The following is a 72,089-nucleotide window of genomic DNA, read 5'->3' on the forward strand; positions in this document are numbered from 1 at the left end:
TTGAGCATATTGGTTGTGCAACACCTCCTGAAAGTATTAAAGCGCAAAGAGGTCACTTTAAGGATCAATGTGCACCTGACCCATACAGGTGAAAACTTAACAATGAACAAGGAAGACAGGAGAGGAACTGAGACCTTTACATCATGATTTTGGGAAAGCACACTGAATGTCCTATAAACTGCTAGAAAGAAGCATAACTTTAGAAGCAAGGATGGGGAGAGGGGCTCGCATACTTTGCATCATGCTTGGTAAAGTCGAAGGGAAGCGAAAAAGAGACAGACCCTTGATGAGATGGATGAACACAGTGCCGGAAACAATGGGACCAAGAATGAGAGTGACTGTGGAGATGGTGAAGGATTAGTTATAGTTTCAAACTGCTGTGCACAGGCTAGCTATAAGTCAGAATCAACTTAAGGGGACCTAACATTAACAGCAAGGGGATAAAATACCTTGGATTGTAAAGTACTTAGGTTTTATATTTTAAAAGAAAATCTAAATAGTTACAAGTACCTATTTTCTTCCAAGCAAAAAATTAAATAACAAAAAATAGGGATAATTATAATTGTATAATTTCTTTGGTTTTAGTAATATCCATATCAAGTTTTGTATATTTTGTTTATTGACTATGCCTGCATTTTGGATTCCTATTGTATCCGTATTTGGGATGATAATACTGAGATTGTGAGAGGGCAATGTTTCCCAAGGTTAGTTTACTTTTGTGTCGAAGAGTTGAAACCTTCAGTACTAGATTGCCTTAATTATATGAGAATAAACACCAAGTTCATTGAACAGTGTTCCCTACCTATTGTGCACACTGCCTTTCAATTCTTTTCTCACTTAATACTTAGAAATTCTTTACTAGTCTTTTAATGTTATACTTTGCAATGGAAGAAACAGACTCACATAATCAAATTTCCCCTCTGTCATCCTGCTGATATTGTAGAGCTGCATTTACTTTTTCCCTGACTTGGGTAGGATTGATTGATTGATCATGTTGTATCTAATTGGTAACTGGTATTTTATTGTTTGTTTTGAGGATCCAGACAGAGAGCTTATTAACCATTTGTACATCCTCCTCCTTTTGGTCGGGGTCACACTGGCTGTATTTCTGATGTTTGGGGCTAGAAGGGGATGCAAGGGGGGGAAGTTTGACCACTTTGCTGCCATCGGCTGAGGATGTTCTGGGAAACAGTTAACTCGGTGTCCAGGGCCAAGGGAGACGAGAGCTCGGCTCCGGTCCTCCAGCCTGCTCCATCTCGGCCTGCTCTGGATCCCTGGCCTGCGCCGGCTCTCTCATGTGCTCAGTCCACCATCTTTGCTCAGTAAGACTTAAAGGCTTGAAGGTGAGCAAGCGGCCATCTAGCTCAGAAGAAAAAAAGCCCACATGGAAGAAGCACACCAGCCTGTGCGATCACAAGGTGCCAAAGGGACCAGGTAGAAGGCATCATGCAAAAAAAAAAAAAGATATATATATGTATATATATGTGTGTGTGTATGTGTATATATATATTCAATATGGTATATATATATATATATATATTGAATGAAGGGGGAAGAGCAGAGTGGAGACCCAAGACTCAAGTGTCGGCCACTGGAGATCCCCTCATAGAGGGGTTTAGGAGAGGAGATGGGTCAGTCAGGGTGCGATGTAGTACCGATGAAGAACACAGCTTTCCCCCAGATCCTGGATGCTTCCTCCCCCCAACTACCATGATCCGAATTCTACCTTGCAGGACTGGATAGGGAAGAGGTTGTACACTGGTGCATATGGGAGCTGGAGGCACAGGGAATCCAGGGTGGACGATACCTTCAGGACCAGGGGTGTGAGGGGCGAGGCTGGGAGAGTGGAGGGTGAGTGGGTTGGAAATGGGGAACTGATTATAAGGATCCACATGTGACCTCCTCCCTGGGAGATGGATGGCAGAGAAGGGGAGGAAGGGAGACTCCGAATAGGGCAAGATATGAAAAAATAACAATCTATAAATTATCAAGGGCTCATGAGGTAGGGGGGAGCAGGGAGGGAGGGGAAAAAAAAGAGGACCTGATGCAAAGGGCTTAAGTGGAGAGCAAATGCTTTGAGAATGATTGGGGCAGGGAATGTGCGGATGTGCTTTATACAATTGATATATGTATATGTATGGATTGTGATAAGAGTTGTATGAGCCCCTAATAAAATGTTTAATTTAAAAAAAGACTTATTTTGAGTCAAACAACTTCATTGTAAATGGGAATATGAAACATAGTTGAGCTAGTAAACTCCTATCCTCATTCTACTTCCTGATGATGTCCCTTTTACCTTCTCATTAATTGTACTCTAGTGGGATTGTTAACCCCAGTGGCATTGTGGATGCGAGTTGGGCTGCTAACAGCAAGGTCAGCGGTTTGAAACCACCAGCTCTTCCTCCGGGCAGAGATGAGGCGTTCTGCTCCTGTATAGAGTTACAATCTTGGGAACCCACAAAGACAGCTCTACCATGTCCTGTAAAGTTGCTCAGTCAGTGTGAATTGGAATCAAGTCTGCAACAGTGAGGTGTTTTTATTGTGTTTTTGAGGGTCACCATGAGTCAGTTTTAACTCATTGGCAGGGTGGTTTGTTTTTGTTTGCTTGTTTGTTTGGGGTTAAGGACAAGGGCTTTCTTGACATTAATTTTAGGAAAACAGAATGTTCTAAAACTTCCACAAGTCTAAGGATGCCTATATTTCACAATCCTTAACCAAAATGTGCCGTTGTTTTGTACATATTTCTGCACGATACTATCCCCGAGGAGCATCTAAAAGCAATTCAACCCACCATCTCAAATATTAATCTTCTTTTTTAAAAGACCGAAAAACTGAACAGAAGTATTACTAAAACTTCAGCACAATCAAGCAGACACAAACTTCAAAAATGAACAATGAACTCTAATGGGCTAGAAAATAACTCATATCCGCATATTTTAACCATAAAAATCTTTGCCACTTCAGACAAGATCATAACGCAGGATCAGTCCCATTTTAAGGCACACATGCAAACACATTCTGAATTGATAAATAACTAGGACATTATATAAATAACAATGTCCCATCAGTGCTTCTGTTTGCTGCCAACTAGAAACCAGAGCAATCTGTGGATTGAAAAATGTCTTCTTTTCATTCACCAGGCCTAATTGAATTTACATAATTTGTTGTGCTCGGCTCTGAAAAGGCTGGATGAATTAGGCATGACCCCTTTCCTCATGATATGCGCTTCCAACAGGGACTGAAATATAGAGACACACACAATTAGGTATGATGGCCACCACTACACTCGCATACGTAAGGTCTGTGGAAGCACAGTCTAAGAATATGAATGGTGGTTCAAAGATCGCTTTCACTGAGTTCTGCCATCCTCATCCCTGCTCAGTGACAAATATGAAAGGCCTCACGGACTCATACCCCACCCATGCCCTGGGGAAGTGCTTGCCAATGGATTCCATTGCTACACAATTGTGCTGTTTGTACTTAATCTGTGAACGTCATCTCCTACAAGGTGTAGGCCCATTAAAATCCACCTAGCCATGACGCTACCCTCAGTTCCAGTCACTGAAACATCTCTCTGGTTTTTGTTTCTCTGGACTTAGAGGCTAGATCCAGACCTCATTTCAGTGGGCTTGGGCAGACCTGTGGTTCTGCCCTCTAAAAAAGTGCCTCTTCTCAAAAAAAAAATCATATGATTGTGAACGAGGGGGAGTGTGGAGTGGGGACCTAAAGCCCATCTGGAGGCAATCGGACATCCCTTTATGGAGAGGTCACAGGGAGGAGATGAGTCAGTCAGGATGCAGTGTAGCATTGATGAAACATACAACTTTCCTCTAGTTCCTAAATGCTTCTTTCCCACACCCCACTATCATGATCCCAATTCTACCTTACAAGTCTGGCTAGACCACATGATGTACACTGGTACAGATAGGAACTGGAAACACAGAGAATCCAGGACAAATGAACCCCTCAGAAACAGTGGTGAGAGTGGCGATACCGAGAGGGTGTGGAGGGAAGGTGGGGTAAGGGTAGAAAGGGGGAATCAGTTATAAAGATCTACCTACAACCTCCTCCCTGGTGAACAGACAACAGAAAAGTAGGTGAAGGGAGACATCAGACAGTGTAAGATAGGACAAAATAATAATTTATAAATTATCAAGTGTTCATGAGGGAGGGGGTAGCAGCGAAGGAGGGGGGGAAATGAGGAGCTGATGCTAAGGGCTTAAGTGGAGAGCAAATGTTTTGAGAATGATGAGGACAACAAATGTACAAATGTGTGTGACACAATTGATGTATGTATGTATTGTGATAAGAGTTGTATGAGCCCCCAATAAAATGATTTTTTAAATTAGTGTCTCTTCTCTTCCACACAAAACCTAAAGCACTGGTTATTGTCTTCCACCAAGCCTTTATCTACAGGACACCCTGTTGTATTTTAAAGGTGATAAACATGTCAAAATAAATGTGGAAGAAAATAAAAATGTAAATCACAGAATGATAATGGGTTCTTTATGGTTCCTCTTTGGTTTCTATTTTGAATTTTCATCAGTATTTAAAGTTTAGACAACTGATAATACCCTGTAGACTGCAACTGATCATAGGAAATTGATTGTAGAAACAATTACAACTATATGGTGACTAGATGATTCTAGGCTAGCACAAGTGTCTATAGACAAGTGGGATAAATTTTTTAAAAAACTAAAACTGGCTTAATGCCATGTAAAAGTTTCATTTTGAAACAATAATAATAAACACACTAACTCAGTTTAGTCTTAAGTGCTGCCAAAAACATTTGGCAAGATCTTATGCTACTGTTACAATGGTTTTGCTTGTTTTTGAAAAGTCATGTTTGAATGTTGGTCCACTTTGGAATCTATAAAGCACTAGCCAGGAACTAGGACATCTCATATATTTCCCTGATTTTCCATGAAACAACATGCAGACCAAATGGATATACTTCTACTGTCCTACATATATATTCAATATATATGTATATGTATGTATCTATACACACAAACACACACATATATAATGTCTGCATTGACTGCAAACATATCCATGAATGTGATGAAGTAAACAGGCAAAAATATTATGAAAACTTATTAGACAAAACCACCTATCATGAGGGAGTGACTTACTGGGCCTAGAAGTTCAAGGCCATAATTTCAGGGGAGACAAGGATCAATTGTCATAGCTACTTATATAGTAAAAGTTCACGAGCAGCCATATGAAGTACAACTAATGGTCTCTTCATGATCAGAGGAAAGAAAATCACTGCCACTGAGTGAATTTACAATTCAGAGTGACTCTGTAGAGCAGAGTAGAACTGTGCATTTGGTTTATAAGACTTTAAATCTGTGCATGAGTAGATGACCTCATCTATCTCCCCTAGAGAAACTGATAGGCTTAAAATCCTGACTTTGTGGCAATCAGCTTCATGTGGAACCCACGATGCCACCAGAATGCTTAAGGAAAGAAGAGTAATAAAATAAAACACATCTGGGACATTTCATCTGATGAACAGTTGGCTCATGCAAGCATCAGTCTCTACAAACCTACGGTCCAAAGTATCAGATGGTATGCAGCTACCACGATCGACTGCTCTGAAAACGATCACACTAGAAGGCCCTGGATAGAGTGGGAGACAAGTGTAAATGAGAATTCAAAATCATGGGTACCAGGCTTCCTGGTCAGATGAAGACGAGTGGGGCACTCAAGCCTATGGCCTTTGGTTACCATTCAAGCCTGGAACTGAACGTACCCCTATATTAGAACAGTCAATCATTTAAGACCAAAAGAAACACATTTAACAAAGGACATGATACAGAGGCTTAGAAAAGGAGAAGGAATGGAGATAGAAACACAGGGAGGAAGTGGAATACGTGATGGTAAGATTGAAAAGATTGCATGGTGGAGTTAAAACAAAATTATGAATTATTGAATGAAAAACTGATGATTCACTCTCCAAACTTTCACAGAATTCACAATTAAAATTTAAAAGAGATAAAATTTACATGGTGAGCACATAACCTTTAGGGGGAAAGTGAAAGAAAAAACCCCCACCTAATCTAGAATAATATAATCAACAGTTTTCCTTATATTTGAATAAGACATTTTTAGACCTACCACTTGTCTGTCAGTTTATCATACGATCCTGCTTGTGTGTTTCTGTGATACGGGAAGCTATGTTACTGGTATCTTGAATCCCAGCAGGGTCAACCAATAGTGAACAGATTTCAGTAGGACTACCAGACTATTAACAGACTACAAAGAAGGCTGTCTACTTTGGAGGAAGTAGTCAATAAACATCCTATGTATAGAATCAAAACATTGTCAGACACTGAAGGTCTAATGAAAAGAAGAACATTTTTGGAAATGGTGCCAGAGGAGGGGCCCCTAGGGTTAGGAGGCAATGAAAACATGACCGACGAGAAGCTGATTTCTCAATGTAGGGTCAACCTTGACGATGTGACTGGAGTAAAGCCTATGTGAGTGGAGCCTTCGGATCTTCATTGGCTACTGGGTCACAACTCAAGGTAAAAAGACACAGCTGTAAAAGTCAACTAATCATCAGAACTCAGAATGTATGAAGTATCAATCTAGGGAAACTGGAAGACTTCAAAAGGAAATGGAACACATAAAGAGTGATAGGCTAGGCATTAGTGAGGTGAACTGGATTGATACAAGCAGCCATTACATCATAGTTGATCGTATGATTTTCTGATTCAAGATGGTCAATATCAGTCCATTTCACCTCATTAATGCCTAGCACATGGACTTGAGACAAGCTAATGATGAAGAAAGTGAAGAATTCTACCAGCATTTTCAGTCTGAAATTGATTGAAACTGCAGTCAAGATGCATTGGTAATTATTGGCAATTGTAATATAAAAGTTGGAAACAAAGGGGAAGGGATAGTAGTTGGAAACTATGGTCTTGATACAGATATAAAAATGGAGATTAAGTGATAGAATTTTTCAAGACCAAAGATTTTTTATAGCAAATAACAATTCAAAAGGCTACATTTCCAGATGGAATACACAGAAATGAAATTGACTAGCTCTCTGGGAAGAGACAATAAAAAGCTCAATGTTGTTGGTAGGTGCCATGCAGTCAATTCTGACCTATAGCGACTGATGCTCCACAGAATGCAACACTACCCGGTCCTGTATCATCTCCACAATGATTCCAGTGCCTGAACCCATTGCTGTAGCTACGGCATCCATCCTTATACTTGAGGGCCTCGTCTCCTTCCCTGTCCCCCAATATGATGCCCTTTTCCAAGGAATTGTCTCTCCTGACAACATATACAAAGTTTGTAGGAGGAAATCTTGCCATCCTTGCCTCTAAAGAGCATCCTGCTCATATTTCTTCCAAGATAGATTGGTTTGTCCTTTTAGGAGTCCACAGTACTTTCAATATTCATCTCCAGCACCACAATGCAAATGCATGGATTCTTCTTCGGTCTTCCTTATTCAATGCCCAACTTTCACATTCATAAGAGGCACTTGAAAATACTATGTGGCTTGACAAATGTGGTGAAGAAATCTGATGGTGCCTGCCTATCAAAAGATATAGCATCTGGGGTCTTAAAGGCTTAAAGATAAACAAGCAGCCATCTAGCAACAAAGCCCACATGGAAGAAGCACACCAGTCTGTGTAATGATGAGGTGCCAATGAGATCAGCTATCAGGCATCAAAGACCCAGAGCAAAAAATCATAATGTGAATGAGGGGTATAGTATGGAGTGGAGAGCCAAAACCAATCTGTAAGCATTTGGACATCCCCTTACATGGGGAGAAGACAGGCCTGTCAGGGTGCAGTATAGCACCGATGAAACATATAGCTTTCCTCTGGTTCTTTAATGATTCCTCCCCCACTATCATGAACCTAATTTGACCTTACAAATCTGACTAACCAGAGCATGTACATGGGTACAGATAAGAGCTGGAAACACAGGGAATCCAGGACAGATAAATTCCTTGGGACCAATGTTAAGAGTAGCCATACCAGAAGGGGAAGGGGTAGGGGAAGGTGGGGAGAGTAGGGGAAACGGATCATAATGACCTACCTATAACCCCCTCCCAGGGGGATGGACAACAGACAAGGGTGTAAAGGGAGACATCAGATAGTGCAAGACATGAAAAAATAATAATAATTTATAAATTATTAGGGGTTCATGAGGGAAAGAGGGAGGGCAAGGGAGGGAAGAAATGAGGAGCTGATACCAAGGACTCAAGTAGAAAGAAAATGCATTGAAAATGATGATGGCAACATATGTACAAATGTGCTTGACACAATGGATGGATGTATGAATTGCGATGAGTTGTAGCCCACATAGAAGAAGCACAGCAGCCTGTGTGATGATGAGGTGCTGAAGGGATCAGTTATCAGGCATCAAAGTACAAAAAATCATATCGTTGTGTGCTCAACTTCCTGATACGATCACTGAAGACAAACGGATACATAAGCGAATGTGGTGAAGAAAGCTGATGGTGCCGGGCTACCAAAAGATATAGTGTCTGGGATCTTAAAGGCTTGAAGGTAAACAAGGGCCATCTAGCTGAGAAGCAACAAAGTCCACATGGAATAAGCACACCAGCCTGTGTGATCATGAGGTGTTCAAGGGATCAGGTATCAGGCATCAAAGAATAAAATTCAAATCATTGTGAATGAGGAGTGCAGATTGGGGATCCAAGACCCATCTGTAGACAACTGGACATCCCCTGACAGAAGGGTTGCAGAGGAGCCAGTCGGGGTGTGATGTAGCAACGATGAAACATAAAATTTTCCTCTAGTTCCTAAATGCTCCCCCTGCCCTACTATTATCCCAATTCTACCTTACAAATCTGGCTAGACCAGAGGATGTACACTGGTACAGATATGAACTGGAAATACAGGGAATCCAGACCAGATGATCCCTTCAGGACCAGTGGTGAGAGTGGCGATACCAGGAGGGTGGAGGGAGGGTGGAGTGGAAAGGGGGAAACAATTACAAGGATCTACATATAACCTCCCTCCTGGGGGATGAACAACAGAAAAGTGAGTTAAGGGAGATATCAGACAGTGTAAGCCATGACAAAATAGTAATAATTTATAAATTATCAAGGGTTCATGAGGGAGGGGGTAACAAGGAGGGAGGGGAAGAATGAGGAGTTCATACCAAGGACTCAAGTAGAAAGCAAATGTTTTGAGAATGATGATGGCAACAAATGTACAAATGCACTAGACACAATGGATGTATATATGGATTGTGATAAGAGCTGTGTGAGCTCCCAATAAAGTGATGAAAGAAAGAAAGAAAGAAAGAAAGAAAGAAAGAAAGAAAGAAAGAAAGAAAGAAAGAAAGAAAGAAAGAAGGAAGGAAGGAAGGAAGGAAGGAAGGAAGGAAGGAAGGAAGGAAGAAAGAAAGAAAGAAATGTAGGAAGGAAGGAAGAAAGAACCATGGTTTGGATCAGGTGCACTTTAGTCCTCAAAGTAATACCTTTGCTTTCAACATTTTAAAGAGGTCTTCTGCAGCAGATTTACATAATGCAATGGATTGTTTGGTCTCTTAACTGATGCTTCCATGAAGACTATTTGTGGACCCAAGTGAGTAAAAGTCCCTGGCAACTTGAATCTTTTTTCTGTTTATCCTGATGATATGTATTGGTCCAGTTATGAGGATATTGATTTTTTTACAATGAATTGTAATCCATACTGAAAACTGAGATCTTGATTCTTCATCAACAAGTGCTCCAAGTTCTCCTTGCCTTTAGAAAACAAGATTGTGTCATCTGCATATTGTAGATTAATAAACCCTTTTCCAATCCTTCTTCGTATTAAAAAAAGAAAAGAAAGAAAATACTATGGCTTGAGTCAGGCCCACCTTGGTCCTCAACAAAACACCCTTGCTTTTCAGTACTCTAAAGAGGTTTTTTGCAGCATATTTACCTAATACCACACACCCTTTGAGCTACTGAGTGCTCTTTGGAAGAGCATTGATTGTGGACCCAAGCAAGACAAAATCCTTGACAAATTAAAAATCCTCTCTCCATTTATCATGATGATACCTGTTGGTCCAGTTATGTGGATTTTGGTCTTCTTTGCTGGAGATTGCAATCCTCTATCTTCATAAGCAACTGCTTCAAGTCCTCCTCACTTTCTGCAAACAAGGTTGTGTCATGTGCATAAGAAGCCTTCCTTCCATTCTGGTGCCACATTCTTCATAATATAAGCCAGCTCCTCTAGTTATTTGCTCAGCATACAGAAGTGAATAAATATTTTGAGAAGATACAACCCTTTCACACATGTTTCCTGATTTTAAATCATGAATTATTCCCTTGCTTCATTTCCACAACTTCCTCTTGATCCATATACAAAATCCACGGAGCACAATGAAGTATTCTGAAATTTCTATTCTTCTCAAGGTAATCATAATTTGTTTGATCCACATAGTTGAATGGCTTGACACTGTCAATAAAACTCAAGTAAACATGTTTTTTGTATACTCTGCTTTCAACCAATATCCATCTGACATCAGCAATGATATCCCTTGTTTAAAGTCCACTTGAATCTGACTTGAACCTCTGGGCAGCTCCCTGTCATATTTTCTGCTGAAATTGTTGTTGGAGTATTTTAAACAAATTTTACTTGCATGTAATATCAATGATATTGTTCCATAGTTTGAGCATCCTATTGGGTCACCTTTCTTTGGGATATATGAATCTCTTCCTTACAGCCTGTCAAAAAACTGTCTTCCAAATTCCTGGCATAAAGGAGTGTGTGCTTTCCAGTGCTTCATCAGCTTACTGAGACGTTTCAATTGGTATTCCATCGGTTCCTAGAGCCTTGTTATTGGCCAATGCTTTCAGTACTGCTTGAGCTTCATCTTTCACCACCATTGGTTCTTGCTCATATACGGCCTCTAGAATGTCGAACAATTAACTTTGGTACTGTGAGAATGTGTATACCTTCTATCTTTTTAATGCTTTCAGTATCAGTCAATATTCTGCACATACAACCTTTCAATATTGCAACTTGAGGCTTGAATTTTTTTTCTTGAGTTCTTTCAGTTTCATTTAAGCTGAACTTTTGGTTTTTTATAGAAGCTGAACTTTTGGCCTTCCTTTTGGTTTTCTCATTCTAGATATTTGCATATATTTTATAACATTTTACTTTGTCTTCTAGAGCTGCCCTTTGAAATTTTGTGTCCAACTCTTTGACTTCCTCATTTCTTCACTTTATGTTAGCTATTCTAAGATTAAGGACAATGTTCAGAGTCTTTTCTGACATCCACTTTGATTTTTCTTTCTCTCCTGGCTCTTTAATGTCCTTACGTAAAGTCACTATTCAAAAAAAAAAAAGTCAACATCCCTCCATTTCAGGAAGTAGCATATAAGCACGTGCCAATTTTTGCACACATTTTTGTGCTAAAGACAAAAGTTCCATTTTCTCTATAAGCATTAGCTAAAAACTAGACTCAGGGCATTGCCGGTATACCAATTGAAGTGAGTCAGCAGGTTGATGAAGCACTGGAAGCCCTTACTCATCTATACCTCCCTCCTTTTTACCAACCCTTCCAGAATTATGTCTGTGATGGTGAGATTTTGTGAACCCTTGGCTGGGCCAGGTTTCTCAGTATTTGGCAGTAATCCACTGGGATGGTAGCTGATAAGTTTGGGAATTTAAGCTCTTTTTTGCAGTCCTTTTACTTAACTGAGCTTAATGTCTTTTTCTAGGGGCTAGTCTTACCTGGTGTTGTTTGGTGTCATTGAATCAGTTCAGACCCAAAGTGACCTCCTTCATGCACATCAGAATGAAACATTGCCCGGAAAGGCAGGGATGCACCATTCTCACATTTTTTCCTATGCCTAAACCCATAGTTGCAACTATGGTCTCAATCCATCACCTTGAGGGCCTATTTCTCATTTGCTGACCCTACTTTACCCAACATGATAGCTGTCTCCAGGGACTGGTCTCTACTGAAACATGCCCAAGGTATGTCAAATCAAGTCTTGCTATACTTGGTTCAAACAAGATTTCTATTTATTCAAAGGCAGATCAGTTTGTCCTTTTAGCAGTCCATGGTACTTTCAATATTCTTTGTCAGAATCATAACTCAAACACAATGATTATTTTTCAGTCTTTTGTATCCAGTATCCAACTTTCACAAGCATATAAGGCCATTGAAAACACCATGGCATGGGCCAGGCACATCTTTGTAGTGAAAGGAACCTGCAACTCATATTTTACCTCTTGACTGCTGCATTCATGAGCACTGAATTATCAAGAATTATAAAATCTTTGACAGCTTCTACCATTTCTTATTTATCAGGTTGGTACCTATTGGTCTAGTTTGGATGATTTTGGTCTTCTTTACATTGAGTTGTAATCCATACTGAAGACTGCAATCTCTGATTTTTATCAGCAAGGACTTCAAATCCTTCTCACTTTCAGCAAGAAATCTTTCATCTGCGTATCATGGGTTGTTAATACTCCTTCAATCCTATTGCCATGTTCTTCTTCATATAAGTCAGCTTCTCTGATGATTGGCTCAGCACACATATTGAACAAGTATGGTGACAGAAGAAAACCACGAAGCACAAGTTTCCTAAATTTTAAACCATGCAGTTTTCCCTTGTTCTGTTCCCACAACTGCCTCCTGATCTATGTATAAGTTCCTCAGTAACACAATGAAGAGTTCTGGACTTCCCATTCGTCTCAAGGTTATCCATAGTTTATCATGATCCACACAATCAAATGTCTGCACAGTCAATAAAACACAAATAAATATCTTTTGGTGTTCTGTGCTTTCAGCCAAGACCATCTGGCATCAGGAGGGATCTCCCTTATTCCAAGTCCTCTTCTGAATCCAGCCTGGACTTCTGGCAGGTCCTTATCGATGTACTGCTGCAACCATTGCTGGATGAAAATATTATTTCAGCAAAATATTACTTTCATGCCCTATCAATGACATTGTTCTGTAGTTTGAGCATTCTGCTGCGTAGCCTTCCTTTGGAATGGGCACAAATATGGATCTCTTCCAGTCAGTCATCCAAGTAATTGTCTTCCAAATTTCCTGACATGGACGAGTGAGTATTTCCAATGCTTCATCAGTTTGCTGAAACATTTCAATTGTTTCATCACCATTCCTTCAATTCCTGGAGCCTTGTTTTTGTCACCTTTGGTTAGTGACTCCCAAATTTCAGGCAATTGATAGTTTTTCCTGATACTTATAATTGCAGGAATTCTCATTTAGCTCAATTTATATAAAATTTATATTACTTGAGTTATCATAGTATCCATGGAAAGTGAAAAAGGTTGTGGATATTAAACAATAGTTCACATTTGACCCCACTCAGCGCCACCTCAGGAGAAAAATGTAGATACTTCTTACTCTGCCTTTTCACTTCCAGTCACCGAGGCTCTTTTTGACATGGACAGGGTTGCCGTTAGTTAGAATATTTGCAATGAAAACTGGAAATAGTTATAATATACAAACTGACATTCCATAATAAACATTAAATTAGCTTTTGAATGATCTAATGATCTTTAGGCAAAGTCAAACATTGTGGGTTATTGCAAGTCATTGATTAGAATTTGGCAGATAAATTTCTGAATAAAAATTAAAGATAATGATAGTGGGACAAAAGGAAAGTAAAAGGAAATAGAGGAAAGAACTAGGAGGTGAAGAGCATTTATAGAGGTGTAAGTACAGGCATGTACATATATAAATATATTTATATATAGTGATAGGGAAATAGATCTGTGCACATATATTTATATGGTAAGTATCAAGATAGAAGATGGACATTGGGCCTTGACTCAAGCACTTCCTTAATGCAAGAACATTTGGTTCCAGTAACGTGGCATTCTGTGATGCTCATCTTCCTGACATGATTGCTGAAGACAAAGTGAGTGCACAGCAAATGTGGGAGAGAAAGTTGATGGTGCCCGGCTATCAAAAGATACAGTATCTGGGGTCTTAAGGGCTTGAAGTTAAACAAGTGGCCATCTAGTAGAGAAGAAACAAAGTCCACATGGTAGAAGCACACCAGCCTGTGTGATCATGAGGTGTCAAAGGGATCAGGTATCAGACATCAAAGATCCAGAGCAAAAAAGCATACCAATGTGAATGAAGGGGAGTGCAGAGTGGAGACCCAAATCCCATCTGTAGATAATTGGACATCCCTTTACAGACGGCCACAAGGAAGAGACGAGCCAGTCAGGGTGCAGTGTAGCAGTGATGAAACCTACAACTTTCCTCTAGTTCTTTAATGCTTCCTCCCCCACTATCATGATCCTAATTCTACCTTAAAAATCGGCTAGCTCAGAGCATGTACATGGGTACAGATAAGAGCTGGAAACACAGGGAATTCAGGACAGATAAACCCCTCAGGACCAATAATGAGAGTACCAATACCAGAAGGGGAAGAGGAAGGTAGATGGAGAAAGGGGGAACTGATAACAATGATCTACATTTAGCCACGTCCCGGGGGATGGACAACAAAAAAATGGGTGAAGAGAGACATTGGTCAGTGTAAGACATGAAAAAATAATGACAATTTAGAAATTATCAAGGGTTTATGAGGGAAAAGGGGGGAAAATGAAGAGCTGATACCAAGGGCTCAAGTGGAAGGAAAATGTTCTGAAAATGATGATGGCAACAAATGTACAAATGCGCTTGACACAATGGATGGAGTGTGATAAGAGATGTATGAGCCCCAGTAAAATAATTTTTTAATTAAAGATAACCTGGCTAAAGGCTGTAATTAAGAGCTAAGTGGTAACAAAGAGCAGTAAATCTTTAAAGTGAGAGTGGCGATGCCTGGAGGGTGGAGAGAATGTGGGAGAGAAAGAGGGAACCAATTACAAGGATCTACGTATAGCCTCCTCCCTGGGGGAGGGACAGCAGAGAAGAGGATGAGGGAGACGTCAGACAGTGCAACATATGACAAAATAATAATAATTTATGAATGATGAAGGGTTCATGAGGGACGGGGTAGTGAGGGGGGGGAATGAGAAGCCGATATTAAGGGCTCAAGTAGAAGGCAAACGTTTTGAGAATGATGATGGCAACAAATGTACAAATGTGCTTGACACCAATGGATGGATGTATGGATTGTGGTAAGAATTGTACGAGCCCCCAATAAAATGATTTTTAAAAAATACAACAATCAATGGTCATCAAGATTGACAACACCCCTGTCAGGTGGAGATCCCAGATTTGCTATTTTACAAAGAGGAAAATGAACAGAGGCTAATTGCAATTGCCCAATAGGTCCAATCTACTCTTTATCATTGCCAAAATAAGAGTTAAACCCCGGACTTATTGCATTACGCTATCATTCTCTTCCTGTTATCCTTTACTCAATTATAAATTTAGTTAAATATCAGAAGCTGCAGCAGAATAGCCACCTGGTGACTATTGCCTTAAAGCTTAATTCTAAAAAGCCCCTGTATCCACCTTCTAAAAGCCTAATGTTTCAAAGATATAAAACGTTCACAGAAATGATGCAAGCGTTGTTTGTATTAGGTAAATGGGAGCGGCTAAGCAAATGAAACACAGAAGATGAAACGGTGTTTTCTGGAGCACATGGAAGAACAAAGGGCTGACCTGCCCTTGCCCTTGTCTTTCTCAAATATCAACCTCCTTCACCACGTCTCAGATAAGAACTTTTCCAAACAGCAAGCTGTTCAAAAGTGGTCTTTCTTGGCAGATTGTAAGGATAAACACTGTAAAATAAATTTATTGAGTCATTGCAACACACTGGATCCTGCATGTGAAGCTGCAAAAGCGCTGTGTGGTCCAGCAAGTTTGGTTCACGTTTCCATCAAGAAAAGGGAGTTATTTTGCAGTTTGAGATCACAGAACATTGCTTATATGTGTAAGTTTGAGCATTTGTAGACACTCGGCATGTGTAGAATTTCATGGAGAATTTCCTTTCACTGAAGTGATTTCGGTTGATCTTCACTTACAAATTGTTTATTCATTTTGATGCAAAGAGAAGGCTCAGCAGATTCATTCCTCGTGATCTTTATGATAAGCATGCTAGAAAGAGACAAGAATGATCCTGATCATTAGTGATCATTAATCACTACATCACTAAGACACTTGAACATTGCAACCCCTTTCTATCTCTCTCCTTTCTTCGTGCTGGACTTCCTGGACATGGAAGATTTGTTTTGGCCTCAAATTTAATAGGAAATTTATACTACATTTCTTCTAATTATTTTAGTTCTTTTAATTTATTTTAATTTTAGTACATGTTTATTGTTGATAATAACAGTCCTATAAATGAAAGTTATGCAGAGTTTTAAAAATAAACAATTTCCTCTCTTAAAAACTAGATATAAAAATGTTAAGAATTATCTTAACATGACTGTAGACCTGATCTTGAAAGATATTTTCTTGTAAAAGCTTTGCAGTGATTTGGAATTTTATTTTCAACTTTTAGTAAGTAATTTACGTATCCCTTCCTTTTTGCAAGACAGTCTAACCTATTTGGTAGGAATTGGAAGAAAATTAATGGGCATTTTTCTTGAATGTATTCTTTTAAAGATAATTTTCTCAATCTAATAATTTCTCCTCCCTGGCATCTTCTAGAATTCCTAGTCAACTTTTGGTAACCCAATGTTTACCTCAAGGAGCTCTGGTAGCATAGTGTATTGCACTTTTGACTGCTAACTACAGGGTTTGCAGTTCAAAGCCACCAATCACTCCCTGGGAGAAAGAGGAGACTTTTTGCTATAATAAAAATGGAAGGTCCTGAAATGCACAGGGGCAGTTCAACTCTACCCTACAGGATTGCTATGAATCACTGAGAATTGATGTCAGGGAAGAAGTAATGTTTACCCCATTTTGGGACTCTTCCATAATTTCATCAAGTAGAATTAAAAATGGCTCTTTCAGCTGTAATAGCAGCAAGTTGTGCTTTCCGTTTGTTCAGTGAATATTCATTAAAAGTATATATTGCTTGCCTGCATTAAGCCAGACATTTTCTAAGCCAACTAGTGATAAAAACCAGAGCACTTGCTAATATGATTAAGATTACATTCAGGTGATGCTAGTAAATATTCAAGAAATATATACATTTATATAGCATGTATATCACATTATCATCATACCTTTTTAAGTGCTAGCAAGAGAAAGAAAACAGGGCAAGGTTATATGCTAAGAGAGTTCTAGAGCTCGATAAGGAGGCTTCTTCTAAGATCTGATGTTTGAGCAGAAATCTAGGTGACCTCCCAAAAAAGATTTCCAGGCCAAGAAAAAGACAGAAGAAAAGATCTAAAGTAAGTTTTGCTTGAACTCCTCAAGGAACAAGAGGTCATCAGGCTGCTGCTCCATGATTGAAGGAAGAGTGTGAGTAAATAGAAGTGCTTTATCAGTCTAATTATGTAGCCTCGTGTAACGCAGGGATTTTCTTTGAAGCATCTGTGGATGTTGAGTAGGTGAGGTGACTAACTCCTCTTTCAAAAACAATAGTCTGCCCTTCAGTGACTTCACACCTGGCATTCTATTGCAACCCACACCTATATTTAGACTCTTCGATTATTTATGTACAAATCCTCTGACCCTTTAGAATACAAAACATGGGGAATTGATGGAATGGGTACCTGAAAATCTAAGCAGATCTTTCAAATGAGCAGAAGAGTATTCTGCCATCAGGGAATAAGAACATGAAATTTCAGACCTATCAAAGTCAGTGGTGCCATGTAATTTATAAACTCCTGGTTAAAAATCTGGCCAGTGGTGATTAAGTGTCATCTGTATCAGTTTCTACTGAGTGTGATTTTCCATTAGAATAGAATTTCCATTCAACACCTTCCCGATGAAGGAAAGACAGTGTAAACTTTTTCAGCACAATCTGGAAACTCTGAAAAATGAAACGGCAAAATAAATGATGCAGATTATCCGCCACTACAGGCTTTATCCTCGACGTTGTCCTGTCCCTTCTTAAAACAGTTATTCGTTTGCAATCTGTTGACCTTTTTTGAGATATTGTCCCCATAATTTTTTTCAGAAAGTATAAGTGATTCCACAATTCTTTCATCCAAGCTCCACCATAAATGAGATGATGGCCTTTGCTTCAATGTTAGCAAAATTCCGGGGCTCTTTTTTGTCTTAATGTTCTTACTGCCTCAAACTAGATCATGTTTAGATATGTCATAAAAAGTTAGTATGAGTTTTTTCTGCTGCAGAAAAACTTTTAAAATCCATGCATTTCCTCTATGCAATGTTGAGGCTTTTGATATCTTTAATCTGTACATTCACTCAGGAATATATATGCAAAACCGTATTTACTTCTGTTGTCTTTAACCCTAGCACTCTATTAATATTTTCCTTTGCATTCACCATATCCTTCTGACCTTGATCTTATTGTATATTATCTTTCCTTTTACCCAAATAAAGCCTGGTGTCATAGTGACTTATGCATTGGGACACTAACACAAGTTCAGCGGTTCCAAACCAATACCTGTACCATAATCAGTTACAGCCTTGGAAACCCACAGGTACAGTTCCCCCCGTCCCACGGGGTCTCCATGAGTCTGAATCACCTTGATGCCAGTGAGTTTGTTTTCTGTTGTTTCATCCAAATAAATATATGTCTGCCCTCTAGTTACTAATCTGGGCTCCACCCTCATCCTGCCCCTGTAATCATTAAAACGCGTTTCCTTTTGTGTGGGAGGCTTTTCTTGACTCTTTCCCTCTGTGATCTCATATATTTATCCTTTGGTGATGGACTTACTTCACTGAGCATAATGGCCTCCAGATTCATTCATGTTGAGATGTGTTTTGAAAATTATTAATTGTTATTTTATTTCTTGAGTGGTTTGTTGAGTGTGTGTACTATAATTTACCAATTCTTCCCTTCAGGAGCATTTGCGTGCCCCCTATATTTTTGATATTGTGAGCAGTGCTGTAATGAACATGGATGTGAATGTATCTATTGGTATCACAGATATTGTTTCTCTAATATATATATATACTGGTAGTGAAATTGCTGGGTCATATGGTATTTTCAACTTTTAATGAAATTCCACGTGAAATTTCAAAGTGGTTGTGCCATTTCACATTCCCACACCAGAAGTGTATGAGGGCTCTATTCTCTCCATACTCTTGTCAGTGTATGTTGTTTTAAATTTTATTTTATGGAAATTTGATGTTAATTTTAAAGTAAGATGATCTACCATTGTTGTTTTTATTTTTATATCTCTAAGTCTAATGATCATGACATTTCTTCTTGTATTTTCTGTCCACCTAATATCTTCTTTGATGAAGTGTATGTTCAGTTACTTTCCCTCTTTCTACTGTGCACTCTGAACAATGCATCTGCTTTGTCACATAGATTTGAGTGTATTGTATTTCATTCTTATTTTACTCAAGGAGTGTTTACCAAATAGTTTTTAAAGCAGTGTTATTTGGTTTCCATTATATGATTTTTTTTATCTTGGTCTTCCTCTTATTGGTTTCTAATTGTATAGTATTATGATGTAAGAAATTTTTTTCCTAATAACTCACTGTTATTAAATTGTATGAGACAGGATTTGTTACCTAACACATAGTCCTTTCTAAAGAATGGTCCATGTACTGTGGAAAAGACCGTGATGATGTTGGGTGGAGTGTTCTACATATGTAATCAAGTTGGTTGAATTTGCTGTTTAGTTCTTTGTATTTTAGAGTTGCTTTCTAGTTATTGTGTTCTTCCTTGAAAGTGGTGTATTGGAGTTTCCTACTCTTTTTAGAATTTTCTATCTATCATTATGACTTTAGCTACTCTTATATTGGATGCATATTTACTTATGATGGCTATATCCTCATTCTGTTTACCATTAAATCATTCTATAGATTTCCTTATCTATTATGCTGATTTCTTCCCTTAAATCTAAAAATTAGATTTTTACCAGAGGAAAATTTAGATCAAGTGGATACATTTATAGAAGCACCATCCACCCATATTAACTCGGGCTGATGGAGTAAACCTCAACAGATGCACAATGCAATAACAAATAGATCAGGTCATTAAAATACTTTCAGCAAGAAAGTCCAGGTCCAGATTGCTTTACTGAGCAATTCTAGCAAATATTAAGAGAAACTATGACTCCAATTCTAGCCAATTTTCTCAAGCACATAGCAGAGAACAACACATGACTGAACTGATTTCATGAAACAAATATAACCTGGACACTAAAACCAGCCAAAGACATTTCCAGAATATACAATTACAGACCAATATCCCATAAAGATATTGACTCTCTTTCCCCTCTATATAAAATTGAAAATTAGCTTTACCATTTCTCTGAAGATGGAATTTGGAATCTAGATTGGAGTTACATTGTATTTACAGATTGCTCTGAGTTGCGTTGGAATTGTAAGCCTTTCTAACCATAAGTATGGGATATTCTTTCATTTATGTAAGTCTCTATTGTTTCCTTAAATTGCATCCTATAGTTTTCTTTGTTTAAGTCTTTCATTTCTCTGGTTACATTAATTCATAAGTACTTCAAAATTCTCAACAGAATACCGGCCAATAGAATTTAATATATCAAACAAACAATGCATCATGATTAAGTGGGATTCATTCCAGATGACGCAACATTGGAAAATCAATTAATGTAATCCACCATGTAAACAAAAGATATGAACTACATCATCATGTCAATTGATGCTGAAAAGGCATGTGATAAAATCCAATATTCTCTCCTGATAAGAACACTCAGAAAAATAGAAATAGAACGGAAAATTCACAACACAATGAAAACTTTATATGCAAAACCAGCAACCAACATCTCCTTCCACAGAAGAAAGCTGAAAGCATTTTGCTTATGAAGAGGATCCAGAAAAGAATGTTCCTCATCACCACTATTATAAACACTGGGATGAAAATCTTACTAAATTCTATCAAGAAGAACAAACTAAAAGGCCTCTTTATTTCCAACCTCAAAACTTGTTCCACAGCCACAGTAATCAAAACATATCGGCACAATAATAGGTCTATCGAACAGTAGAACAGAATAGAGAACCCAGAAAAAAATCATCAATCTATATACAACTGATCTACCACAAAGAGCTAAAAGATATTAAATAAGGAAGCCTATGGCAGAGAAGTTGGGGGAAATAGGGAGCCAACAGTGATACTGAGAAAGAAGAAAATGCGATATTCTGAAATTGATTGTGAGGATAATGGCACGACTCTTCTTAATATGATTGAAATTTATTTGTATGGTATGTGAACTGCATTCCAAGAAAACTATTTTGAAAATTAAAGAGGAAACAATAAACTGGAAAACAATGGAAATATCAACAAGATAAGTTAGTTCTTTGGCAAGATTTTAAAAATTGAGAAAACCATTGGCAAACTTCACAAAGGAAAAAGAGCGGATGCGAATATCTAGAGTTAGAGATGGAAAGGGGGACGTCACAACAGATATAAATGAAATAAAAAGAATAAGAATGCACTACTATGAGCGACTGTTTGAAAGCCTATATGAAATGGATAAATTGCTAGAAGCATGTCATCTACCCACATTAATGCAGACTGATGTAGAAAACTTCATAGACAAAAGAAAAAATAGATCAGGTCATTTAAAACATCAACCAGGAAAAATCTTCACTTGGGGAATCTTTGTTTTTTTAACAGTTTTATTAACACTCCATCCACATATGATACCATTCAATAGTTCAGTCAGATCAAGAAGAGTTGTATAATTTTAACCATAATCAATTTTAGAATGCTTTCTTCTTCCTTGTAATCACACACAACAAAATATTCCCATATGGAGAATTCTGCCAACTATTAAGTGAAGAGCTTTCACTTATTCTACACAGACAATTCCAGAATATAGGAAAGGACAGAAACTTCCAAGATGATTTAATGAGGCAAACACCTGCCCCCCCCCAGGAAAGCCATGCAAATATAACACAAATATGGAAAATCACACCCCAATATTTCTTATGAACATAAACACAAAAGTTCTAAAAAATACCTGTCGTGCATGGGTTTGGATTTGTGGCAGGTCCGATCCCATGGGCCTCTCACAGCGTCCCATGTGAAAGCAAACTGTCACCCCAAACCGTTGCCTGGCTTTACCCCCGTGAACTTCAAGCAATGATGTGGGTTGCACAGTAGGAAAAAAATACCTGTCAAAAATAATGCACCAATACATCAAAAAATAATACACTGTGATCAAGTGGGATTCACATAAGTACACATGGATGGTCCAACATTAGAAAAACCATGATTCTAATCCACCACATAAACCAAACTAAAATAAGAATGCATAATCATCAATACATAAAGGCATCTGACAATATCCAACACCCATTCCTAATAAAACACTCAACAAATAAGGGACATTTCTCAACATATTAAAGGTTATATATAAAAAACCAATTGCTAAAATCTTGTTCAATGGGGAAAAAAATGTTTCTTCCCCACTAAACAAGCATTTCCCCAGTAAACGGAACCAGAAAAGGATGTCTTCTATCATTACTCTAAGTCAACATTATACTGATGTCTTAGCCAGACCCATGACCCAACAAAAAGAAATCAAAGGAATCCAAAGGAGACTAGAAGTGAAACTCACATTAGCAAATGATAGGATTCGACATGTAGAAGACCCGAAAGATTAGAGAAGAGGATTTTTGCAAACAATAAAAAGATATGTCAAATGTCAGTATATAAGATTAACAATGAGAAATCAACTGATTCCTGCATATTAACAAATAGGCTGATGAAAAAAGACAGAAAGATAGCATTATCATATCAATACAAAAGAGGAAATATTTAGGAATAAGCTTTAGCAGAAAACATTCTATAGAACACTATTATATTAAAAGAAACCCAAACAACCTATACTAATGAAATAATATCACATATTTGTGGATTGAAGGGTTAATATTGTGAAAATCTAAATAATAGACAAAGCAAACTATAAGTACAATGCAATTCACTTCCAACTTCCATATCTTAATTTTTTAAGATATACCCCCCCCACCCAGCACACACACACACACACACAGTGAGGCAAACCAACAAGAGAACATAACAGATCAGAAATGGGAGCAAAGTAAAGCCACAAATCCCCTGTGGGCCCCCCAAAATAGACTTCAGGCTAGGAGGGGCAGTTCCTGAACCCCTGGCCTGGTTGGGAGATAGTCATAAAAGTCAGTGAATAGACATGGAATTATGTATGCTTTTTCTTTTGAGGGAGTATTCTTCTAGCCTTTTGTTCTCAATGCAGTCTTTTGTTTTGTCTCTGTTATTTTTGTTTTGCCTATCTATATAAGATAGGCATGCGAAGCAAGCCCGAGGAGAAAGAGATGGGACCAATGGTTACAGAGGGACTTTGGGGGATGGGAGTGGTGAGCAAACAGCGCCACAGACAGGGGAACAACTAGGGAATTGAAATCAACAATGAGGAGGATGTAGAGATCCTAGAGATGTTGGAGCAATAGCAATCTAGCGAAGAGGAATTATTAAGAGACAGGCAAGCATGATTCTGGGACAGGAGGAAGGTAAAAAGAATCAGAGGAAAGATCTAGGAAGCAAAGCTATGGATAGAGATATAAACATAGGTATGTACATATAAATATATTAATTCATAAAATAGAGGTTTTGGCCTTTGTGCGTATATTTGCATGGCAATAATTTGAGGAAATGGACAGACTTTGGGCCCCTGCTCAAGTCCTCCCGCAATGTAAGAACACTTTAACAGCCTGGAATTCTGTGATGCTCACCCACCTGACATGATCATTGAAGATAAAATGAGTACATAAGCAAATGTGGTGAAGAAAGCTGATGGTGCCCTACTATCAAAAGATATAGCATCTGTGGTCTTAAAGGCTTGAAGTTAAACAAGCAATCATCTAGCAAAGAAGCAACAAGCCCACATGGAAGAAGCACACAGGCCTGAGTGATGATGAGGTATCGAAAAGATCAGGTAACAGGCATCAAAAGACCTGAAACTAAGTATATATACACATATATACAATATATGCATATGTGTGTGTATATATGTGTGTGTATGTTTATATATTCTGATGCCTGAAATGATATATAGTTGAGAATGAGAGAGGTCAGAGCAGAGACCCCAAACCCACCTGTGGACAATAGGACATCCCCTCACAGAAGGGTCCCAAAAAAGGGGTGAGTTAAGCAGGGTGCAGTATAGCACTGAGGAAATACACAATATTCCTCTGGTTCTTTGAGACTTCCTCGCACAGCCCCCCACCCACACATACTATCATGACCCTAGTCTTGGCTAGACTGGAGAATTTACCCTGGTGTAAAGATCTTCCACACATGGAATTCAGGTCAGATAAGTCCCTCAGGAATAGAAATTGGAGTAGCGATTCCAAGAGGGTAGAGGGAAGGTGGGGGCAGGAAGAAGGAAGGGATAACTGATCTCAATGATCAATGCATAAACCCCCAGGGGGATGAACAACAGAAACATGGGTGAATGGAAACAGCAACTGGTATAAGATATGAAAATAATTTATAATTTATCAAGGAGTCACAAGGGTAGGAAGTAAAAAGGAGGATCTGATATCAAGGACTCAAGTAGAAAGAAAATGTTTAGAAAATGATGATGGCAACATATGTACAAATACACTTGACACAATTGATGTATGGATTGTTATAAGAGTTGTAAGAGCCCCCAATAAAATGATCTTTAAAAAAATAAAATAAAAAGAGATGTATTAGTTTATAAAACTGGAGATCCCAGATAGTATAAACTTCAGTTTGAAAGTCTAATACAACTCTGATACCTTTTCCTCTGGGGCAATTTTCTAAGACTTCCTTACTTTCATTAGCATGAACCGAGTGATGGTTGTATTTTCTTTAAATTGTTTTTTAAAATAATTTATTAATCCAGAAAACATCAGGAGATGCTTACAATTATTGCATTCTCTTTCCAGATGAGGAGTCTAATGCAATTCAACATTGATTTTGTACGTGATTTGTACAAGAATCTTTCCAGTGAGGTGGAAGTTGGGATGTCCCAAATATTCAGCTTTTCCCACTTTGATGCCATTCCAGTATCCCTGTTATGAATGATCACTTCTCCCCTCAGAATTCTGCCTTATGTTCCGGGATTCTGTGATTTGCTGCAACAAGTAGAGCCCATAAACCATCAAGGATTTGGTTCATCTGGTCGTAGAGGCTGGTGAATCCCAAATCTAAAGCTCAGATGTACAACTGGAAGATTCTATTCAGTTGTAAACCTTTAAATCTTTGTTGTAAACTATAAACCTTTCTGTTGACTCACATGGCTGAAGAACCTGATGTATCAGGTCGGGTGACAGGCAGATGGCTGAAGTCCCAAGCAGCAGAGTTGAGGCAGAGAGAAGCCAGACCCAAGATCCAGTTGCTGAGCACAGCTACAGAGATAGAAAGGGCACAAAACGCAAGCAGGTCTCTCTTTCAGCAGGGCATCCTGGATAAAATTATCTCTAGTTGAATCCGTCCTGCAGCTTTTCTTTCTACAGTGCAATCAGGATTGAGCAGTTTGGAAAATGAGAGTTAAAAGTAGGTGCTTGATACCAGGAAATCTTCATTTGGGGCCTCATCTGCTTTCAGAGTTTATATGGAAAACTCCCTTACACTAAACTCAGGAAATTTGGGGCTTGAATGAAATTACATTTCTCCCATCCCAAGCAAGAAGGGCCTGGTTCTAAGGAAGCTGAGAATTAATGAAAACTTTCTAAATAATACTCCACCCCCCAGCCTATGTTGTCAATACAGTACCTTTTTCTGATTAACCAGGCAATTAAGTGAGTCCATTTAATTAATCTAAAAGAATTTTTCTCAATGCTTCACTATGAGAAATGACTGGTATTGTGCAAGGCCTCGTTTCAAATTCACTTATTTTTAATGACAGAAACTACTGAGTGGAAAACTTTAGCATATGTGCATATAGACGTTAATATCATGCCTCAACCACATACTTCCAACAGTACTTTCAAGAAATGTCTCTCCAAAAGAGACATACATATCAGGTGGCATGTGTCATGTCTACTTGTGCCACTCCATGGGACATATCATTTCTTCAATGCTTTCAAGCATCTCATATAGTAGCATTACCTAGTTAAACAAGTATGAGAAATAAAATTTTTCAACTACCAATGTAGAATTGGTAAGATTTGCTTATGATTAATAAGTCATATGACTTAGGAATTGCTATCTTAATTAAACTTGTCAACAAATAGCATAAACAGGATGGCTGGAAGATTATGTGATGGATATAGTAGAAAGTACATCTAATTTAAAATGCACAAACCCAGAAGATGTAAGGTTGAAAGATGATAAATGGAGCCATGATGAGTTGACTTTGGCAGCCATCTGAGTCAGGTTATCCCAGTAACCAGTCCAGGCATGGCTGGACTTTGTGACCCAAAATAATGCTAGACCACAAAGATCACATAAATTGTAAATCAGTTTGAAGCAAGAGAAGGCATTTTAATTTAGAAGTAATTTTCATAAAGGGTACAAGTAATTGGAGTTCCATATTAGATTGATACTTGAAAAGGCCTTCACACTGTAAATTATTTTCTGCCTTGCCCATTTCTAAATCTTGTTCATGATGAGTGACATTTAGGGTCTGTAATCTTGGTAAATTTTCTATCTCCTTAAGTTCTACCATCTGTAAAATGTGGCCAGTTACAATTATTCTAATCCAGCAGCTAAGAAGATTAACTATGTATCCATAAATATGCATCATATATATGAGATGCTTGACCATGAATTATGATAAAATATTTTAATTTTGGCTTTTCATAGTTGAAACCATGTTCCCTACTCTATTAAGGCAAGATTTATATTTTTAATTATTATTGAGATTATGAGGTTGAGTAGACTTTCACTCCCAAATGCCATATTATCTAAATATGAGCTATTTTTACTACTACTTACAAATACTGCAATAGTTTTTTTATTTATAGATTCATTTATAAATTTAGAAGAAAATTACATGCTGAGGTATCTTTGCTGCCTTAGCAAGTTTAAACTCAAATTTATATCTTCCATATTTATTTGTGATTTTTTTAGCACAGTCTGACATTGAATGACAGGCCAAGATGATGTTAGATGAATGATGATGACTTCCTATTCCATGCAAATGAAGAGAATGAGTTAGTGTCTGTCTTACGCTAGATTCTCAAAAAGTCAAACTGTAGGTCACAAACCCATCCAGGGTTAGGTAACTGAATGTGGGGGTTGCACAAATGCCCCCCAAAAGGGTGAAAATAAAAGGTCTCTGAATGTTCAATGATAAAAAAAATTAAAAATAAAACATATAATGAATCAGAGGTGCTTTTGACAGTGCTTGTCTAAGTGGCAAATTTATTGAGTGAAAAGGACTCAAGAATGGGAAAAGGTTAAGAAGTCCCACTCAAGAGAAACAAAACCAGTAATGCTTATATATGTGTGTATGCATATATGCATGTGTGTGTATAAATTTATATCAAGAAAATAGCTGGCAGGGCTGTATAAGCTGGCAGGTACAGTCTGAGTCCAGGCAAGTTCTAAGTCCATGTGTCAGATGTTAAGTTGAAAGGATCTGGGTCTCATAGCTTCAAAGGCTGATGAACCCAAGGTCAGCAGAAAGACAACAGACTGGTGACTATATTGGTTAAGGTCAGCAGGTCAGGTTTTTGACTAATGAGGTGAATGAATCCAAGGTGGCAGGTCAAATGACAGTGCACAAATGGCTCCCAGGATAAGCAGGCAATATCATAGACCTTTGGTTCAAGTAAAAAGAACCAGAGTTGGATGAGCTAGATGTAGGATCCAGACACAGCAAAAATATTTCTTATAGCATCCACTTATATAGGAAGTAGGCCACATCTCCAGAGAAATATCCTTCTAATTGCGTCAAAACCGTGACCAGAGAAAGGGTTGCATTCCACTCTAACCTTTTTACAACTGGAGTTGATTATGTTGTGTTAGGTCACATCACAGGGGATGTCTGTGTCTCACCTGCCAAACCACTGTGAATCCTGGCCCAGCCAAGTTAACACAAAACCTAACTAACAGTGTCTGTAGTCCTGTCCCATAAAAGATACTTCTCATTTTCTACTTTTTGTAATGTTGCACATGGTTTCCTCTCAACTACTGCACTAAAGATTGGCACTTTAGACCCACTCGGAGGTGCTGTGGAAGGAAAACTAAGTAATCTGCTTTGTAAAGATTACAGCCAAGAAAATCCCACGGAGCAGTTCCACTCTAACATGGATTGCCATAAAAATTAATAACCTTTTATGGACTTATTTTTTGTTTCGATCTTACCACAAGCTTTAGACCCAAGGATCCGCAGTGGCATAATGGATTAACCATCAGACTATTAACTGCACAGTTGGCAGTTCAAAGTCGCCACCAGGAGAATTATAAGGTTATCTGCTTCCATAAAGATTTAAAGTCTTGAAAACTTATGCATCAGTTCTACTCTATCCTACAGAGTCACTATGGATTGAAGTGAACGCGACAGTTTTGTTTTATTTTCAAACATTCCGTTTATTTCACTTGGTTACTATTAGGAACCATTCAGTTGGTTACACTTCATAGGAACCCTATGAACAACACCAGAAAACACTGCCCGGGCTGAAGCATCCTCACGATTGTTCTTATTCTTGAGTCCAGAACCCAGTTGCAGCCACTGATCAATCTATTTCATCGAGAACCTTGCTTTATTTTTCTGACATTTTTTTCACCAAGCATGATGGTCCTCCTCCCTTCCCCCATGGACTGATCTCCCCTGATTACATGTCCAAAGTACATGAGATGGTTTGGACTTCACGCAGAGCCATGTATGCAGCATTTATCTGTTGCTCATGCTTACTCGTTACCAACAGGACTGATTTTGTTCACCAATAGGACCACCTTCGGTAGTTACATCTCGGAATAACTTCAAGTGGTGGTCCTGTGAGACACATATATTCCTCCAACAATTATCTCTTAGCTCCTCTCTATCTGCAAGTACCCTTCAAGGTGATGCATTAGATGCTAACAGGAGTAAGCTGACTGGAGATAATGGCTTTCTTCCTACAGGCACCATCTTTTAACCCCCATTACTACTTCTTGTCCAAAGAGTACCTATCTACTTGTGTATATGCCGACTTTTTCAGCACATTTTTAATGTAGTTTTTGTGGTAAAATAGGTGCCTCGGGCAATATTTGGATCAGCTTATATTTGAGTATATAGGTAGTTATTATGCTTAAACCTGCAACAATTGTCTTCTTAACAAGAATAGAAAGCCAGATGAAATTCTGAGGCATCAGTCTTGCTGACTAAGTTGTCTGTACTGCTTATTATAACAGAGTAAACAAATCTATTTCAATTTTTCCCCTTTTCAAAAAGATTCATTTATTTTGGTGAAAGAATATAAAGGACTTTGAAACGCCCACGGCAATTCTTCACTATCTTTAAATTATGTTGTTGAAACAATGTTGTACACCACAAAGAATAGATAATTTAAACAAATTCTACATATATCATTCAAGGACATTGTTTACATTCATCAAGTTGGAACTGTTCTTGATATTCTTTTACAACTTATTCTACTGCCATTAACATAAATTGACTGTATACTCACCTCCTCCTCTAATTTCCCAGATGTTGCTGTCAATTTGATGCCACCTAGACAAATCTTTGAAAGGGTGCAATGCTCATAGCAAACATACTTTCCTAATCAACCTAAACCGCTTTGCTTCCAAGTAGCCTTCCAAGGGAAGTTTTGTTTTGAGGTTTAGGCTTAAATATAATCTTAAGACAATAGTTGCTGGTGTCCATCTAGTCTCAATAGTGTCAGAATCTTTGGATTCCATTGAGAATTTGAAAGCCTATTCTTAAATCAAAATGTTTGATAAATGTAGACAGGGGCCTTTTATTCTCATTTCTTAGAGCAGATGCGGATGCTCATGGTGACAGCCTTTCCTTTCCAGAGGCCTCACCCTCTTTCTCCCTCGACTATGCAGATAGATGATTATCAGTGGTTAGAAAATAGATGAATATTGGCATGTTTTTAAGACCCCAAGCAGTATGTAAGAAACTCGGAGGTAGAGTACAAGTACTAAGAAATACTAGGCCAAGTGATGAGATATCCCATAGGATCATAATTATAAACCTCTGATTCAAGATAACAAAACACATGAAGTGCCTTACATGGCACCATATGCAGTCCTACCAACAATTTTTAATATTCATTACACAGTCTTTGTCAGTGTTCAGATTTAAAATTTGGTGACATCAATTACATTAGTAAGCTGTGAAACCATTACCCTTAAATGCTGCCTCCCATCATCACAAACAAAAAAGTTATTTTATTCAAAATAATGACTCTCTCTCCTGTCATTTTATGTAAGCGATATCACACAAAATGCATCCTTTCATGACTAATTTCACTCAACAAAATGCTACCAAATTTGATACGGGCTTCAAGGTCACCCTTGTATCCATGTTCATCCATGTACTTGTACATCAGGACTTAATTTCTCTTCTGGCAATGCAGTACTCTATTATATGTATTTACTGCAATTTGTTTATCCATTCATCCACTGGTAGCTCCTTAGGTAGTTTACACCTTTTGCGTATCGTAAGCAATTCTACAATGAACAATGGTATACAAATATCTGATTATGTTGATATTTTGCTGTTCCACCAACAACTGATAGGATTCCAGTTCCTCAACATTTTGTCAACAGCAAAGCCCAGCAGGACATGTCTGTGGAGGCATCAGCATCTTCCTTCATATAAAAAAGTATAGGAGATGAGATGGTGAGGGATGTACCTTATCCTTTCAATGAAGGCAAGTGGACTCTAGTCAAAACAAGCTAACCTGCCTGAGCTGGAGTGATCCAAGGCTCCATTTCAAAGAGTTCATATGGTTCGGCAAAAGCACTGAAAGAATGAATTCTTAGGCATGACATCATAGGCACCGACAACAAAATACAAATTAGAGCAATAGGATCTTATCAAGACGTGCTAATAAGACTTTGACAACAAAGTGAAGGGACAACTTAGAGTAAGGGAGACAATCTTGGAGAAATATCATACTGTTGTATAATAGACAAAGATCTGGTATTCAGAATATATAAAGTAATCCATATATATACTTAAAAAGGAAATAAACAAGCCTATTAAAATGGGCAAAGGAACTGAATAAATATTTCACCAAAGGCATTCAAGTGGCCAACATATGCAGGTTACAAAGCTCAACAGCATTAACCAGGAGAGAGATGCAAATCAAAACCACAATGAGATGCCACTTCACTCTTCTTAAGATGACTAAAGGAAACCTTTTACCTTTTATTGAAAATCATGACTACTTGGGAGGTTTGTTTTAAGAAACAGAATAAATTCCGCATTTCATGTTGTAGGAGTCTTCCTTTTCATGTAATGCACTGTGCTCTCCCTCATGATATTGACTGGTGTGTAGGGTTTTTTAAAACAAAAGTTTGACAAGTAGACTAGAATATAAACTATGGAATAATAGACCATCATATTTTAAATGCTAGATATTTAAATTTAAAATATACTTGTTTTATAAATAAGTAAATCGAGACTAAGAAGGACTCATTTTTTTCACAAAAACACCACTTGTTAGCAGGAAAGCAAGAGTATGATTCAATTTTCATGACAGCTAGTTAAATATTATTTTTCAGAATATATGCAATCAACCTTAATCACAAAAAATACAAAAAATGGAGTTACATTCATAAACTATGCTCTTTAATATAAGGTTAAATAAACAGTAATTCTGAAGGACACTATAATTGTAGTTATGGTATTGTTATATTTTCCGTGTCCAAAAACAAGTGTAAAACATCATAACATTATACAGTTCAGTTTATCTAAGACTCCTTAGAGCGTTTGCTGTACTAACATGCATGAAGCATTCTTGAAAAAACAAACTGGATGTAGGGTTTTCTTCAATGTAGAGACATCATGGAAAGTGTTTTCCTTACAGTATTTCATGGGACTAGTGTTCAAATGAATAAACTTTTAAAAGCACCAAAATAATATATTAATATCTCAAACCCTCTTTGAAATAGCCAAGATATAAATAGAAAATACAATGAAAACTTATCACGTCATACTTACCTATATGAAAATTGTAACAGACCTCATTTCAGCAGTCTACAGAGAAAACAAAAGAAAAAATAAAGAAAGGATGCAGCTTAGCTAGAAGACTTTTGGTTAAAAATGGTAAAGACTATAATCCTGGTTGAATGTCTCAAAATAGGAATCATTGCTATTTCACTTTAGGCATTGTGTTTTAATATTTCTACCATATAACTGGCTCAAATGGCCAAATATAGAAGACTATATAATCCATGTTACTATGAGATATACTCATTTAAATTTGCTCATATTAATTAATAAAATAAAGAACTGGTTGCTGCTAAAAATATTCAAATTTTCACGAACTAGGGAAACAACATTAATAATTTAGAAGTTCTCGATTTATTTGGCCTACTAGCTCCTTTTTAGAAAAACAAAACAAACAAACTCAGCAATCTTTAGGCTACAATTCAAGATAAAGTGCAGGTGGTATCTTCCACCCTCCCAGCCTCACCTCCCTGGATCATTCCAACAATGGCAGAAGAATGCTGATTTAGAGGAACTAAATTATGTATTTCAAGGAAATACAACCAATACAACTATCATTCAAATTTATTCACTAATCACTGAATCTAGTGATGAAGATATTGAAGAATGATTTCAGTCGAAAAGTGATCAAACATGCAATAAAGATGCATTGATAGTTATTGGTGATTGGAACGCAAAAGTTGGAAATGAAGAGGAAGGAGGCGCAGTTGGAAAATATGGACTTGATGGAAGCAAAGAAGGAGATAATAGGATAGAATTTTGCAAGACCAACATCTTGTTCATAGCAAAGACCTTTTCTCAACAACACAAATGGACTTCTCCAGATGGAATACACAAAAATCAAATTGATTACATCTGTGAGATGAGGTTATGCAGAAGCTCAATACCAGCAGCTAAAACCAGGCCAGAAGCTGACTGTGGAACAGACCATCAATGGCTCACATGTAAGCTCAGGACAAAGCTGAAGAAAATTGAACCAAGTCCACAAAGCTAAACTGAGACATTGAGTTTACTCCACTTGAATTTCAAGAATATCTCAAGATCACATTTGATGCATTGAACAGTAATTACAGAAGCCCTGACGAGGTGTGGGAGGACATCAAGAGTATCACTCATTGTGTTAGTCTGGGTGCTTTAGTGAAACAAATCCACAGAAACTCATGCACAAAGAAAGTTTTCTTCAAAGGTTAAGTGCACATCAAGAAAACATCCCAATCCAGTGCTATCCAAGCCCACAATTCCAACATTAACCCATATGCCCGACACCAATCCACAAAGTCCTCCTCCAAGCCACCAGACACACACAACGATGCTGACTGCAGGAGGAAAGCTGAATCAGTGGTGTAAGCATCTCAGCGCTGGTAGGGGTCTCCACACGGCTGTTCCAGCACCCAGGGCTACATCAGGGTAGGTCCATATGACTTTTCCTTGGGGATGTCTTGCAGGAAGTGAGCCTTGCCAGCTGAAACAGGAAACTGGCAAAGGCAGCTGCACCCTGATCCGACTATCACAAACAAGAGACCCGAGAACTAGAAAGGCGAGGCTCACTGAGCCATTTTATCCCTCTACCTTTCAATTAACCCCACATGTGTCTACGGTTCAGGTTGGCACAATAAACTAACTACCTCACCCATGAAGAAAGCAAATGGTCAATTAAAAAGAACTGGAAAGAAAGAAAATATCAAACTGGGTGTCCCAAGAAAACTCTGAAACTTGTTTTTAATCATAGAGTAGCTAAGGCACATGGAAGAAAGGATGGAGTCAAATAGCTGAATAAAAATTTCAAAATGTGTAAATACCATGGACTCCAAAAGGAACCACCAAATCTGTCTTGGAAAAAGGAAGGCCAGAGTGCACCTTATAGGCAAGGAGGGCAAGGTTTCGTCTTACGGATTGGACATATTGTCAGGAGAAACCAGTCCCTGGAGAAGGACATCGGGCTTAGTAAAGTGAAAGAACAATGAAGAAGAGCAAGGCCCTCAATGAGATGGAACAGGGGCTGCATCAATGGGCACAGGCTGAGAAAGAATTGTGAGAATGGGGAAGAGACAGGCAGTGTTTGATTCTGTCATGCATGGGATTGTATAGGTTGGAGCCAATTTGATAGCATCTAATAATATCAACAACAAAGGAAATATCCACACACAAAATAATAATGATATTATTTTCTTAAACTTTCAACAAATTTTATTATTTGCTATTATTGCTATTCATGAGGAATTTCTGACTGGACACTAACTACACATTTCTTCATCTGATGAGTTATGTTCTATATGATTTGGCTACCATCGTGTTGATGTAACACTTCATAAATGTCAGAAAAAGCAAACAAGTATGTTGAATTTTTAGTTTTATTTCAACTAGTGAATCTCCATGGAATCCAAGAAATCCCAGAATATTTATGTCAAATTTTCAATGTTCATGGAACATTTCCAGGGAGCTTTCAAAGATTTATTGATCAAACAATGATTAAGAATATTTAGGTGACTTACATAATAAAAAATGTAACACTCGCTTTTTAAAGCACTGTACGCTCTGGCTGCCAAGGAGGAAAAGGCACATATCGGTAAGCAATTTTTCCCCTTCTGGAAACACAGTTTCCATTATATATGAGTAAATAAAATAATTAGTGCTAGTAGGGTTCTAGTTCATATAATCACAAGTCTATTCCAAACAGAACATGTTTATACATGCCTTTGTGATCAGGGCATGGCTGCCGACAAGCTATGCAATACACTTGTCCTTATCTGTTTAGATGTCTTCAAATAAATGTCCAGTTAAAACAATGTTTTCTATGTTTTTATACATAGAAAATCCCAGAGACATAAGTAGAAAACTAATGTATCCACTTTTCTTTGGTCTTACTTATTCCGTATCCTACTTTCACATGCATATGAGGCAATACAAAATACCATGGCTTGGGTCAGGCACATCTTAGGCCTCAAAGGAACATCCTTGATTTGCAACACTTTAAAAAGGTCTTGTGGAGCAGATGTATCTATTGCAATATGTTCTTTTATCTCTTGACTGCTGCTTGCATGAGAATCAATTGTGGATCCAGACAAGATGAAATCCTACAGAACTTCAATCTTTTCTCATTTATCACAATGTTTCCTATTGGTTCAGTTATAGGAATATTGGTTTTCTTTGCATTGAATTGTAATCCATGCTAAAGACTGCACTCCTTGGTCTCCATTACCTAGAGTTTCAAGTTCTTCTAACTTTCAGCAGGCAAGGTGAGTCATCTGTATATTGAAGACTGTTAATAAGAAGTCTTCCTCCGAGTCTGTAATCACAGTCTTCTTCATATAATCCAACTTCTCTACTATAATCATTTGCTTATCATACAGATTGAATGAATGTGGTGAGGGTGCTCAACCCTGATGCGTTTCTTTCCTGATTTAAGCCATGTAACAGTCCCTTGATCTGCTTGAACAACTCCCCCTTGATTCATTCGGGTTCCTCAGGAGCACACCGAAGTGTTCTAGAATTCCCACATTCCCAAGGCTATACATAGTTTATTGTGATTCTCACAGTCCCGTGTCTTGGCATAGTCGATAAAACACAAGTAAACATCTTTCTGGTGTTCTTTGCTTTGAGCCAAGACCTGTCTGACATCAGCAATGAATCCCTTCTTTCTGAATACATCAGGAACCTCTGTCGGCTCCTTGTCAAAGTACTGCTGCAACTGTTGCTGGATGATCTCCAGCAAAATCATGCTTGCATGTCATGTCAGTGATAGTGCTCTGCAATTTGAGCATTCGGTCGGGTCCCCATTCTTTGAAATGGATGCTAATATACATGTCTTCCAGTCAGTTGGTCAAGTCGCTGTCTTCCAAATTTCTTGGCGTACATGAGTGAGTGTTTCCTATGCTTCATCAGCTGGTTGAAATATTTCAATTGGTATTTGATCAATTCCTGGACATTTGTTTTTGGCTAACACTTTCAGTGCAGCTTGAACTTCTTCCTTCAGTACTATTGGTTATTACCCATAAGACGTAGCTACCTCTTAAAATGGTTGAAGATCAAAGGTTGACTAGCTCTTTGTATATTCTTTCCTTCTTCTTTTAATGCTTCCTGCATCATTAAAAAATTTTCCCATAGAATCTTTCAATATTGCAACTCAAGGTTTGACTTTTTTCTTTAGTCCTTCCAGTTCAAGATAAGCTGAATGTGTTCTTTCATTTGTTTTCCTAGCTCTACGTCTTTGCACATTTCATTATATTTCTTTATGTTCTGGAGCTGCTCTTTGAAATGTTCTGTTCAAATCTTTGACTTCATCATTTTTTCCATTTGACAGGTATTTTCTGATTAAGAGCAAATTTCAGAATCTTCTCTGCAAAGATATATGAATCCAAGGTTGGAAAGTAAGAGCGATTCCTGAGACTTAACTGCCAAAAAACCAAGTCTTGACTCAACTATCATACCAGAGTGAGTGTAGGGCATGATTCTTACACTCATCTGCTTATGGGAAGTGTTGATAGACTTTTTTGGTGAATGAGATGAGGGTATATGGATGTGTGGGTGTCTTTGCTGGTGTAGGGGCAGCCAGTGACTTCCCAACAAATAGCTTGGGCAAAGGGAAATGGAGACATTTGTGTCCCTAGTAACATGGGATAATGCGTCAACTGCCGTGGAAGAACATGGCACCAAGGAAGGGTGAATCAGATGAAGGCTTAGCTCTTGTCGTTGGTTAGTTTTACAGCCTCAGTACCAATCACCAGCCCAGTGTCAAAGGAGTAGATAGAGGTAATATAGCAGTGAGGCCGTGGTAGGCAGGAATGTGCCTCCCCAATTGGTGAGTTGCCATGGTATATAGTAGGGCACATGCTGTATAATCCATGGAGGCATACACCACTGGCCAAATGAGGATGATGTGTTTGTGGACAGGAGCAAATACAGTCGATCCCCATGGCATTGAGATGATGCATGCAATGTTCAATCTAGGAATGCTTGTTATGCAATCTATGAATTGCACTGGTCAACTCCCCTGAGTGGGGTGGTACTTGGTTCATGAGTGCAATGCCAGCCACTAAAGTGACAGGCTTGCATTGCACAACAGCCTCTGACTGCGTGGGGAGCAGGATGGTGGTGGGTCACCAATCACCAGGGTCGAGGAGAGATCGCAACACATAATCAATGGTAGTGTGTGCTCCTGGACACCAGGTACACAGAGCAGGAGTAGCATACCTCTAGTCACTAGGATTCAAGGGGACAGTGGAGTATGTGTACACCTTCAGCCACTAGTCTCTGGTGTGGGTGTAAATGCACTGTTAAGCAAATTCTGCCAATAATCTGGGCCCTATCTGTATTTCATGTGAGAAAGGAGACTGCTCAGAGTCCAGCCACCAGACCATGGGCCCACAACCCTTGGTGAGTCTTCAACCCAAATGACCAGGGACCATTTCTAGTAAATAACGTTATCTTGTTTTCTGACAGGGATCAATAAATCAAATACTTCCTCTCTACTCTGTTTCCATGTGGATCCCTGGAGTTCTCACCAATCTTCCTGTTCGTTCCTTCGTTAAAGTGGTTAGTCTTATGTTCACCTTACCCAACTGAAGATTTGCCTATTCCCTGTCTCTTTCTCTTATACTCCCTTCTTATACTCCCCACCCAGGAAAATGGTTTTGTTTGTTTGTGGAAGTTGACCATGCTTTGCCAGGCCAGCTGGCAAGGCACCTCTAGGCTATAGCTCTCTCCTCATTCATTATTTTTGTTCAGTTTCTTCTTCAAGTCAGTGTTCGACCAAATTATTTATGTTTTCATTTGATCGAATTTACAGGATTATCATCTGTGTCTGATTCACTAGGTTTCTACTCACATAAATGTTTAGTTTCAGAAACCTGAAGGGGTAGTGCTACGCTGTCCTATAAAGTCTCTATGTGTCAGAATTGACTCAATGATAGTGGACTTGAGTTTTTATTATTGAATAGGAACAGTGTGAAGTGTCTAAGTTATAATTTCAGGAGAAACTATACACGATTTATAGTAGAAAATGTAAGAAATATTCTTTTATTTCTCCTTTATTTTTGTCTGCCTTGCCCCCTTACTTCCTCTCAGTCTTCCTCGCTTCTCCCTTCCTGCTCCTATACTTTCTTTCCTTTGTTTATCATCTCAGAAGCTGGAAAAAAATGTTAAACAACAATGTCTCACACACCCTGCTACATACACATGATTTTTTAAAGCTAATTTTAAGTCTCCACCAATAGATAAATAAGGTAGACTACATTTGGTTCTATTTGGTTAAATGTTAAAGTTTCCAAGTTAGCAAATAAAATAAAATTACAAGATGCCCACTCTAATTAAAATTTCAGATTGGCAACTGATCATTTCAGTGTCTGTGTCACATTCTATAATTGGGACACACATACCAAAACTACTACTTGTTTATTTGAAAGTCAAATTTAACAGAACACAGCTTGTTTTTCCTTGGGTAATGAATACTAGAAGGTAGAATCATTGATATTGGGAATATAGAAACCTGGTTTAAACTGCATATGTGTTAGTAGTTTCTCTGATCTCATGTCCCTGAACATCTATCTACTCAATAACCCAAAAGTAGGTTCTTGTGTCACAGTGCTACCCTGAGGACCAAGGGAGGTCAAACATGAGAGTCCTTGGCATAAAAGGCATCTCGCTGGGACTCCTGTCCTTCCCTCCCACAAACCCATGGGAACTTGAAGGCCTCTTTTCAAAGATGATCTCTTCTTCTCCCAGGAAGAATAAATTGAGCGTGGCAACTTTAGGAATATTAGGAACAGTGGCAATTTTGTAACCATTATTTTCTGGATATTTTTTCCCTTCCATCTACTGAAGGGAGAAAAAGTTTAAATTAGAAACAGGCTAGACAAAGTTTCATGAACAGTTTAAAGCAGATGTAAGATGGGCTCTGAATTCTAGTGGGAATTCATTTTTATTAAAATCTAGTTTGGTTTCATTTCATTACTCAGTCTCAAGAGGAAAAGAAAGAGACAATAAAACCTTTAAACTTAAGAGCAATAAGGTTTTCTGGAATTTTTAAAGTCCAATAGATTGGTGTTTGCCAAATATAAATGTATTTTCCGTCGACTCAGCCAAGAGGAGCTGGATTGGCCATCAGAGTGGCAAGGAACTGGGGGTTACTTTTCATTCATGAGTTTAGAAAATAAGGGATCTGGGCCGTTGAGATGATGGTGATAAAAATTAGATTCTTCAGCTGGTGGTGATAAAAATTAGATTCTTCCTCCTAGAACCTTCAGTATCATGCAAGCTGTAAAAGAAGGAACTAAAAATTATGGAAAGGACTATAGCCCTTTGAATCAGCAGGATAGGGGAGTCAGTTGTCCCAATGACATCTTTGTGTGTGGCCATAGTTTAGGGATGTCCAAGCTTGGCTGCATGTCAGATGGCCTCATGCCACATCCACACTCTCAGGTACCAGAGGGTCTAAAAGAGGTGAACACCTGCCTAGCTCATCATTGATTTCATACACTTATATAACTTCTCCATAAACAGAATTTTTTGTCATTTATAATATTGAGAGTAAAAATAATAATAATGTATAACCATGCCTCAAGAAATCCATTCTTACCTTGTGCTAGGTGTTGTGCGAGGACTCTCACAGGCACCCTACTATGTGCAGAGGAATATATGGAGGCCAGCATGGTGAAATATGGTCTCCTCCACCTGATGTTTCAGAGTACCATCCCACACATCACCAAGAGAGGTTTTCCTACTTCAAGACCAGGCCTGAACCATTTACTCACAAAGCCCCAGAAAGCATTAGGTTTGAGAATTAACTCATGAATGTAAACTTTTTTAATTCCAGGTGCTCCTACTCAAGTAAACAGATGCTTACAAACCAGTGCCTATGAATGAGGCCAGCTTAGCTTGTTTGCTTCCCTTCCCCCGTCCCCCCAAGAGCTAGTTACCTTCACTTATAAAATCCAGCCTCCAATCTTACTGCTAGTCCTGGGGACAGGCGGTCTTACGTATGTGATTATGATGGCTAGAACAATGCAAGAAAGAAAATAACCCAAACAACAACAGTGACCAACTCTATATCTACTATCAGTGAGAAGCAGAAGATGTAGTAATGAAGATGATCCTAGGCTCGCAATCAGAACCTGGGTACTGATTTGCATCCCCAAACCACCAGATCTGTAACCGTACACACTTGATTTGACTTGACTATCCCTTCGTTTCTGGTTTCTGTGTAAAATGAGGGTCATAATATGATCTACCTTATGGGGTTTTATGCCACTATCTACCTGTCAATTTGTCATATTATGCCAGGTACATTGTATAATGCTGGGAGTTATACCCACCAATTTTTCAAATACCGACAGGATCACCTGGTTTCAGCAGAGCATCCAAATCAAGACAGACTAGGAAGAAAAGTCTGCTGATCTATTTAAAATATGCCAATGAAAACCTATGATGTGTGTGTGTGTGTGAAAACAGACACACACACAAACACATACAACCAATGACAACATTGTTTAATTTACTTGCTTTTGATACATCATCAGAAGGTATCAAATGTTAGAAGAGGGCGCCATATTCGGTAAAACAGTAAGATATATTGGCACATTATCTGCAACAGACCAACAATCATGAGGATCATGTAGAAGTTAACAAAGTAATTAACAATGTTCTTTTGTGATTTAGCTGGGAATCACTCAATAGATAGCTATCTATGAGTTGCTAGTGTGTTGGGAGGATTGTTTTAGAGGAAAAGGGGACTCCTTAACTCAAAGGTAAGTTATAGAGACGCATTTATTGAATCAGTCTTCAAGAGAACAAAGACTAGACAAAGACAAATCATCTGGAGAGACACCATGAGCCTCAGGCCATAATTGTGTCCAAGGATTTATAGTCACATAGCTACTTAAAAGAACATGAAACACCACGGAGACTGCCACAAAATTATGATTAGTGGTTGATCAATTAATCACAAGTGCAGGCAAGACTAAAGAAGTTGGAAAGGGACCACAAGTGGAATCCATACACTACGACAAATAAGTAATGCTTATGAGATTTGTTCAGGGCCCTAAGACTACCCTGATCAGAGTAGGGCTCATGATCGTGTGGATCTAGTACCCAGTTTCCCTCAAGAGAATGCCCAGGAAAGTCCTTCGAGGCTATACCGATTGCCCTTGAGCTGGCCAGAGGAGTCAACGCAAACACACTCAGGCAAGGGTCAATGGTCAGGAAGAACTCCTTAGAGGTCTAATCCTATGTGGAGACTTAACGTGGATTTAAGAATCTCACTGTGAACTGTAGTCTTCCTCATGCTTAGTGCTAAGAACTTAAGTCTAACTTTCACATGCATATGAGGCAATGGGAAATAACATGCTTGGGTCAGGTGCCCCTTAGTCCTCAAAAATAACAACCTTGATTTTCAATTCTCTAAAGAAGTCTTGGGCAACAGTTTTGTCAAATGCAACTCATCTTTTGGTCTCTTGATTGCTGCTTCCATGAGCATCGATTGTGCATCCAAGCAAGACAAAATGCTTGCAACTTCAAGCTTTTCTCCATTTATCATGTAATCTGTACATATTGTCCCATGACAAATAACATTGTATTTCAAGTATATCCTGAAATCTTTTTGACTATAAATTTGATACCATTCCTCTTAAATTTGACATTCTTAGCATAGAAAATCATAGGACTGTCGAACTCAAATTGCCAATACAAGTCCACTTCAGTTCATGGTGACATTGTCAGGGAAACATTGACCTACTAGTCACCAGCTGGTATTTCAAAACTACTAACCACACTTCTGGATTTACAGTCTTAGAAACCAACATGCTGAGAGCTGTCTGGTCCTGGATTTTTTAAATTGAGAATGTTTTAATGACCTAAATAATTTTTCTCTTGTTTGGGGGTCTATTGATGATTTCTACATTCAGTTGTGTTCTTTTGGGTTGTAGTGTATTTTTAAGACTTTTCCATTTGTCAAGGGTTTCAAATTTGTTGAATTACAGTCTTCTATATTGTTGTGGTATATCATTTTTATTTCATTTGGTTCTGTTGTGATGTTATCTGTTTCTTTTCTGATTTGTGGTGTTTACATCTTCTTTTTTCCTTTCTTATATTTGCCATTGATTTTTCAATTTTGCTAGTCTTTTCAAAGAGCCAACTTCTAGTCTTATTGATTCTTCCAAGTATTGTTCTTTTTAAAATTCATTCATTTCTGCTTTAATATTTCTTATTTATTTTCTTCTGGTTTCTGAATATTTACTTTGCTGCTCTTGTTCTGATTGTTAAAGGTGCTGAGTTAAGCTGTTTTGGTTCATTTTTTTAAGTGTGGATACTACTATAAATTGTCCTCTGAATATTGCTTTTGGGGTGTCCTAAAAGTTTTGGTATATTGTATTTTAATTTTTAAGGAATTATACATTTTTATTCTTTTTAATTTCAATTATACAGTAGTCAAAATGTTTTCCAATTTATATATATTTTATTTTTTCCCTTGATCTTCCTAAATTAGATTTATAGTTCTATTTCTGATGTCCGAGGAAATGGTTTGCAGTATCACAATATGTTTAAATTTATTAAAGCTGGCTTAGTAGCCTAACATATAGTCTCTTCTGGAGAATGTTCTTGGTGGCCATGAAAAGAAAATATATTCTGCTGTTGTTGAGAGGAAGTCAAGCTATCAAACGATGCATCGCATTGTGAAAATCAGCAGGTTTTGACTGTTGTGTCCATGGGCATTAATTATAAGTTCAAATAAGACAAACTCCTTAGAAAACATCAATTTTGATGTATGTATGGATTGGGATAAGAGTTGTATGAGTCCCTAATAAAATGTTAAAAAAAAGAAAACATCAATATTTCTCTATTTATCATGTTACCTATTGGTCCAGTTTTGAGAATTTTGGTTTTCTTTACATGGAGTTGTAATCCATTCTGACAGCTGCAATCCTTGATCTTAATCAAGTGCTTCAAGTCTTCCAAAATTTCAGCAAGTGGAGTTGTGTCATCTAAATATCACAGGTTATTTATAAACCTACCTGCAATCCTGATACCAGATTCTTCTTTACATAATCCAGTCTCCCTGATTATTTGTTCAGCATAGAAATTGAAAGTGTATGCTTATGCATACCCTTCCTGATTCTGAATCCTGAATTATTCCCTTAGTTTGTTCACACAACTGCCTTTTTATCTATGTGCAGATTATACATAAACTCAATGGAGAGTTCTGGATTTCTCAATCTTCTCAAGACAATCATAGTTTGTTATCACCAACACAGTTGAATGCCTTTCATAATCAATAAATCACAAGTAAATATTTTTCTGTTATTTTCTACTTTCAGTCAAGATCTTTATGACATCAGCAAAGATTTCCTTTATTCTACATCCTCTTCTGAATCTTGACTGAACCTACAGCAGACAATATACTGCTACAGTCATTGTTGAATGATCATCAATAAAAATTTACTTGCATGTGATAGTAACGATATTGTTTTATAATTTACTCATTTGTTATTTTGGTTTAATCATTTTATTTGGGGCTCGTACAACTCATCACAATCCATCCATCCATCCATTGTGTCAAGCACATTTGTACATTTGTTGTCATCATAATTCTCAAAACATTTGCTTGCTACTTGAACCCTTGGGATCAGCTCCTCATTTTTCCCCTCCCTTCCTGCCCCTGATCCCTCACAAACCCTTAATAATTTATAAATTATTATGATTTTGTCATGTCTTATATTGTCTGATGTCTCCTTTCACCGGCTTTTCAGTTGTCCATCCCCCAGGGAGTGGATTATATGTAAATCCTTGTGATGGTTTCCCATTTCTACCCCACTTCCCTCTCCCCTCCTGGTATCGCTATGCTCGTTATTGGTCTTCAGGGGTGTATCTGTCTTGGATTCCATGTGTTTCCAGTTCTTATCTGTATCAGTGTACGAGCTCTAGTCTAGCCAGATTTGTAAGGTAGAATTGGGATCATGATAGCGGGGGGCGGGAGGGTGAGCAGTAAAGAACTAAGGAAAGTTTTATGTTTCATCAGTGCTATACTGCACCCAAAATGGCTTGTCTCCTACCACTACCTTTCTGTAAGAGGAGGTCCAGTTGCCTACAGATGGGCTTTGGGTCTCCACTCTGCACTCCCTCTCATTCACAGTGATATGATTTTTTGTTCTTCGATGACAGATACCTGATCCCATAGACACCTCATGATCACACAGGCTGGTGTGATTCTTCCATGTGGGCTTGGTTGCTTCTGAGCTGGATGGCCACTTGTTTATCTTCAAGCCTTTAAGACCGCAGATGCTATATCTTTTGATAGCCGGGCACCATCAGCTTTCTTCACCACATCTGCTTATGCACCCGCTTTGTCTTCTAGATCATGTTGGTAAGGTGAGCATCATGGAATGCCAGTTTAATAGAACAAAGTGTTCTTGCATTGAGGGAATACTTGAGTAGAGGCCCAATGTCCATCTGCTACCTTAATACTAAGCCTATAAATATATGTATAGAGATCTAGTTCCCCATTGTAATATATAAATATATTTACATATGTACATGCCTGTATTTAGATATCTCTAAATGTCCGTTGCCTCCTAGTTCTTTCCTCTATTTCCTTTTACTTTCTTCTTGTTCCACTATCATGTTCAGCCTTCATTTGGCTACCTTACCCTTGATCAAGCCCTATAAGGCCTTACCCTTGATCAAGCCCTATAAGGCCTCCTACACCCGCCTCGCCACTGATTTTAGATCACTTGTTGTGCCCTTGTCCCTGGGTGTGTTAACACCACTTCCCTCCCCCGCCTCCCATGCCACCCCCAGAACCGTTAGTTCCATTGTTTTCTCCTCCAGATTGTTTATCCCACCTATCTTATCTAGATAGACCTGTAGAGATATTAATATGCACAAAAAATAAGACAGCAAAACAAAGAAACAAAAAAAACAACAATAAAAACCAATGACAAAAAAAGATAAAATTCTGTAAATAGTTCAAGATCTGTTTGTTGACCTTTAGGAGTATTTTCTGATTGAATACGATGGGGTGCCATGCCCTGGCCCCAAAGTCACTAGTATTCCCTAGTGACTTCCTTGCTCTGCTCCCCTTGCTGTTCTGTTTCATACCCTTAATGTTTCGTCTCGGTGTGGTGGGGTCAGATGGGCGCAATTCCCGCACTGTGTCTCCAGTGTTGTCCCCAGTAGGTCTATGGGTCAGTGAGGGATGTCATGTCTCGTAGTGGGGCTGGCCATATGGACCTCTCTTTGCACTGGCTGCTCTGAGCAGGGATATCATCCTCAAGTCTTGGTAGGCCAGGATGTACTCCAGTCTCTCTTCCTCCCCTCTCCATTTGCTCCTATGTGTTTTCATCAGATATGTCCCTCTCCCTAAGCTATAGCTTCAATGCTGTGCTCTGAAATAAATTATTCTGGGGTGAGGGAGGTGCTGTCTATGTAGTTGGGATTGGGGCTGGGCCCTCAGATCTCTCTATTGGTTCCCTTCTTCATGCTAATATGTTGTGTTTACATCTTGGAGCACCGGGCTAAAGTGTGGTCCCTCGTTCCCTGTGGAGATATAAACAATACCCTCCCCTTGGGTGGGTCAATTTACTCATTCTTTTAGACCAGATTTCTTTGCAGTTAGTACAAGTAAGGATCTGGGAAACAAATTCACTTTGGATGACTCTGCTGGTAATTGAAAATCTGGTGACAGCTTCCAATACCACCTCTGGCAGCTCCCTGACTGAGTACTGCTGTAACCATTTTTGAAGGATTTTCGGAAAATTTTACTTGCATGGGATATTAATGATATTGTTCTATAATCTGCTCTTTGTGTTGGGCCAGATTTCTTCAGAGTGGGTAGAAACATGGGTCTGCTGAAACCTGTCCATTTTGAGTGACCCTGTTGATAATCAGCGTCCAGTATTACAACAACCCTCAAACCACCACCATACTACTAATTGAAAGACAAGCGGTGGAATATTAGTGTACTATTATCTACATAGCTCTTCCATTCTGCAAGAGTTCGATTAATGCATTTTGAGATTTTTTTCATTAGTGCAAAGTATTTATTATGGCTGTGTCTTCTTGTCCAATTGTCCCTTAATGCACTATCCATTGTCTCTCATGATAGATTTTGCCTTGAAGTACATCTTATCAGAAATTAATATTCTAATCTTCCTTTTAAAATCTGATTGTCAATAGTTTATATATTTAATCCTACCCTTTTATTTTTCTATTATTGTCTTTGTTTCTATGATGTGTTTCTTGCAAGCAGCCTATTGATTGGTCATCATTCATTATTTTATTCTCTACCACTTAACTGATGCTTTTAACACACTTCTACCCTCTGTGTGTGTTTTTGTTTTCAGATTATGGTTGGTTTCTTCATTACTTTTTTTTGCCTGAGTGCAATGTGCTTTGTGTTTTCTTGTTGTTTTTCTTTTTTGTTGTTATATTATGATTTATTATTTTGATGACCCTCTTTATAATTTTGATGAGGATTTTTCCTTTTTTTGAGTTACTTCAGGATTTATTATTATCTTCCCAAATTTAACACAATTTATTATCTCTTGCACACTACTTGACTTCCTCTCCATTGGAATATTTTGAATCCACACTATTCTGTTCATTACTTTTTTTTCTTTATTGCCGAATTACATCTCTGGCTGCCTAATTTCTGTCTTGCAAGTTTTCTTACTTATAGTACTACTTTAAGTGTGTTGACTTCTTGATGGTTTGTCTTATAAATTGGTCTCCGGTTTATGCCTGCTGTAGTTGTTAATTCTCTATCTAAATAACTCTACTTGGTATTTTTGTAGGTTGATTTTGTTTTTATAAAGTGTTTTAATTTCTCCTTCTCCAGAAGTGCCCCTACACTACTACCCTCATATTTGAAGGATAATTTTGTTGGATATAAGATTCTTGCTTGGAATTTTTATTTAAGCATTTTTAGTTTGTAGATATCATTCATTACTTTCTTGCCTACATGTTTTCTGCTGAAAAATCAAGCTTAATTTTATTTGTTCCCTGATGCAGGTAACTGCTCTTTTCCCTGAACCATTCTCACGATTCTATCAATGGTCTTGTTATTAGAATGTTTGACTGTGTTGTGTCTTGGTGATTTTCTTTTGTGGTCTACACAGTTTGATGTTATTCCAGATCCTTGAATGGTAATTTTAAATGTCCTTCCAGCTGTTTTTTAACCTTTCTTTCCCTCCCCCCCCCCCCCCCCGTGTCCACCCCTCTCCTCCTCTCTGTTCTGGAATGCCTATCAGTCATATGGCATTCCTTTTGCATTCCACATAGTCCCTCCATTTTCTTTGGATTTTTTTGCTCTTATTATTGATTTTTCTTCTCATAGGTTGGTATTAAGATATTTCTTTACAAGCTCACTAATTTGGTCTTCTATTGCTTCCATTCTATTGATTTGTTCTTTCAAGATGTTGTCTGGTTATATCACCTTATAATTTGGTGTTTCAACATTTCTATTTGGTGTTTTGGTATGGTACGTAATTTCCCATTTATTTTTCCAGATTGTTAGTATAGTGTGTTTCTGAGTTCTGCTTATGTTTTTTCATAACTCCTTTGATCTTTTTCACCATTCATTGAAAGTGACTGAGAATTATTCTTCTAAGTTCCTTTTCCAGGAGTACTAATGCCTTTCATTTTCTCAGGAGAACCCCTTCAGCTCTGTTTTGGCATTGGTCATTCATTCGCTCCATTCTGTCTTGATTCTTCATGTGAAATGAAATGGTCTGTTTTCTCAGAGACTTTGTGTTATTTTCATTTTTATTTGGTGATCAGTTGGCAATGGAGTCCATGGTGGCCTTTGTCTACTAGTTTGAGATGCTTACGGTGCCAGGTGGTTGGGTCATGTGGGGCATTTGACTATTTGGGGTCAAGCAAGAAAGGAATAATAACAAACAAAGCCAAATAAAAACACAAAGACATACAAATAACAAACCTGAACCAAGAGCTGTTTATTTTCAGTGTGTGCTGGTCAAGGGCCTGCCCATTGTGCAAGTGTAAGAGAGAAGTCTCAGGGGCACAACGGTGGAATTTGGTGACTGCTCTTATTAGTAGAGAGTTTCAAGAAGTTAGAAATGACTGTATCCTAGTTGTACTGTGCTACTCTACTTGTAGTTAATACAAAAAAACAAAAGAATAAGGGATAGAAAACCCAGATAATCACCTAAATCCAAAATCAGAACTGATGACCACTGAGACAGACTTCTGTGGTTGCCACTGAATGTGAACATGAAAGGGGGTTCTTCCCCTCTGTTGTGCTACTTGTTTATAAAGACAAAAGCAAAAAGAAGTAAACAAACAAAACCAAAGCTAATCAATAAAATTACCAAAGCCAGCCCGGGAAGTTGCTATAGCCACAGGCTACTGCCAAGAATCAGAGTCTTTGCCATAGCTGATGAGTTCATTGCCTGAGAGGTAGACCACAGCCCCCACCATCACTGGCCTGAGTGTGAATGTGTGGGCCTGTTCTCATCTCTGGACCCAGAACATAGTGGATAACCTTGTGTGATTCAGCCTTTCCTGTGTTAGCCTTCCATGTTAGCCAGCAGTCCTAAAAGATCTGCCCTTCCTCCAGAGTGTACTTGATATCCCAAATGATGTTGAGGGAGATGTGGAACTGTCCTCTGGGTGGACTAAAGGGGATCCTGGGTATTCTATTCGCATGTCAGATGTGAGGAGCAAAAGTTGTCCTACCTCTCCTAGTCAGGGACCCATGACTCCAGTTTTTTCTTCTGTATCTGTTTTGTTTGTTATTTTCATGTATTTTTAAAAGAGGGTCACTAGAGAGCATTTATCTAAGGCACCATCAATACTGGTTTTCAATTTTATGATTTCCAACTTTCTTAGAGGCCTGGTTCAGGTTTTCTGTTGTAACCTCAATAGACACTTTTCCACAGGGCCCAGAGGGTTTTCATAGTGCTGGAACATGAGTCGGTATCAGCCCAAAGGCAGTGAGTTTGTTTTTGGGTTTGGAACATGTAGAAAACATAGCTACATGTGTACATGCATACAACCACACAGTGGTTGAATTGCCTGTCCTTTCATATAAGTAACATCATAAGGGCCATTGAAAATAAACAAACCCAGGGACAAGGGAACAAGTGATCCAAATTGGTGGTGAGGTGGTGTGGCAGGTCTGGTAGGGCATGATCAAGGGTAATATAACAAAGAGGTATTGCTGAAACCCAGGTGGGGACGGAGCATGATAGTGGGTCAGGAGGAAAGTCAAGGGAAATAGAAGAAAGAGCGGGAAGGGAAAGGGCATTTATAGAGGTCTAGACAAAGACATGTACATATGAAAATGTATATATATGAGGATGGTGAAATAGATCTATGTGTCTGTATTTATAGGTTTAGGATTAAGATGGCAGAAGGACAATGGGCCTCTACTCAAGTACTTCCTCAATGCAAGAATACTTTCTTCTATTAAATTGGCATTCTATGATGTTCACCCTCCCGACACAACCGCTGAAGACAAAGCAGGTGAGCAAGCAAATGTGGTGAAGAAAATTGATGGTGTCCGGCTATCAAAAGATATAGTGTCTGGGGTCTTAAAGGCTTGAAGATAAACAAGCGGCCATCCAGCTCAGAAGCAACAAAGCCCACATGGAGGAACACACCAGCCTGTGTGATCGCGTGGTTCCAAAGAGATCAGTTATCAGGCGTCAAGGAACAAAGAATCATATCATTGGGTGCACACCTCCTTGATATGATTGCTGAGGACAAATGGGTGCATAAGCAAATGTGGTGAAGAAAGCTGATGGTGCCCGGCTATCAAAAGAGATAGCATCTGGGGTCTTAAAGGCTTAAAGGTAAGTAAGTGGCCATCTAGCTCAGAAGCAACAAAGCCCACATGAAAGAAGCACACCAGCCTGTGCAATCACGAGGTGTTGAAGGGATCAGGTATAAGGCATCATCAGAAAAAAAAATCTTACCATAGTGAATGAAGGGGGAAGTGCAGAGTGGAGACCCAAAGCCCATTTGTCAGCCACTGGAAATTCCCTTGCAGAGGGGTCTAGGGGAGGAGAAGAGTCAGTCAGGGTGCGATGCAGCACCGATGAAGAATACAGCTTTCCTCTAGTTCCTAAATGCTTCCTCACCCCAAACTACCATGATCCGAATTCTACCTTGCAAGTCTGGATAGAGCAGAGGATGTACAATGGTCCAGATTGGAGCTGGAGGCACAGGGAATCCAGGGTGGATGATACCTTCAGGACAAGGAGTGGGAGTGGTGATACTGGGAGGGTAGAGGGTGAGTGGGTTGGAAAGAGGGAACCAATTACAAGGATCTACATGTGACCTCCTCCCTGGGGGACGGACAACAGAAAAGGGGGTGAAGGGAGATGTCGGAAAGGGCAAGATATGACAAAATAATAATTTATAAATTATCAAGGGCTCATGAGGGAGGGGGGAGCAAGGAGGGAGAGGAGAAAAAAAAGAGGACCTGAGGCAAAGGGGTTAAGTGAAGAGCAAAGGCTTTGAGAATAATGGAGGCAAAGAATGTACAGATGTGCTTTCCACAATTGGTGTATGTATGGATTGTGATAAGAGTTGTATGAGCCCCTAATAAAACCTTTTTTTAAAAAAAGAAAGAAAATTAATTAAATTACTTTGGTTCTACAATTTGCTGTTGCTATTAGTTTTTGTCAAGAGTCAAATTCATGGTGACATCTTTACTTCTAAAAATGATCTTTTGTAGCTTATGTTAGACAGGGTTCTATAGATAAACAAAACCAGGACATATATATATATTAGATATAACATAAGAAATAAACAATTATGGCTCAATGCAACTCACTTCTGTGAGAAGCTAATACACTGTCAGTCCTTCAACTCTTGAGGGCCACCAGGTAGTCCTCTGTAGAGCAATTCAGGCTATCCAGGCACAGGCAGCAAACAGCAAGGCAAGTCACCAAGAGTCAGCCAGATAACAGGGTCCAACAGTCCCCACCTCAAGAGATGTATACTCAAGAGATGTGATGAAGCAGGTCTTGAAGGAACCTCAAACTACAGCGACACAGTCCATGGATTAGGTGTCCCACAGATAGTGCAGCTTGCAAATTGAGGCAGAGAACAAGCAAGGCAGGCACACATTGGTCCGATCATCAAAGAACAAGAGATAAGAAAGATGAGGCTCGCTGAGCCATTTATCTCTCCGCCCTTTAATTAACCCCACGTGTTCATTGACCAGGTTGGCACAATAAACCTATCACATGGCCCAATGCAGTATTTCACTTGATTACTTAACACTGCTTCCACAGGGATAGATTTTTGTTCCAGATAGCTTAAAATCCTTAACTTCCATTTCTGCACCATTTAAGCATCTAAATCTAACCTAAGGTTTGCATCTTCTAATTATCTTTCTTGTCATGGCTATGAGTTGGGCTGCAGTCAGCAAGGTTGGCACATTGAAACAACCACCCACTTTGCCGGAGCAGGCTGCGGCTTTCTACTCCCATAAACAGGTAGACTCTCAGAGACCCACAGGAGCAGTTGTTCTCTGTCCTATCAGGTCACTTTGTGTCAGCTTGCGTCATTGGCAACGAGTTTGAGTTTTGTTTGGTTTTATTTTGTTTTTAATTGTGTTTCTTAGTTTCATCAGAGTAATTAATTTGAACCATAGTCTGTATAGAATTTTACTTTAGAATTGAAACAGCCCCCTCCCCACCAAATGAATATTTTTCTTTGTGTAGTCTTGTTTTTCTTTTTCCTTTGGATTTTGTGTTTTGGTATTTAAAGACTTTGGACTTAGGAAAATATTATTATATACTAGTCATATATCACTAGCCCTTAGGAAACTTCAGGCTAGAACCCACTGCCCTCTGCTACTAAAAACATATTTATAAGCATATACTTTTGCCAATTTCATCTTAATAAAATAATTTTGCTTTAAAATATATTGAAATTCTTAGATGCACTATAGGTTATCTGGTAGAACTCATTTACAAAGTTAAAATGATATTGTCAATAAAGCACTTTTAAATTTAATATAGTGATGTATTTTCTATTGGAAATCAACATTCTTCCAATTCTTCATTTTATCATAAAGTCATTACATTTGTTTAGTTCTACCCTCTCAAGGATCAACAACGGGAAGTAGTTTGGTGGCAGAAAGCAGACATGTGAAATTCATTGTTATATTTTAAGAGCTTCTATAATCAGACACGACTCAAATTAGGAAAACGTGTATAGGTTTTTTTATGTTCGTGTGATATTTAGTCAGACACTAAGGGATAAAAGTGGAAACAGTAAATTGTAGCAGAATCACAGTTTTCATATATTCTGGAGGCCCCTGGGCCTAAAGACCAGCTGGATCTTTGAGCTGTTGCTAAATGTGGAAGAAAGATGTGGGATCTCTTCATGGGGGATGTAATGTGAAAATACTGGGGATTATTTGTCAAATGAATGTTATGTTTTCCATCAGTAGAGTGCAGCAAAATAGTCTTTCTTCAATGAAGTGAAATATACATAGGAAAGTAAATGAAATCAAAAGACTTATGATTTGCATAGGAAAAAGTCGTCTGAACTTCTCTTTCCCCCAATGGTACCTTCCTCCGAGTGTGGTCTCTGAAGTCTTTCCTGCTTTACCCTTGAAGGTCAATCTAGTCAAACAAAGGAAAATGATCTATGCTAAAGTCTAGGCTGTTAAGTAGATAAGTAGGGACTCATATTCAAAGGAGAGAAATAATTATACAAGTATAATTAGAAAAAAAAGTGTTTACCATGACTAGGGCCAACAGCATAGCTATTGTCCTCAGTACCATGTGGAAATCATAGAGCAGCACTATCCATTCTGCTAAGGAGTCCTGGTAGTGAAATGGTTAAGGTCTTGGCTTAACTCACCAACCACTCAGAGGGAGCAAAAACCTGGAGACCTGCTCGCATAAAGGTTTTAGCCAAGGGAACCATGGGAGCTGCTGTACTGTGTCCTCTAGGGTTACTATGAATCAGAATCAGACAGCACACGACAGCATACATTCTGCCAAAGGGTAAACCTAAAAAGAGTTCCAGTAAAGACGTATTTAAGTCAAGCCTTCCAGGATAAGAAAAGGTTATTTAGCAGATATGATTATCATTCGGCATAAAACAAACACTTGATATATTTGTTAAGGAACTAAAGCTTGAAGGTAGATATTGTTGAGGAGATCCTGATCCCTAGCTAGATCTCAGTTGGCATAACAAACCCAGTAGTTTGGTCGTCTCACATGAAAAGAATTGCCATGCTTCTAGAGACTTTATGGAAGCCAAATGAAAATGGGAATGCTTTTGATTGTCTTCTTCTCTTAAACTTAAACTTCATCTTCCCCACTGCACACATGCAGGAAAAGTTCCCTGAGTTAAGACACTAGCACATCACACAGTATCATTCTTCAGTCCTATGACTACACAAAGTCTAATGTATTAGAAATTTTTAATTAAATGAAATCTCATTTTACTGATATTCTGTGTATGTCTCAAGAGCTATGAAAGACATCTGTCATTCATTATTTTCAGCAGTGAAATTCATTCAAAATTCTATTTCTTTTATAAAACAATTAATCTGATGCACGAATAAATGCAATATAATTTAATTCAATGAAAATGAAGTAAAATATATGTGTTATAGTATGGCATGCATCTTTAAATATAGCAACAACCTATCATTTTTAAGAATGCTCAATAATTTAAAGTAGATTTTAAAATTCGTGGCACTCACTGGGGTGAAACACTGAGAACATGAAACAGCAGCAAGGGGAGCAAAGTAATGAAATCCCTGGGCAAAGCAGACTTTGAGGACAGAGTGTGACACCCCATCGGACTCAACTGGAAAACACTCCCAAAGGCCCCCAAACAGGCCTAGAACTTTTCATGGGATTTTCCATTGTTGTCATTGGCTTTCTTTTTGTTGTTGTTGTTTTGTTTGGGGGTTTATTGTTGCTGTTTTGTTAGTTTTATCTTCCTTTGTTGTTTTGCTTGGTTTTGCCTTGTTATTGCATTTATTAAGGTCTCTGCATGGCTATATTGATAAGATAGGTGGGATAAACAATTCGGAGAAGAAAACAATGAACCGATGGTTCCGGTAGGACATGGGAGAAGGGGAGGTGGGAGAAAGGAAGGAGAAGGGGAGTCTATCAACCCAGGGATAAGGGAACAACAAGTGAACTAAAATCAATGGAGAGAAGGGCATACAATGCCTACTGGGCTTAATTCAGGGCAATGTAACAGTGAGGAACTACTGAACCAGAATGAAGGCTGAATATAATAGTGGGACAAAAGGAACATAAAAGGAAATAGAGGAAAGAACTAAGAGGCAATGAATATTTATAGAGGTCTAAATACAGGCATGCACATATCTAAATATATTTATATATAAAGATAGGGAAATATATTTATATATTAAGTATTAAAGTAGCAGATGGACATTGGGCCTCGACTCAAGTACTCCCTCAATACAAGAACACTTTGTTTTAATAATCCAGGATTCTGTGATACTCATCTTCCTAATATGATTTCTGAAGATAAAATGGGTACATAAGCAAATGTTGTGAAGAAAGCCTATGGTGACTGGCTATCAAAAGATATAGCATCTGGGGTCTTAAAGGCTTGAAGATAAATAAGTGGCCATCTAGCTGAAAAGCAACAAAGCCCACATGGAAGAAGCACACCAGCCTGTGTGATCATGAAGTGTTGATGGGATCAGGTATCAGGCATCTAAGACCCAGAACAAAATCATGCCAATGTTACTGGGGCACAGGGGGGCACAGAGTGGAGACCCAAAGCCCATCTGTAGACAATTGGGCATCCCCTTACTGAAGGGTCACAAGGAGGAGATGATTCAGTCATGGTGCAGTATAGCACTGCTGAAACATACAACTTTCCTCTAGTTCTTTAATGCTTCCTCTTCCCACTATCATGACCTCAATTCTACCTTACAAATCTGACTGGACTATAGCATGTACACTGCTACAGATAAGAGCCCACAACACAGGGAATTCAGGACAGATAAATCGCTCAGGACCAATAATGAGAATAGAGATACCAGGAGTGTAAGGAGAAGGTGTGTGTATGTGGTGGTGGTTGGGTGGGGGGTGGGGGAGTGCAGGGAGAAAGGGGGAACTGATCATAATGATCAACATATAATCCCCTCCCAGGGGGATGAACAACAGAAAAGTGGGTGAAGGGAGACTGAGGACAATGTGAGATATGAAAATAATAATCTATAATTTATCAAGAGTTCATGCGGGAGAGAGGGTGGCAGAGGAGGGGTAAAATGAGGAGCTGGTATCGAGAGCTCAAGTATAAAGAGAATGCTTTGAAAAGGATGATGGCAACATATGTACAAATGTGCTTGACACAATGGATGAATGTATGGATTGTGATAAGAGCTGTAAGAGCACCCAATAAAAGTATTTAATTAAAAAGTCATTGTACAAAGGAATACTTTAAGCCACCTGTAGTAGAACATATGCTTCATACTGACTTAAATAAGCAAGTGTTCATTTTTTTTCATCGCAAACAAGACATTGAGAATGATAGTTGCCATTATTAGAAGCCTTCTTGGATTCAGAATGTCATGACTGAACGTAAGTTTGTGTCTCATGGTTACAAATGTCTTGGATGCAGGCATCTCTTCTGTGTGGAAGACAAGTGAAAAGAAGAGGGTAACTACTAAAATTTAACATAGCCCCTACATACTCTTCCTCTGTCCTTAATGGCAACACTGCACTCCGAGGCAGTCTGGGGAAATGAATATTTGTTTTATTCTTCTCTAGAAGGGGTAGTGACCAAAGAAAAGGAGGTCAGCGATGGTTATTTAATGATTAAGTCAATAAATAAGAGTTTACCAATAAACAAATCTTGGCCACTGTAATTTTCTATTTCACATATAGGGAAATTGAGATTTGTATGATCTAAGATAATTGTACAAATTCACATACCGCTACTCCTATAAACAATTGCAGTCTCAGAAACTTACAGAGGCAATTACTGGCCCTTCCTCTTTGTTTCAAACTGCATTCCAATCACCAATAATTATCGATGCCTCTTACGCGCATGTTTAGTCAATTTCGGATTGAAGACAGTTGTAGAATTCTTCAATTTCTTCATCACTAGCTTTAGTGGTTGGTGCATATGTCTGAGTTATAGTATTGACTGTATTTCCTTGAATGTAGATAGATACAATCCTATCACAGACAGTACTGTACTTCAAGATTGATTTTGAAATGTCCTTTCTGGCAGTGGGTGTAATGCCATTCTTCTTGCTTGTGCCATTCTCAGCATAGTAAATGATATGATTTTATGATCCAAAAGTTCCAATCCAGTCCACTTCAGTTCACTTGTGCCAAGAAGATTTATCTTAATGTATTACATTTACCAGGAATGATGTCCTTTTCCAGAAAGTGGCCCCTCCTAAAAGTCTCATTAGTGATTCTAAGGATCATTCTAGTTGTGCTTCTGTCAAGAATGATTTGTTTATATAACTGCAGTTTCATGGCATATCCAATATTTTTCTAAACATTAGAATTTAAATGTATCAATTTACCTCTTCCTTATTCATTATCCATCATTTCTATACATATGAGGCTACTGAAAATATCATATCTTGGGTCAGGCCCACCTTAGTCCTCAAAATAACTTATTTGCTTTTTAATACTTAAAAGAGGTCTCTTGCAGTAATTTGTCAATGAATTGTTTGATTCCTTGACTGATGCTTTCAGAATTATTGATTGTGAATGCAAATAAGAGGAAATCTGTGACAACATTAATATTTTATGATAATTATTGGTTCAGTTGTGAGGATGTCTTTTTACTTTATGTTGAAATGTAATCGAAACTGAAAACTGTAGGCTTTGATCTTCATCAGTAAGTGGTTGAAGTACTCTGCTTTCACCTAGTAAAGTGGTATCATCTCAATATCAAAGGTTGTTCATGAATCATCCTCCAATTTTGATGTTATTTGCTCAACATACCAATTGAATAAATATATAACTCAGAGTCACACATTTCATGTTTTTGAACAAGCATATCCCTTTAATTCGTTTGATATTACTCTTGTCTATCTATAGGTTCCACATGAGCATGATTAAATGTGCTGGATTTCCCATATCCTTTAATTTTATCCATAATTGTTTTGATCCACACAGATACATGTCTTTGCACAATCAACAAGACACAGGTAAATATCTTTCTGCGATTCTCTGTTGTTGCCAAAGTCTCTGGAATAAGCAATGGTACCTTTCATTCCACGCACTCTTCTGAATCAAGATTGAATTTCTGGAAGTTCCCTGCAACCACTTTTAATTACCCTTAGCAAAATTTTCTTGTGTTTGTGATATTAGAAGATTTTCTATGGTAACAATTATTTGTTAGAACTAAGCATTACAAAAGGGAATGTCAACTGGCCACCAGAAGAATATGGATATTTTTGGAGGAAGACATCTGAGGGCCGTCTCCAACCCTTTCAGAACAGTCACTCATATGAAAGTAAAAGCCATACTAATAAAGCAACATTTCAGGTTTGCTACACAAGCAAGGTGTTCATCGCACAATGTGATGCTCTACACAGGATCTAGTACAATGTTTGCTTGATATTTATGAACCAAAGTATAAGATTAGCCTATAATCATGCAGACAAAACAGCTCAGAGAATAAAATTGGTCATATCCCACTTTACTCCTGTCATCTTCCTATGGAAAAGAGAGGTTTGTGTTAGAGACTATAGAGTAAAATATTTTACATGTCCAAGTCCCAAACCCTCAAACCCAATGTCATCAAGTTGCTTTTGAATCATAGTGACTACGTAGGACTAAGTAAAACTTCTCCCTATGTTTTACAAGGCTGTAAATCTTTTTTTTAAAATCATTTACTGGGTGCTCATACAACTGTGTTCACAATCCATACATCCATCTGTTGTGTCAAGCACATTTGTACATTTGTTGTTATCATCATTTCAAAACATTTTCTTACTACTTGAATACTTGATATCAGCTCCTCATTTCCCCCCTCTCTCCCCCTCCATCCTTCATGAACCCTTGATAATTTATAAATTATTTCTTTTTCATGTCCCATATCTCCATTTACCCCCTTGTGTGTTGTCCATCTTCCTGAGAGGGGGTTATAGGTAGGTCATATTGATTGGTTTCCCCCCCCCACCTTCCCCTTACTCTCCTTGTATGGCTACTCTCAATATTGGTCCCGAGGAGTTTATCTGTTCTGTATTCCCTGTGTTTCCAGCTCTTACCTGTACCCATGTACATGATATGGTCTAGCCAGATTTGTAAGGTAGAATTAGGGTCATGATAGTGGGGGTGAGGAAGTATGAAAGAACTAGAAGAAAGGTGTAAGTTTTATCGGTGCTCTACTGCACCCCGACTGGCCTGTCTTCTCCCCGCAACCCTTCTGGTAGGGGATGTGCAATTGTCCAAGGCTGTAAATCTTCGTGAGTGCTGGAAGCACCGCCTCCTTCCCACAGGTTCAAATGTCAACCTTAAGGCTGGCAGTGAAAAGACAGCCCGAGCTGTCACTCAGGTCAGACACGGCTCGCTTTCCCTCAGGAGAGATAGAGCTGGCCTTGATAAATGTTTTAATATATTCTGTTGTTTGAAATTAGTGTGTGTGTAGAAAGAGGTTAAATCATTTCACTAGCCACTTAGACCAGTGTTGAAGTCTTACCCGTAAAAAAAAAATCTAGAGAGTTTTAAAGGCTGTACCCCTTTCTCTTCTCTTTTTAAATTTTGGACTTCATTGATTTTATTGATCTAGTTATTCTTTTTGTTTGTGGACTGTAGCAAAAACAGGCAAAACATGTTATATGAAGTCGCACAGCCCATCTCAGGAAAACAATGACCAAAAGCAAATGAAACGTACTGCCGTCCGTTTGAGAGTAACCCTGGAGGGCAGGGTAGAACTGCCCCTGGGGTGGCTGGTGGTTTTGAACTGCTCACCTTGCAGGTATCAGCCCAAGGTGTAACCACTATGCCACCAGGACTTCCATAAACAGTGAGAGTATCCCATTAAATCCCCTTATGTGGTCCTTTTTCTTTTCCTTTCACTCTCTCCTTCCCCACCCCCTCCTCACTGAACCCTCGCCTCATCATTTTCTTTAAAGTCTTACCTTTTTGTATGCGAATGATTTTTATTTTTTCCTTTGTAATAATAGTGACATAAAATATTTACCTTTATGAGACTTATTGACTTTGCTTAGCATAATATCCTCTAATTTTGTCCTTGGCATGAGGTATTTGACTGACTCAACATTGTTTTTTTTTAAGATGCACAATATTACATTGCATGTATGCGCCAGAGAGTTTGTTTATTTATTTCTCTACAGACAGGTTTTTTTATTGTTCCCATATTTTGCTGTTATAGAAATTGCTGCAACAAAGATTTATGTGCATATCTGTTCAGGCCTTGTTCTCTATTTCTTTAAGCTTTATATCAAATAGAGAGCTTGCATGGACATAGTATTTGTATTTACATTTGTTTCAGGAAGTGACATACTGATTGCTAGTGGTTTATATTTATCAGGGATTTGGGTCTATAGTTTTCAATTCTGGTGATCTCTTTGCCTCATTAAAATATCAGGGTTATACTTAAGTCATAAAATAAGTTTGGTAGCACACTACCCTTTTCCATATTCTGAAATAGTTCATGCTAATGCTTCTTTAAATGCTTGATAGACTTCCCTTTTAAAACCATCTTGTTCTGGACTTTCTGATGTTGGGAATTTTTTAAATGACCAGATCTATGTCTCCCTGTGTTATAGTCCTTTTGAGATTTTCTACATCAGTCTGTGTTTTAGGTCAATCATGTATCCCTGACTAGATTCTCTACATCGTTATTTCTCTTTGTATCATATCAAGTTTTCTATGGAAAACAATGGGTGGATCGTGGGCCACAGTGGAGGAGATGCATGATTTCTGGGCACTGAAGAACTTTATATTGTTTCAGAATCATTTCAGTTGTCCACTTCTTCTCAAGAGAGTGTATTTCTTTGGCTCCTTCAGCCCCTGAGACAGTTAAAGTTTATTGTGTCAACCTGGCCAATAAACACAGGTGGGATTAATTGAAGGGCGGAGAGATAAATGGCTCAGTGAGCCTCGCCTTTCTAGTTCTCGAGTCTCTTGCTTTCTGATGGTCGGATCAGAGTGCAGCTGCCTTAGCCAGGTCCCTATGTCAGCTGGCAGGGCTCACATTCCCAAGGAGAAGTCACACAGACCTACCCCGATACAACCCTGGGTGCTGGAGCAGCCGTGTAGAGACCCCTGTCAGCGCTGAGATGCTTACACCCTCATTGATTCAGCTTTCCTCCTGTAGTCGGTATCATTGCATATGTTTTGTGAGATGGCGGAGGACTTTGTGGATTGGTGTCGGGCATACAGGCTACTGTTGGACTAATGGACTAATGGGTTTCTCTAGATTTGCTTCTCTAGTCTACCCAGACTAACACAGCCACCCTATTTGCTAAGAGTCAAGTTCTTAAATCTTTCAGAACTTTATCGACCCTCTCTACAAATTGTACAATGCTGCTAAATGCTCTCTCCCCATGTTTTCCTGTAGCAAAGAGACGTTTGATACCTTGTCTTCACAGACCATTTCCTTACTTGTTTTTCAAGAAAGTCAAGAGAAGCTAACCTCTGGGGTAAGCACGGCGTTGGTCTGAGGAACATCAGTGGACAAGACCCAGCCCTTCCTTTCAGTAGTTATAAGAAGAGGAGAAACCTATACCCAAATACCTTCAATACAGCGCTAGGTTCACTTGTACACCACTACAAGATTGTGGAGAGATATATGTTAGGGTTCTAAGAGGAAGAAAACGTTTGCTGTTTTAGTAACAACTCTGTCTCCTTTATTACTTGCAATTATTTCATATTGTATTTACTCCATGTGCTCCCAGATTCATACCCTCTAGTCCCATCCAACAGAGCTGTGAATAAAACAAAATTAACATTTATCTTGTCAAATTTATGGAATTTCACTGTTTCCCTTTTCTGGCCACTAAATGTGGGTCATGATGGCATCTCCTGTCATCCTGTGCCTCTCATCAATGGGCTATTTGAGAAACGCTAATGAAAACTGTGTGACAGATCCGTTAATCTCTGAAAACATATTGCTCCTCACAACATAGTTGCTTTCTTTATTTAGTGTACAAACTATTTTTAGATGTAAGGTACTGCTAAAGTAGGGCAGCAGATATAAAAAGAATTTTTGAGAAAAGAAACAACTGTACCAACCATTTCAGTTATTTGTCCTTTTCCCCCCTCATTAGTGGGAGGATGGGTAGTCCTAGCTATAGGTAATAGAATTACCCAATTTTCTGAGACACATAAAAGAAAAGGAGTTACTTTCCCTTATTTCTTATTGTGGACCAGTCGCTCATCTCCAGGTGGTCCTTGGGTTCCTGAGAACAGTATCTCAGGAGAAAGACATGATGGTTTACTTTAGAAAACCAGCCATTGACAACTCTGGGCAGCATAGGTTTACTGACACAAATGAGGTCTTCCTAGTCAACTCCAGAGAAACTTGCAATAGTAAAGGTGTGCCGATCCGCTCAGCCTCCTCTGGGTCCTGCTGCCACCAAGTGCTTTCACAGTCACTGGTTCCTTTCCTCCTTTTCCTAGATGAGGAAGCCCAGGTGTGATACGTGATGTGAATGACAAGAAACTCACACTTTCTACCAGGCTATAGTCTCATGCTCCCTATAATCCCAGTGACAAAGTTTACCTGTGAAGTTCATCACATTGAGATGCTGAAGCCCCATCCAGAGAGTAAAGCTTCACTTTGGGGGCTGAGAACTTGTGGTCTTACTGTGCCCAGGGGATTGTTTTCACATAGTCTACGGCCTCCGTGTTGGAAAACCACTGTAATAGGCCGTCTTTGGAGTTCTCCGGGGAGTGGGTTGCTATTGCTGGTTAAATTTAGAACTCAAAAGGAGGAGAAGGGGGAGTGCTTTTGCTACTTCTTAAACAGAACCATTAGCTAAAATTACGTGGGGGGAGATTTTCAGAAGAAATGGGCACAGAGTGACATCTCAGATCATGTGGCTGCGGACTTTATTCCAATAGTTCAAATCTGGAATTTCCTGACCACCCCTTCCTCTGGGCCCAGAATAACTATTCATCACTTTCAATTGCTTCTGATTTCCATATCCTTAGAACTGATGACTTGTTTGCTACCGCTACTGCCACCCATTTAAGTAAGACACTTCCTATTTTTCAGTCTGCCTTTGCAATTTTATTTTAACTTGACTTCTATTTTCTCTCTCCCTTTACAAATCAGAGAGCACAGCCCGTCCTTCTCAGGCTCCTTGTCAGTCTCGGGATGTGACAGTTTGACCTGAGAAGACAGAGAGAGAAATAATAATGTAGAGAATCCAGTCAGAACAACCAAAGCAGCAACAACCATGCTTGTCATAGTGTGTAATCATAATCCATGGAATAATAGATCAATATCTACCTATTTACATGTTATTTAGTGATAGTTACTGCCACCAAGTTGATTCTAACTATGGTGACAACATAAAGGGAAAATTGCCAGGTATTATGCTGTCCTCATGAGTACTGGCCTGTTAGAATCTGCAGTTGTTAGACATAGGATAGTTTTGTTTTGTTCACTTATAGAATATTATGTGTAAAAGAGGGTGGTACATATTGAATTGTATGAATTTTAGTTTTATCCTCTTAAGTACAGATAAAATTTTATTATTGTTTTTTTGAAAACTTTATAAGAGGCTTAAGAGTTGTATGAAAGTGTCAAATTGACAAGGGGTGGTCTGTAGTAGCCACATAAGCTGCTGTCAATTTGAGACATAAGAGTGAAGGGATGGCGTTTAGTTTATCAAGCAGGTTGCAGCTTGATGACCTCATTTGGAGGCGCTGGACATAAGTAGCTCTCTGGAGGCAGGACACATACACAGTCCCTGGGAGATATTCCAGCTGACAAGACACACGGAGCTAGCTCGTGCCCTGAGCTGGAGCAGCCATGTGGAGACCCCTGTCATCACTGAGATGCTTCCACTGCCACTGAATCCACAAGACTTTCCACTCACTGGCCTGTGATCTTCCTGTATTTGGCATCATTTCATGTGTATGGTGAGTCTGAAGAGTATTTTATAGATTGGTATCACACATATGGGCTAATATTGGAGTTATGGACTTGATCTGGACTTGGCTGGGACATTTTCTCAATATTTGATTGCTCTCATAAATAAATCTCTGTCTTATACACATACGAGTGTCTATGCATTTGTTTCTCTAGTCTACCACATTAGCACAGTAACTATTTTGTTTGGTGAAAAATTAAAATGGCATACATTTCAAAAAAAGTAAAGTAATTAAGACTTAGAGGTGTTACAAAGATCAGAGTTTATGGCTCCAAAGTATCATTCAAGAGAAGTAAAATATTTCCTAACCAGGAGGATTAAGTTGTATCATGTGCCACTTCAACATGCATGCTGTTTTCCAATTAACATAGCCTAGATACTTTATAATTCTCCAGAAGGAAACCAGGCCACAAACTTGTTGATATACATGCAATTCCAAGTCTCTGATATAATTCCCAAGTGCAGGATTAATGGTGAGCTGGGACTTAGAGGAAGCAGAAAATAGGAAGAATGCACTTGGACACACAGGCCGGGGCCTCTGTGCTGCCCCTAAGAGCTATATACCAAGGTTACCTGCCAAGCAGTGCTTCTGGGTTGCGAAGTTTCCATTTGTGAAATACAGTAGTGTCACTTTTCTCCCTTGGTTGTTGTGAAAACCAAACATCATGATGATGATTATATTTACCTTATACAACGAAATAATTTTATAGTCACTTTATTAATGTGTGTTTACTAAGCCATCAATGGACCATCATTTATTTATAAAATAATCACAAAAACAAACCTCTCTGGAATAAAAGGCTATTATATGAAACATATCTACAAGACTTGGGATTGAATAAAAATGGAGTTACCTTTAAACTTCCATTTCTCTGGAAAAATGAGAGGCAATAAAGCGCTCGCCTTGGCAACATGCCATGTGTGTATTAACGATGAAGCCTGAGGCCCCAAGGCCTTTGACCTTTGACACCGGTGGCATTCCCCTCTTGACCAGAGTTTTCACATCCAGGAGACAAACTCACAGATACTAAAGGTCACGGAGAACAGGTGAGCACCTAAAGATGGTGAGGATCTTGAGATATGTGCATCCCAATGCAATCATGGTGGGTACACATACAGTGTACATTTAGGATATGCAGTTCCCCAGAATGCCTAGCAGTTGTGTAGTTAGCAACCCCCAAATTCTTCTTATGGAAAAAGAGGCTCCACTATTGTATCCAATAAACCGAATAAGTCAAATGATCTTAATGCTTGGGCCCAGAGTTTCCACTTGTCTGTTTGCTTGATTTCTTCAGTGTCCATGCTTAACATATCATGCATATTTGAATAATAAAGAGTAAGGTCCATGAAGGGCAAACACTAGGTGTTTGGCCAAGCAGAAGTATAATAACAATAGGGATACCTCAACTCCCTTTTGTTTTAAAGCACATGTCCGGACGGTACGATATTCAGTCCAGCTGTGGGGGCAAAATTTTGCATTAAAACAAGATTGTGAATATGGGTTCAACATATTTGATGTCAATATGGGCAGATCAGGCCAAGTGATCAGAAATACTCAGCTTTTCATGAGTTCCACAGGTTGCAGAATGATCTCTCAATGTACTTTCATTTAGTTCTTACAGAAATTCTTCCAGAAAGGGAGGTCATATTAATGTCATGTCATAAGTGAGGCACTGGAACTAAGGGAAGTTGTATGATAGTTCTAGGGAATGCCAGAATTTTTCAGGGCATGACGCCATCATCGGGATCCTTGAGAAGCCAAAGTATTAATTTAGCTTAAGAGGGTGGATGGGGATGGTCCAAAGTTGCTGGCAAAGTGGGTGGCCTTCTGGACCACTGAAGAGTAGAATCAGACCCAGGACTCTGAGTAACAAGCAAGCGAACTAGCTACAGTCCTCAACTACATGATGTCTCTGATATGCCCCCAAATAAATAAACAAGTACCCTTTTTTAAATGTCAGAAGGAGATCATCTCCCAGGCAGGAAGGTTGCAAGGAATTTAAATTTCAAAGTATACTTATAAGCCAAGTCAGGTTATTCCTGCAGAAGTAAAGGCTAACTTCAGGTTTTTCCTAGCTTAGGCGATGTGCATCCAGAAACAGCTTCTGAAGTTGTAGCTGAGCTAAGACTGAACTGATAGGCGCTCACTGCCCAAATATTCACCTAATACGTACACTCATCCCACAGGAGAACGTCAACATGAGTATTTAGGCAAATGGTTTATTTTGCTTTTTGGAATGAACCCAAGAAAACACATAAACATACTAATTAGAGGCTAAAAGAACTTGAAAGGGTTTTGAGAAATCATTAGGATGTCAGCCTAGTTTGGCAGGACTAGGCTTAGCTTCAGAGGCAGAAGATAACCTTTCTTCTTTTTAAAGGCATCCAGAAAAAAGTGAATCTGCAGTTCCCCTTAGTGCCTTGTTGCTATGATACATAGTCTCCTATTTAAAAAAAGCTTTCCTTACAGTCCTCAATCCACCCAACTTTACTTGAGCCCATTAGGTTATTCTCTGCTGATAGTACAGCAATTGGACAGCTTGTTTCATTTTATGTACAAGAAGTTTCTTTAAAACTACACTGAATCAATACTTGGCTTGTCCCAGACTAAGGCAGCCTAATTTTCCCAGTATATCTTTCTCTTGCATGTAACCCTTCAAGCAGCTGACTCTGGACCTCATCTTTTCTCTCTTGCAGATTAGAACATAACAGCAGAATGAAAGAAGAAAAGGCAAAACCAAGTTGTGCTAGGAAGTAAGTAAAAGTAATAACTCAAATGAGTCCTGACAAATGGTCTGGCAACCAAATACCAGGAAGGCAACCAGCACTCTCCACAAGCTCTTGGGGAGGTGAGCCCACCATGTCGATCTGACGGCAGGAAGGAAGATGAAAGAGAATATGTGAGTTGTCAGAGGTTGAAGGACCTCCTAAGTGCCCATTTGATATCTTTGTTGGGAGAGAAGACAACAGTGCCTTTTACCGAATTCTTTCAACCCTCCAGTTGGCTTCCTGCAGTGTCCCTCTCCTCCTTTCCCACCCCCAATACCCACGACCTTTTTGAATCTACTCTCGGACTCCCTTCACTGACTCTCAGAGTTGTCCTGACCATGACACTTCGCTCATTTGTAACCCTCTCCTCACATCAACTTTTGCACTCATGAGTATTTTGAGTTCTGTCAAAAATGTTTTCAACAGTAATTGTCCATGGTGGTCACCATGTATGGAGGGAGTTTTAGGAATAGCAACATGGTGTTATGAAAAAGAACATAAGCTAACACTTACTATTTGTGATACTCAAGACTTCTGAACCTCTGACCCTCACTATCATCTTAGAGCAGTGGTTCTCAACCTTCCTAACGTCACAACCCTTTAATACAGTTCCTCATCTGGTGGTGACTCCCAACCACAAAATTATTTTCGTGGCTACTTCATACTGTCATTTTGCTACTGTTATGAATCAGGTGACCCCTGTGAAAGGTCGTTTGAACCCACAGGGGTCATGACCCACAGATTGAGAACCACTGTCTTAGATGAAGTGTGATGAACTGAGATAATAATGTTGATTTTGATTTTAAAAAAACAGAACAGTAAGTCTCTTGTCCACTGTAAGCTCTGAAACTTGACCACTGGTATGTGCTAGCTTGTTAAGGTTCTAGGCTGTCATCTCTAATAAGAAGGGCCCTGGTGTGCCATGGGTTACTCAGTGGCCACTAACCAAGAGGCCGGTGCCCCTCCAGGGAAGGAAGGTAAGGCGGTCTGCTTCCATAAGGATTCATAATCTTGGAAACGATGAAGCACTTCCACTCTGTCCCAAACAGTCCCTATGAGTCAGCATGGACTCAACAGCAGCGGGTGTGGTTTCATTTGGTTGTGGTTCATCTTATGGAGAGCAGAGCACTGGGCCTTTTCTTTCATGGGGTGGCTAGTGGGTTGGAGCCATGAGCATTCTGGTGAGCAGCGGTGTACTCATTCCTCTCCTTAGTCTTCTCAGCAGAAACATGGTCTTTCAAGCAGGAGTGCATCACTGCCCCTCCCTCATCATTTGGGTGAACTTTGATTCTGTCAACTCCATCTGCTGTCCTCCTCTGGACCAAATAAGGCTGAGCAATTCCACATCTTGTGTTTCTTAGAGCCCAGGAAGTTGTGTTAGTAAGCCTACAAACAGTCATGTTAGGTCCTTCTTGGTCATGACTTGATCCTCAACATTAAGTCTTTCAAAGATGATAGGCATTTACCTATTTGTAAGGTTGAGCACCCAAAAGGAAGATCTTGATGTTGAAATGACACTCTGGGATGTTTAAGGAGACTCTGGGTTTAGTGTATGTTTGCAGTCACTCTGCCCACTAGGATTGGATGAAGCAGGATGAGAGAGCTTTCAAGGAAGAGAACTTAGTTAGGCTCACTGGTGCCTTCGGGATCTAATGCAGCCTAGCTGAAGTCCAACACACACACTGGGTGGTTCTCCACACAGAACACTTTCTTAACTGCTACGTTAGAATTTCAAATCATTGAATTCCACATGAACGGTAATAAAGAGATCGTTAATACTTCAAAATATCTAAGAATACCAAGAACTAACATACAAAATTCTGGGCTAGTCTCATAAAATGTCTGAGTTCTCTTAGACTTCAGTGGTGCTTACTAAGTGTCAGGTACAATTCTAAGTATTTTAAATGTGCTGTTTCATTTAATTCTTATAACAGTTTTTCATTATAGATACAGCCCATTATCGTCTTGTTACAGATGAGGACATTGAGGTAGGTTAAGTAATTTACAAAAGGCCACACAGCTAGTGAATAACAGAGCTTACAAGGAAATCCAAAGAGCATATCTTCACAGTTCCTGGCCATAACCACCACCTCTTACATAATAATCATATATAAAGATTCATACCATACATCTAGAAAACAATGTAGGTCATTGTGGAGTGATTTTAGACTTAACCATTTAACAACAACAGAATGTTCATTGTACCTTATGTAAACTGGTCGAAAATATTTGAAGAACCATCACATTTTAATTAAAATATCAATTGAGATAACTTTAGTTTTACAGAAATTATAAAGAATAATACACAGAGATCCCGTGTACCAAGTATCATATTATACCCTGGTTCAGTCCACCAAAATCAAGTTTACAATAGTCTCTGCCTGATGGTACCGCTGTTTGACTCCTTCGTCTGTGGCTCGAGGGGAGCTGCCAGTGGCTTAATCTGACCAGATACTCTGCAGATGAGGTTTGGCCTCACACTGTCCTCCATAACCTTCTACAAAGTGGGTGTGCACAATTTAAGCTAATACTTTTCCCTTTGTCATATTTGGGTTTTGTTATTGTCATCTTTGGATGACACGCTGATGTGCTTCCTCCCTGTGGACTTAGTTGATGCTATATTTAGATAGCTGCTTGTTGGAATACAACTCTTTAAGACCAAAATAATAATAAAATAAAAAATCCTTAAGACCACAGACACTATTCCAAGTGATAGGTGAGCACCATCTGCTTTTTTAACAATCCTTTGCTGTAACACCCTTGTCTTCATTGATCTCCTCATGAAGGCGAGGCTAAAGTGCGGCCATGTGCTAGGAATGGGTGTTGGATATTGTCAATTTTTTGCAGGAAATGATACGATCATATGATTCTTATCCTTTTTCTTGTTAATGTGGTAGATTGTGTTCATTGTTTTTTTCAAAGCTTGACCCATTTCTGCATATCTGGTATGAATTTCACATGATCACATTATTTTTTTGATATGTTGTTGGATTCTGTTAGCCAAGATTTTGTTGAGAATGTTGTCAAGTCTTACACTCTCTGATATCTCCCTTCGTCCATTTTTCTGTTGCCCATCCCCCAGGGAGAGCGTTATATGTAGATCCTTGTAATCAGTTCCCCCTTTCTATTCCACCTTCCCTCCACCCTCCCAGTATCACCATTCTCACCACTGTTCTTGAGGGGTTCATCTGTCCTGGATTCTCTGTGTTTCCAGATCCCATCTGTACCAGTGTACATCATGTGGTCTAGCCAGATTTGTAAGGTAGAATTGGGATCATGATAGTGGTTGGGGAGGAAGCATTTAAGAATAAGAGGAAAGTTGTATGTTCCATTGTTGCTATACTGCACCCTGACTGACTTGTCTCCTCCTTGCGACCCTTCTGTGAGGGGATGTCCAGTTGCCTAACGATGGGCCTTGAGTTCCCACTCCACACTCCCCCTCATTCACAATATGATTTTTTGTTCTTTGATGCCTGATACCTGATCCCATCGACACCTCATAATCAGGCACGGGATGGTGTGCTTCTTCCATGTGGGCTTTGTTGCTTCTGATGTTTTCCTGTTTTTCAGTATAGGAGCCCCAGGATTGATGAATTTATAGGGACAGCAAGTAGAATTAGGGTTTCTAGAGGGTGGGGGTGGGGGTTCAATGGTGAGCGAGGGTAGTAGGTAAAAGAAAGACAACAGTGAGGAGGGGAGTAAAAGGGACAGATGTCAAGGGGTTGAGGAAAGAAAAAAATGTTTTGAAACTGATTGTGGTAGCAATTGAACAACTGCTTGATGTGTTTGAACTATGGAATGATATGATATATGTGTTATCTAACATTATAAGATATACAGATACAGTATAGATGATATAGATATAGATAGTAGAAACTTCACACCTGGACAAGATAGATAGATCCGTTTTTCTTTGCTCATCATCACCACGTAGGCCTTGGAAATATGGGAAATGTAGAAGAAAGAAGATGAAGTGATTTGGGATCCTGGGATCCAAGGAATGGAAGGACAACAATATGGAAAGCCCTGCACCTTTCCACAAAGGAATTGGACTCATATATGACTTTTCCTAATGCCCATCTTATCGGAGAAGCAGCTTATATAATAAGCCCATTGCACTCACTAAACTAGACCCTGCAGAAAACTGTAAGCAACCCTAGCAGAACCTGTTAAGAGTCATGGGTCTGAAGCATGAATAATAGCAATAGCAAATATCCCGGGAAGGGACCTCCTTCTCCATCAGGATTAAGACTCTCCTTACCTCCAAAGAGAGACAGAAGTAGGAGCCTGCACTGGCTAAACAGATCTCAGCAAGTAGCCTGGCCATGCTTTGACCTGTAGATCAGGGATTCCCATCTCTTTCCAGGGACTCCTCATCCCCAGTAATTCAAGAGCCCTTTCCCTGATCAGAGTACACAAGGGTGGGTAGGTTGAATTGGTAGAGGGACTTGGCCAACCACTCTGGCTTGACTTAGGATGCTCTTTGTGAGAAGACAGAGAATGTTGCCACTCAAGTGCTAAGTAGGGAAGCCGAGGGGACTGTACTCCTTTCACTCAACTATAGACACAGGATCAGAGAATCCCAACTATGGCAGATGGCATGATGTGGAAAATCTCTGTGCCACGCAGATCTGACTTCTCTCTACTTTCCTGAGTCACTGGGGCAGATGGAAGCCACTCTTAAGAAATCATGACAAAATTATTCAACTGTGAAGATGTTCCTGCCATATGACCAGCAGGGATTCAGCCTGAAAATTTTGTTATCTGCTGAGACAGCAACAGGGTCCAGTTGAAGGTTTAACTGTGCCAGATATGAGGAGTGTATCAGAATAATACCATAAAGGATCTAAAAATTAACAATCATTGGAACCACAGCCAATGAAAGCAGGCCTGGACTTGTTTGTTAAACCTAAACAGAATGAATGACTGGTAAAACAACAGAGATTTATAGAAGATCCAGAGTCTCCGCACATAACAGACACAACTAAAAACTACACTTCAGACCAAGAGCAGAGAATTAATAACATTGCAATTGAGACAGTCCTCTGACGAATCAGCAACAACATAAAAACCATTACAAAGCAGAAAGGAAATGATAAAATTTAAAATAAACTAGAAATAAAAACTCACATGACAGACTTAATTGAGGATAGAATCAGAACTTCAGAACACATTATTATCCACCAACATGAACAAATGCTGCACAATAATATGAACGGCTTCAGGACTGGTGGGGAAATAACAAAATAGAAAACATTTTTATCATCAGAGCCTCAAAGGAGAGGAGAAAGAATGTGGGATTAAAAGAATACTGGATGAAGTAATGGTTTAAAACTTCCCAAATTTTGTAGAATCAACTAACCTCTTTAGAGTTTTTTGGGGGCAGGGGGGTTGGTAAGAACTCTTTAGGACAAATGATAGCCTGAGGTTCACTCTGTAACCAAGGCACTGAGACCCAATGAGGAAACAGTCACATGTCTTACTTCCTATCCTAGTCCCAGAACCTGTGAAGGTGAACCTACTGGGGTTGGCTGTGGGAGGAGAGGAGAATTTGTTCCAGAAAAAAGTAAATAAATAAGAAGAAAAGAAATTATAATGTTAAGAATAGAAATCCACATAATTGGGAAAATAATAGAAATAATTAATGACTCAAAAAGCTAACTCTTGAAAAAAAATCAACAAAATTAAACAGCCTCTGGCAAGAGTGAAAATAAGATAAAAGACATAAAATGAAAGCATCCGTTATCAGCAAATATTATTGCAGTTTCTGTGCCCTTACAATGAATGGTAATGAGAAGATCGTGAGAAAGTTTATACTAATAATTTGACTATTTAAAAGAGATCGAGTAATTCCTCAGAAACAGCAATCCTTGAAACCATCCATGCTGGAGTACATATTAAGTCCAATGACCATTAACTAAATTGATTTTATCATTTAAAAGCTTCTGGAAAAATCCAAGTCCAGGGGTGTGTCTTGAAGAATTCTGTCAAACTTTAAAGGAGAATGATGGTCAGTTTTACATCATCTCTTCCAGAAATAGTACAGGAGGCACATTCACAACTTACTCTATCAAGAAACCAATGACAGCTCAAAACAAGAAAACCATGGATCGATATCTCTCATGGACTTGGGTACATAAATTCTCAAGAAGAAAAGCCAA

The 72,089-nt window shown here is 38.8% G+C and overlaps 2 non-coding genes across 2 annotated transcripts; both read left to right on the top strand.

The window, feature by feature from the left end:
- Nucleotides 1-21,975: 21,975 nt before the first annotated feature.
- LOC142457595 (small nucleolar RNA SNORA42/SNORA80 family) lies at nucleotides 21,976-22,110 on the top strand. Its single transcript, XR_012786300.1, has one exon. It is a non-coding gene; the product is annotated as a small nucleolar RNA SNORA42/SNORA80 family (small nucleolar RNA).
- Nucleotides 22,111-71,381: 49,271 nt separating this feature from the next.
- On the top strand, nucleotides 71,382-71,497 carry LOC142457542 (small nucleolar RNA SNORD22). Its single transcript, XR_012786258.1, has one exon. It is a non-coding gene; the product is annotated as a small nucleolar RNA SNORD22 (small nucleolar RNA).
- Nucleotides 71,498-72,089: the final 592 nt, after the last annotated feature.

The sequence above is a fragment of the Tenrec ecaudatus genome, chromosome 9 (assembly GCF_050624435.1).
Source record: "Tenrec ecaudatus isolate mTenEca1 chromosome 9, mTenEca1.hap1, whole genome shotgun sequence".
NCBI lineage: Eukaryota > Metazoa > Chordata > Mammalia > Afrosoricida > Tenrecidae > Tenrec > Tenrec ecaudatus.